Source organism: Schistocerca gregaria, chromosome 5 (assembly GCF_023897955.1).
Source record: "Schistocerca gregaria isolate iqSchGreg1 chromosome 5, iqSchGreg1.2, whole genome shotgun sequence".
NCBI lineage: Eukaryota > Metazoa > Arthropoda > Insecta > Orthoptera > Acrididae > Schistocerca > Schistocerca gregaria.
Window position 1 is genome coordinate 14,918,489 of NC_064924.1, and position 72,089 is coordinate 14,990,577.

The window sequence follows — 72,089 nt, forward strand, 5'->3', positions numbered from 1 at the left end:
GCGAATACTGCCCTGGGACACGTTGTACCACGTCTGCTCGCCCAGTTCACGTAGTTCTGTAAGGTGTGGTGGTCGACAGCGAATACTGTCCTGGGACACGATGTACCACACCTGCTCGCCCTGTTCACGTAGTTCTGTAAGGGGTGCTGGTCGACAGCGAATACTGTCCTGGGACACGTTGTACCACGCCTGCTCGCCCTGTTCACGTAGTTCTGTAAGGGTTGCTGGTCGACAGCGAATACTGTCCTGGGACAAGTAACACGCCTGCTCACCCTGTTCACGTAGGTTTGTAAGGGGTGCTGGTTGACAGCGAATACTGTCCTTTGACAAGTTGTACCACGCCTGCTCGCGCTCTTCACGTAGTTCTGTAAGGGTTGTTGGTCGACAGCGAATACTGTCCTGGGACACGTGTTACCACGCCTGCTCGCCCTGTTCACATAGTTATGTAAGGGTTGCTGGTCGACAGCGAATACTTTCCTGGGACACTTTGTACCACGCCCGCTCGCACTGTTCACGTAGTTCTATAAGGGTTGCTGGTCGACAGCGCATACTGTCCTGGGACAGACTGTACCACGCCTGCTCATCCTGTTCACTTAGTTCTATAAGGGGTGCTGGTCGACTGCGAATACTGTCCTGGGACACCTTGTACAGCGCCAACATGCCCTGTACACGTAGTTCTGTAAGGGTTGCTCTTCGACAGCGAATACTGCCCTGGGACACGTTGTACCACGCCTGCTCGCCCAGTTCACATAGTTCTGTAAGGGGTGCTGGTCGAAAGCGAATACTGTCCTAGGACACGTTGTACCACGTCTGCTCGCCTTGTTAACGTAGTTCTGTAAGGGGTGCTCTCCGACAGTGAAAACTGTCCTGGGACACGTTGTACCACGCCTGCTCGCCCTGTTCACGTAGTTCTGTAAGGGGTGCTGGTCGACAGCGAATACTGTCCTAGGACACGTTGTACCACGTCTGCTCGCCTTGTTAACGTAGTTCTGTAAGGGGTGCTCGCCGACAGTGAAAACTGTCCTGGGACACGTTGTACCACGCCTGCTCGCCCTGTTCACGTAGTCCTGTAGGGGCCGCTGTTCGACAGCGAATACTGTACTGGGACACGTTGTACCATGCCTGCTCGCACCGTTCACGTTGTACTGTATGGGTTGCAGGTGCACAGTGAATACTGTCCTGGGACACGTTGTACCACGCCTGCTCGCCCTGTTCATCTACTTGTGTAATGGTTGCTGGTCGACAGCGAATAGTGTCCTGGGACACGTTTTACTATGCCTGCTCGCCCTGTTCACGTAGTTCTATAAGAGATGCTGGTCGACAGGGAATACTGTCCCGATACACGTTGTACCGTGCATGCTCGCCCTGTTCACGTAGTTCTGTAAGGGGTGCTGGTCGACAGCGAATACTGTCCTGGGACACGTACCACGCCTGCTCGGCCTGTTGACGTAGTTCTGTAAGGGTTGCTGGTCGACAGCGAATACTGTCCTGGGACACGTAACACGCCTGCTCACATCGTTCATGTAGTTCTGTAAGGGTTGCTTGTCGACAGCGAATACTGCCCTGGGATACGTTGCACCACACCTGCACGACCTGTTCAAGTAGTTCAGTAAAGACTGCACGTCGACAGCAAATACTGTCCTGGGACACGTTGCACCACGCCTACTCGCCCTGTTCACGTAGTTCTGTAAGGGTTGCTGGTCCAACAGCGAACACTGTCCTGGGACACGTTGTACCACGCCTGCTCGCATGTTCATGTAGTTCTGTAAGGGTTACTGGACGACAGCGAATACTATCCTGGGACACGATGTACCACGCCTGCTCGCCCTGTTCATGTAGTTCTGTAAGGGTTGCTGGTCTACAGCAATACTGTCCTGGGACACGTTGTACGACGCCTGCTCGCCCTATTCACGTAGTTCTGTAAGGGTTGCTGGTCGACAGTGAATACTGTCCTGGGATACATTGTATCACTCCTGCTCGCCCTGTTCATGTAGATCTGTAAGGGCTGCTCCTCGACAGCGAATACTGTCCTGAAACACGTTGCACAATGCGTGCTCGCCCTGTTCACGTAGTTCTGTAAGGGGTGCTGGTCGACAGCGAATACTGTCCTGGGACACGTTTTACCACGCCTGCTCGCCCTGTTCACGTAGTTCAGTAAGGGTTGCTCATCGACAGCGAATACTGTCCTGGGACACGTTGTAAAATGCCTGCTCGCCCTGTTCATGTAGTACTGTAAGGGTTGCTGGTCGACTGCGAATACTGTCCTGTGACACGTTGTACCACGCCTGCTCGTCTTGTTCACGTAGTTCTGTAAGGGTTGCTGGTCGACAGCGAATTCTGTCCTTGGACACGTTGTACCACGCCTGCTCGCCCTGTTCACGTAGTTCTGTAAGGGTTGCTGGTCGACAGAGAACACTGCCCAGGGATACGTTGCACCACACTTGCTCGACCTGTTCAAGTAGTTCAGTAAGGGTTGCTCGTCGACAGAAAATACTGTCCTGGGACACGTTGTACCACGCTTGCTCCCCCTGTTCATGTAGTTCTGTAAGGAGTGCTGGTCGATAGCGAATACTGCCCTGGGACACGTTGTAGCACGCCTACACGCCCTGTTCACGTAGTTCTGTAAGGGTTGCTGGTCGATAGCGAATACTGCCCTGGGAAACGTTGTACCACGTCTGCTCGCCCAGTTCACGTAGTTCTGTAAGGTGTGGTGGTCGACAGCGAATACTGTCCTGGGACACGATGTACCACACCTGCTCGCCCTGTTCACGTAGTTCTGTAAGGGGTGCTGGTCGACAGCGAATACTGTCCTTTGACAAGTTGTACCACGCCTGCTCGCGCTCTTCACGTAGTTCTGTAAGGGTTGTTGGTCGACAGCGAATACTGTCCTGGGACACGTGTTACCACGCCTGCTAGCCCTGTTCACATAGTTATGTAAGGGTTGCTGGTCGACAGCGAATGCTTTCCTGGGACACTTTGTACCACGCCCGCTCGCACTGTTCACGTAGTTCTATAAGGGTTGCTGGTCGACAGCGCATACTGTCCTGCGACAGACTGTACCACGCCTGCTCATCCTGTTCACTTAGTTCTATAAGGGGTGCTGGTCGACTGCGAATACTGTCCTGGGACACCTTGTACAGCGCCAACACGCCCTGTTCACGTAGTTCTGTAAGGGTTGCTCTTCGACAGCGAATACTGCCCTGGGACACGTTGTACCACGCCTGCTCGCCCAATTCACATAGTTCTGTAAGGGGTGCTGGTCGAAAGCGAATACTGTCCTAGGACACGTTGTACCACGTCTGCTCGCCCTGTTAACGTAGTTCTGTAAGGGGTGCTCTCCGACAGTGAAAACTGTCCTGGGACACGTTGTACCACGCCTGCTCGCCCTGTTCACGTAGTTCTGTAAGGGGTGCTGGTCGACAGCGAATACTGTCCTAGGACACGTTGTACCACGTCTGCTCGCCTTGTTAACGTAGTTTTGTAAGGGGTGCTCGCCGACAGTGAAAACTGTCCTGGGACACGTTATACCACGCCTGCTCGCCCTGTTCACGTAGTCCTGTAAGGGCCGCTGTTCGACAGCGAATACTGTACTGGGACACGTTGTACCATGCCTGCTCGCACCGTTCACGTTGTACTGTATGGGTTGCAGGTGCACAGTGAATACTGTCCTGGGACACGTTGTACCACGCCTGGTCGCCCTGTTCATCTACTTGTGTAATGGTTGCTGGTCGACAGCGAATAGTGTCCTGGGACACGTTTTACTACGCCTGCTCGCCCTGTTCACGTAGTTCTATAAGAGATGCTGGTCGACAGCGAATACTGTCCTGATACACGTTGTACCATGCATGCTCGCCCTGTTCACGTAGTTCTGTAAGGGGTGCTGGTCGACAGCGAATACTGTCCTGGGACACGTACCACGCCTGCTCGCCCTGTTCACGTAGTTCTGTAAGGGTTGCTGGTCGACAGCGAATACTGTCCTGGGACACGTAACACGCCTGCTCACCCTGTTCACGTAGTTCTGTAAGGGTTGCTGGTCCAACAGCGAACACTGTCCTGGGACACGTTGTACCACGCCTGCTCGCATGTTCATGTAGCTCTGTAAGGGTTGCTGGACGACAGCGAATACTATCCTGGGACACGATGTACCACGCCTGCACGCCCTGTTCACGTAGTTCTGTAAGGGTTGCTGTTCTACAGCAATACTGTCCTGGGACACGTTGTACCATGCCTGCTCGCCCTATTCACGTAGTTCTGTAAGGGTTGCTGGTCGACAGTGACTACTGTCCTGGGATACATTGTATCACTCCTGCTCGCCCTGTTCATGTAGATCTGTAAGGGCTGCTCCTCGACAGCGAATACTGTCCTGAAACACGTTGCACAATGCGTGCTCGCCCTGTTCACGTAGTTCTGTAAGGGGTGCTGGTCGACAGCGAATACTGTCCTGGGACACGTTTTACCACGCCTGGTCGCCCTGTTAACGTAGTTCAGTAAGGGGCGCTGGTCTACAGTGAAAACTGTCCTGGGACACGTTGTACCACGCCTGCTCTCCCTGTTCACGTAGTCCTGCAAGGGCCGCTGTTCGACAGCAAATACTGTCCTGGGACACGTTGTACCATGCCTGCTCGCACTGTTCACGTTGTACTGTAAGGGTTGCAGGTGCACAGTGAATACTTTCCTGGGACACGTTTTACCACGCCTGCTCGCCATGTTCACGTACTTCTGTAAGGGGTGCTGGTCGACAGCGAATACTGTTTTGGGACACCCTGTACCACGCTCGCTCGCCTTGTTCATGTAGTTCTGTAAGGCGTGCTGGTCCACTGCGATTACTGTCCTGGGACACTTTGTACCACGCCAGCTCGCCCTATTCACGTAGTTCAGTAAGGGTTACTCGTCGAGAGCGAATACTGTCCTGGGACACGTTGTACAACGCCTGCTCGCCCTGCTCACGTAGTGCTGTAAGGGGTGCTGGTCGACAGAGAATACTGTCCTGGGACACGTGTAACACGAATGCTCGCGCTCTTCACGTAGTTCTGTAAGGGTTGCTGGTCGACAGCGAATACTGTCCTGGGACACGCTGTACCACGACTGCTCGCCCTGTTCACGTAGTTCTATAAGGGGTGCTGGTCGACAGCGGACACTGTCCTGGGACACGTTGTACCACGCCTTCTCGCATGTTTACGTAGTTCTGTAAGGGTTGCTGGTCGACAGTGAATACTGTCCTGGGATATATTGTATCACTCCTGCTCGCCCTATTCACGTAGATCTGTAAGGGCTGCTCCTCGACAGCGAATACTGCCCTGGAACACGTTGCACAATGCCTGCTCGCCCTGTTCACATACTTCTGTAAGGGGTGCTGGTCGACAGCGAATACTGTCCTGGGACACGTTGTACCACGCCTGGTCGCCCTGTTAACGTAGTTCTGTAAGGGGCGCTGTCCGACAGTGAAAACTGTCCTGGGACACGTTGTACCACACCTGCTCTCCCTTTTCACGTAGTCCTGTAAGGGCCGCTGTTCGACAGCAAATACTGTCCTGGGACACGTTGTACCATGCCTGCTCGCTCTTTTCACATTGTACTGTAAGGGTTGCAGATGCACAGTGAATAATGTCCTGGGACACGTTGTACCACGCCTGCTAGCCCTGTTCACGTAGTTCTGTAAGGGTTGCTGGTCGTCAGCGAATACTGTCCTGGGACACGTTGTACCACGCCTGCTCGCCCTGTTCACGTAGTGCTGTAAGGGGTGCTGGTCGACAGCGAATACTGTTTTGGGACACGTTGTACCACGGATGCTCGCCCTGTTAACGTAGTTCTGTAAGAGTTGCTGGTCGTCAGCGAATACTGTCCTGGGACACGTTGTACCACGCCTGCTCGCCCTATTCACGTAGTTCTGTAAGGGTTGCTGGTCGACAGTGAATACTGTCCTGGGATACATTGTATCACTCCTGCTCGCCCTGTTCATGTAGATCTGTAAGGGCTGCTCCTCGACAGCGAGTACTGTCCTGAAACACATTGCACAATGCGTGCTCGTCCTGTTCACGTAGTTCTGTAAGGGGTGCTGGTCGACAGGGAATACTGTCCTGGGACACGTTGTACCACGCCCGCTCGCCCTGTTAACGTAGTTCTGTAAGGGGCGCTGGTCTACAGTGAAAACTGTCCTGGGACACGTTGTACCACGCCTGCTCTCCCTGTTCACGTAGTTCTGTAAGGGTTGCTGGTCGACAGCGAATACTGTTTTGGGACACGCTGTACCACGCCCGCTCGCCTTGTTCATGTAGTTCTGTAAGGCGTGCTGGTCCACTGCGATTACTGTCCTGGGACACTTTGTACCACGCCAGCTCGCCCTATGCACGTAGTTCAGTAAGGGTTACTCGTGGAGAGCGTATACTGTCCTGGGACACGTTGTACAACGCCTGCTCGCCCTGTTCACGTAGTACTGTAAGGGGTGCTGGTCGACAGCGAATACTGTCCTGGGACACGATGTACCACACCTGCTCGCCCTGTTCACGTAGTTCTGTAAGGGGTGCTGGTCGACAGCGAATACTGTCCTGGGACACGTTGTACCACGCCTGCTCGCCCTGTTCACGTAGTTCTGTAAGGGTTGCTGGTCGACAGCGAATACTGTCCTGGGACACGTAACACGCCTGCTCACCCTGTTCACGTAGTTCTGTAAGGGGTGCTGGTTGACAGCGAATACTGTCCTTTGCCAAGTTGTACCACACCTGCACGCGCTCTTCACGTAGTTCTGTAAGGGTTGTTGGTCGACAGCGAATACTGTCCTGGGACACGTGTTACCACGCCTGCTCGCCCTGTTCACATAGTTATGTAAGGGTTGCTGGTCGACAGCGAATACTTTCCTGGGACACTTTGTACCACGCCCGCTCGCACTGTTCACGTAGTTCTATAAGGGTTGCTGGTCGACAGCGCATACTGTCCTGGGACAGACTGTACCACGCCTGCTCATCCTGTTCACTTAGTTCTATAAGGGGTGCTGGTCGACTGCGATTACTGCCCTAAGACACCTTGTACAGCGCCATCACGCCCTGTTCACGTAGTTCTGTAAGGGTTGCTCTTCGACAGCGAATACTGCCCTGGGACACGTTGTACCACGCCTGCTCGCCCAGTTCACATAGTTCTGTAAGGGGTGCTGGTCGAAAGCGAATACTGTCCTAGGACACGTTGTACCACGTCTGCTCGCCCTGTTAACGTAGTTCTGTATGGGGTGCTCTCCGACAGTGAAAACTGTCCTGGGACACGTTGTACCACGCCTGCTCGCCCTGTTCACGTAGTTCTGTAAGGAGTGCTGGTCGACAACGAATACTGTCCTAGGACACGTTGTACCACGCCTGGTCGACTTGTTAACGTAGTTCTGTAAGGGGTGCTCGCCGACAGTGAAAACTGTCCTGGGACACGTTGTACCACGCCTGCTCGCCCTGTTCACGTAGTCCTCTAAGGGCCGCTGTTCGACAGCGAATACTGTACTGGGACACGTTGTACCATGCCTGCTCGCACCGTTCACGTTGTACTGTATGGGTTGCAGGTGCACAGTGAATACTGTCCTGAGACACGTTGTACTACGCCTGCTCGCCCTGTTCATCTACTTGTGTAATGGTTGCTGGTCGACAGCGAATAGTGTCCTGGGACACGTTTTACTACGCCTGCTCGCCCTGTTCACGTAGTTCTATAAGAGATGCTGGTCGACAGCGAATACTGTCCTGATACACGTTGTACCATGCATGCTCGCCCTGTTCACGTAGTTCTGTAAGGGGTGCTGGTCGACAGCGAATACTGTCCTGGGACACGTACCACGCCTGCTCGCCCTGTTCACGTAGTTCTGTAAGGGTTGCTGGTCGACAGCGAATACTGTCCTGGGACACGTAACACGCCTGCTCACCCTCTTCACGTAGTTCTGTAAGGGTTGCTGGTCGACAACGAATACTGCCCTGGGATACGTTGCACCACACCTGCACGACCTGTTCAAGTAGTTCAGTAAAGACTGCAAGTCGACAGCAAATACTGTCCTGGGACACGTTGCACGACGCCTACTCGCCCTGTTCACGTAGTTCTGTAAGGGTTGCTGGTCCAACAGCGAACACTGTCCTGGGACACGTTGTACCACGCCTGCTCGCATGTTCATGTAGTTCTGTAAGGGTTGCTGGACGACAGCGAATACTATCCTGGGACACGATGTACCACGCCTGCTCGCCCTGTTCACGTAGTTCTGTAAGGGTTGCTGGTCTACAGCAATACTGTCCTGGGACACGTTGTACCACGCCTGCTCGCCCTATCACGTAGTTCTGTAAGGGTTGCTGGTCGACAGTGAATACTGTCCTGGGATACATTGTATCACTCCTGCTCGCCCTGATCATGTAGATCTGTAAGGGCTGCTCCTCGACAGCGAATACTGTCCTGAAACACGTTGCACAATGCGTGCTCGCCCTGTTCACGTAGTTCTGTAAGGGGTGCTGGTCGACAGCGAATACTGTCCTGGGACACGTTGTACCACGCCTGCTCTCCCTGTTCACGTAGTCCTGCAAGGGCCGCTGTTCGACAGCAAATACTGTCCTGGGACACGTTGTACCATGCCTGCTCGCACTGTTCACATTGTACTGTAAGGGTTGCAGGTGCACAGTGAATACTTTCCTGGGACACGTTGTACCATGCCTGCTCGCCCTGTTCACCTACTTGTGTAAGGGTTGCTGGTCGACGGCGAATAGTTTCCTGGGACACGTTTTACCACGCCTGCTCGCCATGTTCACGTACTTCTGTAAGGGGTGCTGGTCGACAGCAAAAACTGTCCTGGGACACGTTGTACCACGCCTGCTCGCCCTGTTCACGTAATTCTGTAAGGGTTGCTAGTCGACAGCGAATACTGTCCTGGGACACGTTGCACCACACCAACTCGCCCTCTTCATGCATTTCTGTAAGGGTTGCTGGTCGACAGTGAATACTGTCCTGGGACACGTTGTGCCACGCCTCCCCGCCCTGTTCACGTAGTTCTGTAAGGGTTGCTGGTCGACAGCGAATACTGTTTTGGGACACGCTGTACCACGCCCGCTCGCCTTGTTCATGTAGTTCTGTAAGGAGTGCTGGTCCACTGCGATTACTGTCCTGGGACACTTTGTACCACGCCAGCTCGCCCTATTCACGTAGTTCAGTAAGGGTTACTCGTCGAGAGCGAATACTGTCCTGGGACACGTTGTACAACGCCTGCTCGCCCTGCTCACGTAGTGCTGTAAGGCGTGTTGGTCGACAGCGAATACTGTCCTGGGACACGTGTAACACGAATGCTCGCACTCTTCACGTAGTTCTGTAAGGTTTGCTGGTCGACAGCGAATACTGTCCTGGGACACGCTGTACCACGACTGCTCGCCCTGTTCACGTACTTCTATAAGGGGTGCTGGTCGACAGCGGACACTGTCCTGGGACACGTTGTACCACGCCTTCTCGCATGTTCACGTAGTTCTGTAAGGGTTGCTGGTCGACAGTGAATACTGTCCTGGGATATATTGTATCACTCCTGCTCGCCCTATTCACGTAGATCTGTAAGGGCTGCTCCTCGACAGCGAATACTGCCCTGGAACACGTTGCACAATGCCTGCTCGCCCTGTTCACATACTTCTGTAAGGGGTGCTGGTCGACAGCGAATACTGTCCTGGGACACGTTGTACCACGCCTGGTCGCCCTGTTAACGTAGTTCTGTAAGGGGCGCTGTCCGACAGTGAAAACTGTCCTGGGACACGTTGAACCACGCCTGCTCGCCCTGTTCACGTAGTTCTGTAAGGGGTTCTGGTCGACTGCGAATACTGTCCTAGGACACGTTGTACCACGTCTGCTCGCCTTGTTAACGTAGTTCTGTAAGGGGTGCTCGCCGACAGTGAAAACTGTCCTGGGACACGTTGTACCACGCCTGCTCGCCCTGTTCACGTAGTCCTGTAAGGGCCGCTGTTCGACAGCGAATACTGTACTAGGACACGTTGTACCATGCCTGCTCGCACCGTTCACGTTGTACTGTATGGGTTGCAGGTGCACAGTGAATACTGTCCTGGGACACGTTGTACCACGCCTGGTCGCCCTGTTAACGTAGTTCTGTAAGGGGCGCTGGTCTACAGTGAAAACTGTCCTGGAACACGTTGTACCACGCCTGCTCTCCCTGTTCACGTAGTTCTGTAAGGGTTGCTGGTCGACAGCGAAAACTGTCCTGGGATACGTTCTACCTCGCCCGACGCACTGTACAAGTAGTTCTGTAAGGGTTGCTGGTCGACAGCGAATACTGTTTTGGGACACGCTGTACCACGCCCGCTCGCCTTGTTCATGTAGTTCTGTAAGGCGTGCTGGTCCACTGCGATTACTGTCCTGGGACACTTTGTACCACGCCAGCTCGCCCTATGCACGTAGTTCAGTAAGGGTTACTCGTCGAGAGCGAATACTGTCCTGGGACACGTTGTACAACGCCTGCTCGCCCTGTTCACGTAGTACTGTAAGGGGTACTGGTCGACAGCGAATACTGTCCTGGGACACGTTGTACCACGCCTGCTCGCCCTGTTCACGTAGTGCTGTAAGGGGTGCTGGTCGACAGCGAATACTGTCCTGGGACACGTGTAACACGAATGCTCGCGCTCTTCACGTAGTTCTGTGAGGGTTGCTGGTCGACAGCGAATACTGTCCTGGGACACGTAACACGCCTGCTCGCCCTGTTCACGTAGTTCTGTAAGGGGTGCTGGTAGAGAGCGTATACTGTCTCGGGACACGTTGTACCACGCCTGCTCGCCCTGTTCACATAGTTCTGTAAGGGTTGCTGGTCGACAGCGAATACTGTCCTGGGACACGTTGTACCACGCCTGGTCGCCCTGATAACGTAGTTCTGTAAGGGGCGCTGTCCGACAGTGAAAACTGTCCTGGGACACGTTGAACCACGCCTGCTCGCCCTGTTCACGTAGTTCTGTAAGGGGTTCTGGTCGACTGCGAATACTGTCCTAGGACACGTTGTACCACGTCTGCTCGCCTTGTTAACGTAGTTCTGTAAGGGGTGCTCGCCGACAGTGAAAACTGTCCTGGGACACGTTGTACCACGCCTGCTCGCCCTGTTCACGTAGTCCTGTAAGGGCCGCTGTTCGACAGCGAATACTGTACTGGGACACGTTGTACCATGCCTGCTCGCACCGTTCACGTTGTACTGTATGGGTTGCAGGTGCACAGTGAATACTGTCCTGGGACACGTTGTACCACGCCTGCCCGCCCTGTTCATCTACTTGTGTAAGGGTTGCTGGTCGACAGCGAATAGTGTCGTGGGACACGTTTTACTACGCCTGCTCGCCCTGTTCACGTAGTTCTATAAGAGATGCTGGTCGACAGCGAATACTGTCCTGATACACGTTGTACCATGCATGCTCGCCCTGTTCACGTAGTTCTGTAAGGGGTGCTGGTCGACAGCGAATACTGTCCTGGGACACGTACCACGCCTGCTCGCCCTGTTCACGTAGTTCTGTAAGGGTTGCTGGTCGACAGCGAATACTGTCCTGGGACACGTAAGACGCCTGCTCACCCTGTTCACGTAGTTCTGTAAGGGTTGCTGGTCGACAGCGAATACTGCCCTGGGATACGTTGCACCACACCTGCTCGACCTGTTCAAGTAGTTCAGTAAAGACTGCACGTCGACAGAAAATACTGTCCTGGGACACGTTGCACCACGCCTACTCGCCCTGTTCACGTAGTTCTGTAAGGGTTGCTCGTCCGACAGCGAACACTGTCCTGGGACACGTTGTACCACGCCTGCTCGCATGTTCATGTAGTTCTGTAAGGGTTGCTGGACGACAGCGAATACTATCCTGGGACACGATGTACCACGCCTGCTCGCCCTGTTCACGTAGTTCTGTAAGGGTTGCTGGTCTACAGCAATACTGTCCTGGGACACGTTGTACCACGCCTGCTCGCCCTATTCACGTAGTTCTGTAAGGGTTGCTGGTCGACAGTGAATACTGTCCTGGCATACATTGTATCACTCCTGCTCGCCCTGTTCATGTAGATCTGTAAGGGCTGCTCCTCGACAGAGAGTACTGTCCTGAAACACATTGCACAATGCGTGCTCGCCCTGTTCACGTACTGCTGTAAGGGGTGCTGGTCGACAGCGAATACTGTATTGGGACACGTTGTACCACGCCTGGTCGCCCTGTTAACGTAGTTCTGTAAGGGGCGCTGGTCTACAGTGAAAACTGTCCTGGGACACGTTGTACCACGCCTGCTCTCCCTGTTCACGTAATTCTGTAAGGGTTGCTGGTCGACAGCGAAAACTGTCCTGGGATACGTTCTACCTCGCCCGACGCACTGTACAAGTAGTTCTGTAAGGGTTGCTGGTCGACAGCGAATACTGTTTTGGGACACGCTGTACCACGCCCGCTCGCCTTGTTCATGTAGTTCTGTAAGGCGTGCTGGTCCACTGCGATTACTGTCCTGGGACACTTTGTACCACGCCAGCTCGCCCTATGCACGTAGTTCAGTAAGGGTTACTCGTCGAGAGCGAATACTGTCCTGGGACACGTTGTACAACGCCTGCTCGCCCTGTTCACGTAGTACTGTAAGGGGTACTGGTCGACAGCGAATACTGTCCTGGGACACGTTGTACCACGCCTGCTCGCCCTGTTCACGTAGTGCTGTAAGGGGTGCTGGTCGACAGCGAATACTGTCCTGGGACACGTGTAACACGAATGCTCGCGCTCTTCACGTAGTTCTGTGAGGGTTGCTGGTCGACAGCGAATACTGTCCTGGGACACGTAACACGCCTGCTCGCCCTGTTCACGTAGTTCTGTAAGGAGTGCTGGTAGAGAGCGTATACTGTCTCGGGACACGTTGTACCACGCCTGCTCGCCCTGTTCACATAGTTCTGTAAGGGTTGCTGGTCGACAGCGAATACTGTCCTGGGACACGTTGTACCACGCCTGGTCGCCCTGATAACGTAGTTCTGTAAGGGGCGCTGTCCGACAGTGAAAACTGTCCTGGGACACGTTGAACCACGCCTGCTCGCCCTGTTCACGTAGTTCTGTAAGGGGTTCTGGTCGACAGCGAATACTGTCCTAGGACACGTTGTACCACGTCTGCTCGCCTTGTTAACGTAGTTCTGTAAGGGGCGCTGTCCGACAGTGAAAGCTGTCCTGGGACACGTTGTACCACGCCTGCTCTCCCTATTCACGTAGTCCTGTAAGGGCCGCTGTTCGACAGCAAACACTGTCCTGGGACACGTTGTACCATGCCTGCTCGCTCTTTTCACATTGTACTGTAAGGGTTGCAGATGCACAGTGAATAATGTCCTGGGACACGTTGTACCACGCCTGCTCGCCCTGTTCACCTACTTGTGTAAGGGTTGCTGGTCGACAGCAAATAGTGTCCTGGGACACGTTTTACCACGCCTGCTAGCTCTGTTCACGTAGTTCTGTGAGGGGTGCTGGTCGACAGCAAATACTGTCCTGGGACGCGTTGTACCACGTCTGCTCGCCCTGTTCACGTTGTTCTGTAAGGGTTGCTAGTCGACAGCGAATACTGTCCTGGGACACGTTGCACCACACCAGCTCGCCCTGTTCAGGTAATTCTGTAAGGGTTGCTGGTCGACAGTGAATACTGTCCTGGGACACGTTGTACCACGCCTCCTCGCCCTGTTCACGTAGTTCTGTAAGGGTTGCTGGTCGACAGCGAATTCTGTCCTGGGACAGGTTGCTCCACACATGCTCGCATTGTTCACGTAGTTCTGTAAGGGTTGCTGGTCGACAGCGAATACTGTCCTGGGACACGTTGTACCACGCCGGCTCGCATTGTTCACGTAGTTTTGTAAGGGTTGCTGGTCGACAGCGAATACTGTCCTGGGACACGTTGCACCACACCAGCTCGCCCTGTTCACGTAATTCTGTAAGGGTTGCTGGTCGTCAGCGAATACTGTCCTGGGACACGTTGTACTACGCCTGATCGCCCTGTTCACGTAGTGCTGTAAGGGGTGCTGGTCGACAGCGAATACTGTTTTGGGACACGTTGTACCACGGATACTCGCCCTGTTAACGTAGTTCTGTAAGAGTTGCTGGTCGTCAGCGAATACTGTCCTGGGACACGTTGTACCACGCCTGCTCGCCCTGTTCACGTAGTTCTGTAAGGGTTGCTGGTCGACAGCGAATACTGTCCTGGGACACGTTGTACCACGCCGGCTCGCATTGTTCACGTAGTTTTGTAAGGGTTGCTGGTCGACAGCGAATACTGTCCTGGGACACGTTGTACCACGCCTGCTCGTCCTGTTCACGTAGTTCTGTAAGGGTTGCTGGTCGACAGCGAATTCTGTCCTGGGACACGTTGTACCACGCCTGCTCGCCCTGTTCACGTAGTTCAGTAAGGGTTGCTCGTCGACAGCGAATACTGTCCTGGGACACGTTGTACAAAGCCTGCTCGCCCTGTTCACGTAGTACTGTAAGGGTTGCTGGTCGACAGCGAATACTGTCCTGTGACACGTGGTACCACGTCTGCTCGTCCTGTTCACGTAGATCTGTAAGGGTTGCTGGTCGACAGCGAATACTGCCCAGGGATACGTTGCACCACACTTGCTCGACCTGTTCAAGTAGTTCAGTAAGGGTTGCTCGTCGACAGAAAATACTGCCCTGGGACACGTTGTACCACGCTTGCTCCCCCTGTTCATGTAGTTCTGTAAGGAGTGCTGGTCGATAGCGAATACTGCCCTGGGACACGTTGTACCACGCCTACACGCCCTGTTCACGTAGTTCTGTAAGGGTTGCTGGTCGACAGCGAATACTGCCCTGGGACACGTCGTACCACGTCTGCTCGCCCAGTTCACGTAGTTCTGTAAGGTGTGCTGGTCGACAGTGAATACTGTCCTGGGACACGATGTACCACACCTGCTCGCCCAGTTCACGTACTTCTGTAAGGGGTGCTGGTCGACAGCGAATACTGTCCTGGGACACTTTTTACCACGCCTGCTCGCCCTGTTGACGTAGTTCTGTAAGGGTTGCTGGTCGACAGCGAATACTGTCCTGGGACACGTAACACGCCTGCTCACCCTGTTCACGTAGTTCTGTAAGGGGTGCTGGTTGACAGCGAATACTGTCCTTTGACAAGTTGTACCACGCCTGCAAGCGCTCATCACGTAGTACTGTACGGGTTGTTGGTCGACAGCGAATTCTGTCCTGGGACACGTGGTACCACGCCTGCTCGCCCTGTTCACATAGTTCTGTAAGGGTTGCTGGTCGACAGCAAATACTTTCCTGGGACACTTTGTACCACGATCGCTCGCACTGTTCACGTAGTTCTATAAGGGTTACTGGTCGACAGCGCATACTGTCCTGGGACAGACTGTACCACGCTTGCTCGCCCTGTTCACGTAGTTCTATAAGGGGTGCTGTTCGACTGCGAATACTGTCCTGGGACACGTTGTACAGCGCCTACACGCCCTGTTCACGTAGTTCTGTAAGGGTTGCTCTTCGACAGCGAATACTGCCCTGAGACACGTTGTACCACGCCTGCTCGCCCAGTTCACATAGTTCTGTAAGGGGTGCTATTCGACAGCGTATACTGTCCGGGGACACGTTGTATCACGCCTGCTTGCATGTTCATGTAGTTCTGTAAGGGGTGCTGGACGACAGCGAACACTATCCTGGGACACGTTGTACCACGCCTGCTCGACCTGTTCACGTAGTTCTGTAAGGGTTGCTGGTCTACAGCAATATTGTCCTGGGACACGTTGTACCACACCTGCTCGCCCTGTTCACGTAGTTCTGTAAGGGGTGCTGGTCGACAGCGAATACTCTCCTAGGACACGTTGTACCACGTCTGCTCGCCCTGTTAACGTAGTTCTGTAAGGGGTGCTCGCCGACAGTGAAAACTGTCCTGGGACACGTTGTACCACGTATGCTCGCCCTGTTCACGTAGTTCTGTAAGGGCTCTGTTCGACAGCGAATACTGTCCTGGAAAACGTTGTACCATGCCTGCTCGCACCGTTCACGTTGTACTGTAAGGGTTGCAGGTGCACAGTGAATACTGTCCTGGGACACGTTGTACCACGCCTGCTCGCCCTGTTCACCTACTTGTGTAAGGGTTGCTGGTCGTCAGCGAATACTGTCCTGGGACACGTTGTACCACGCCTGCTCGCCCTGTTCACGTAGTGCTGTAAGGGGTGCTGGTCGACAGCGAATACTGTCCTGGGACACGTTGTACCACGCCTGCTCGCCCTGTTCACGTAGTTCTGTAAGGGTTGCTGGTCGACAGCGAATTCTGTCCTGGGACACGTTGTTCCATGCCTGCTCGCCCTGTTCACGTAGTTCTGTAAGGGTTGCTGGTCGACTGCGAATACTGCCCTTGGATAGGTTGCACCACACCTGCTCGACCTGTTCAAGTAGTTCAGTAAAGAATGCTCGTCGACAGCAAATACTGCCTGGGACACGTTGCACCACGCCTGCTCGCCCTGTTCACGTATTTCTGTAAGGGTTGCTGGTCGACAGCGAATACTGTCCAGGGATACGTTGTACCACGCCTACTCGCCCTGTTCACGTAGTTCTGTAAGAGTTGCTGGTCGACGGCGAGTACTGTCCTGGGACAGGTTGCTCCACGCATGCTCGCATTGTTCACGTAGTTCTGTAAGGGTTGCTGGTCGACAGCGAATACTGTCCTGGGACACGTTGTACCACGCCGGCTCGCATTGTTCACGTAGTTCAGTAAGGGTTGCTGGTCGACAGCGAATACTGTCCTGGGACACGTTGTACCACGCCTGCTCGCCCTGTTCACGTAGCTCTGTAAGGGTTGGTGGTCGACAGCGAATTCTGTCCTGGGTCACGTTGTACCACGCCTGCTCGCCCTGTTCACGTAGTTCAGTAAGGGTTGCTCGTCGACAGCGAATACTGTCCTGGGACACGTTGTACAATGCCTGCTCGCCCTGTTCACGTAGTACTGTAAGGGTTGCTGGTCGACAGCGAATCCTGTCCTGTGACACGTGGTACCACGCCTGCTCGTCCTGTTCACGTAGTTCTGTAAGGGTTGCTGGTCGACAGCGAATACTGTCCTGATACACGTTGTACCATGCATGCTCGCCCTGTTCACGTAGTTCTGTAAGAGATGCTGGTCGACAGCGAATACTGCCCAGGGATACGTTGCACCACACTTGCTCGACCTCTTCAAGTAGTTCAGTAAGGGTTGCTCGTCGACAGTAAATACTGTCCTGGGACACGTTGTACCACGTTTGCTCCCCCTGTTCATGTAGTTCTGTAAGGAGTGCTGGTCGATAGCGAATTCTGCCCTGGGACACGTTGTACCACGCCTACACGCCCTGTTCACGTAGTTCTGTAAGGGTTGCTGGTCTACAGCAATATTGTCCTGGGACACGTTGTACCACGCCAGCTCGCCCTGTTCACGTAGCCCTGTAAGGGCTCTGTTCGACAGCGAATACTGTCCTGGAAAACGTAGTACCATGCCTGCTCGCACCGTTCACGTTGTACTGTAAGGGTTGCAGGTGCACAGTGAATACTGTCCTGGGACACGTTGCACCACGCCTGCTCGCCCTGTTCACCTACTTGTGTAAGGGTTGCTGGTCGACAGCGAATAGTGTCCTGGGACACGTTTTACTACGCCTGCTCGCCCTATTCACGTAGTTCTGTAAGGGTTGCTGGTCGACAGTGAATACTGTCCTGGGATACATTGTATCACTCCTGCTCGCCCTGTTCATGTAGATCTGTAAGGGCTGCTCCTCGACAGCGAGTACTGTCCTGAAACAGATTGCACAATGCGTGCTCGCCCTGTTCATGTACTGCTGTAAGGGGTGCTGGTCGACAGCGAATACTGTCCTGGGACACGTTGTACCACGCCTGGTCGCCCTGTTAACGTAGTTCTGTAGGGGGCGCTGGTCTACAGTGAAAACTGTCCTGGGACACGTTGTACCACGCCTGCTCTCCCTGTTCACGTAGTTCTGTAAGGGTTGCTGGTCGACAGCGAAAACTGTCCTGGGATACGTTCTACCTCGCCCGACGCACCGTACTTGTAGTTCTGTAAGGGTTGCTGGTCGACAGCGAATACTGTTTTGGGACACGCTGTACCACGCCCGCTCGCCTTGTTCATGTAGTTCTGTAAGGCGTGCTGGTCCACTGCGATTACTGTCCTGGGACACTTTGTACCACGCCAGCTCGCCCTATGCACGTAGTTCAGTAAGGGTTACTCGTCGAGAGCGAATACTGTCCTGGGACACGTTGTACAACGCCTGCTCGCCCTGTTCACGTAGTACTGTAAGGGGTGCTGGTCGAGAGCGAATACTGTCCTGGGACACGTTGTACCACGCCTGCTCGCCAAGTTCACGTAGTGCTGTAAGGGGTGCTGGTCGACAGCGAATACTGTCCTGGGACACGTGTAACTCGAATGCTCGCGCTCTTCACGTAGTTCTGTGAGGGTTGCTGGTCGACATCGAATACTGTCCTCTAACACGTAACACGCCTGCTCGCCCTGTTCACGTAGTTCTGTAAGGGGTGCTGGTAGAGAGCGTATACTGTCTCGGGACACGTTGTACCACGCCTGCTCGCCCTGTTCACATAGTTCTGTAAGGGTTGCTGGTCGACAGCGAATACTGTCCTGGGACACTCTGTACCACGACTGCTCGCCCTGTTCACGTAGTTCTGTAAGGGGTGCTGGTCGACAGCGGACACTGTCCTGGGACACGTTGTACCACGCCTGCTCGCATGTTCACGTAGTTCTGTAAGGGTTGCTGGTCGACAGTGAATACTTTCCTGGGATATATTGTATCACTCCTGATCGCCCTATTCACGTAGATCTGTAAGGGCTGCTCCTCGACAGCGAATACTGCCCTGGAACACGTTGCACAATGCCTGCTCGCCCTGTTCACATAGTTCTGTAAGGGGTGCTGGTCGACAGCGAATACTGTCCTGGGACACGTTGTACCACGCCTGGTCGCCCTGTTAACGTAGTTCTGTAAGGGGCGCTGTCCGACAGTGAAAGCTGTCCTGGGACACGTTGTACCACGCCTGCTCTCCCTATTCACGTAGTCCTGTAAGGGCCGCTGTTCGACAGCAAACACTGTCCTGGGACACGTTGTACCATGCCTGCTCGCTCTTTTCACATTGTACTGTAAGGGTTGCAGATGCACAGTGAATAATGTCCTGGGACACGTTGTACCACGCCTGCTCGCCCTGTTCACCTACTTGTGTAAGGGTTGCTGGTCGACAGCAAATAGTGTCCTGGGACACGTTTTACCACGCCTGCTAGCTCTGTTCACGTAGTTCTGTGAGGGGTGCTGGTCGACAGCAAATACTGTCCTGGGACGCGTTGTACCACGTCTGCTCGCCCTGTTCACGTTGTTCTGTAAGGGTTGCTAGTCGACAGCGAATACTGTCCTGGGACACGTTGCACCACACCAGCTCGCCCTGTTCAGGTAATTCTGTAAGGGTTGCTGGTCGACAGTGAATACTGTCCTGGGACACGTTGTACCACGCCTCCTCGCCCTGTTCACGTAGTTCTGTAAGGGTTGCTGGTCGACAGCGAATTCTGTCCTGGGACAGGTTGCTCCACACATGCTCGCATTGTTCACGTAGTTCTGTAAGGGTTGCTGGTCGACAGCGAATACTGTCCTGGGACACGTTGTACCACGCCGGCTCGCATTGTTCACGTAGTTTTGTAAGGGTTGCTGGTCGACAGCGAATACTGTCCTGGGACACGTTGCACCACACCAGCTCGCCCTGTTCACGTAATTCTGTAAGGGTTGCTGGTCGTCAGCGAATACTGTCCTGGGACACGTTGTACCACGCCTGATCGCCCTGTTCACGTAGTGCTGTAAGGGGTGCTGGTCGACAGCGAATACTGTTTTGGGACACGTTGTACCACGGATACTCGCCCTGTTAACGTAGTTCTGTAAGAGTTGCTGGTCGTCAGCGAATACTGTCCTGGGACACGTTGTACCACGCCTGCTCGCCCTGTTCACGTAGTTCTGTAAGGGTTGCTGGTCGACAGCGAATACTGTCCTGGGACACGTTGTACCACGCCGGCTCGCATTGTTCACGTAGTTTTGTAAGGGTTGCTGGTCGACAGCGAATACTGTCCTGGGACACGTTGTACCACGCCTGCTCGTCCTGTTCACGTAGTTCTGTAAGGGTTGCTGGTCGACAGCGAATTCTGTCCTGGGACACGTTGTACCACGCCTGCTCGCCCTGTTCACGTAGTTCAGTAAGGGTTGCTCGTCGACAGCGAATACTGTCCTGGGACACGTTGTACAAAGCCTGCTCGCCCTGTTCACGTAGTACTGTAAGGGTTGCTGGTCGACAGCGAATACTGTCCTGTGACACGTGGTACCACGTCTGCTCGTCCTGTTCACGTAGATCTGTAAGGGTTGCTGGTCGACAGCGAATACTGCCCAGGGATACGTTGCACCACACTTGCTCGACCTGTTCAAGTAGTTCAGTAAGGGTTGCCCGTCGACAGAAAATACTGTCCTGGGACACGTTGTACCACGCTTGCTCCCCCTGTTCATGTAGTTCTGTAAGGAGTGCTGGTCGATAGCGAATACTGCCCTGGGACACGTTGTACCACGCCTACACGCCCTGTTCACGTAGTTCTGTAAGGGTTGCTGGTCGACAGCGAATACTGCCCTGGGACACATCGTACCACGTCTGCTCGCCCAGTTCACGTAGTTCTGTAAGGTGTGCTGGTCGACAGTGAATACTGTCCTGGGACACGATGTACCACACCTGCTCGCCCAGTTCACGTACTTCTGTAAGGGGTGCTGGTCGACAGCGAATACTGTCCTGGGACACTTTTTACCACGCCTGCTCGCCCTGTTGACGTAGTTCTGTAAGGGTTGCTGGTCGACAGCGAATACTGTCCTGGGACACGTAACACGCCTGCTCACCCTGTTCACGTAGTTCTGTAAGGGGTGCTGGTTGACAGCGAATACTGTCCTTTGACAAGTTGTACCACGCCTGCAAGCGCTCATCACGTAGTACTGTAAGGGTTGTTGGTCGACAGCGAATACTGTCCTGGGACACGTGGTACCACGCCTGCTCGCCCTGTTCACATAGTTCTGTAAGGGTTGCTGGTCGACAGCAAATACTTTCCTGGGACACTTTGTACCACGATCGCTCGCACTGTTCACGTAGTTCTATAAGGGTTACTGGTCGACAGCGCATACTGTCCTGGGACAGACTGTACCACGCTTGCTCGCCCTGTTCACGTAGTTCTATAAGGGGTGCTGTTCGACTGCGAATACTGTCCTGGGACACGTTGTACAGCGCCTACACGCCCTGTTCACGTAGTTCTGTAAGGGTTGCTCTTCGACAGCGAATACTGCCCTGAGACACGTTGTACCACGCCTGCTCGCCCAGTTCACATAGTTCTGTAAGGGGTGCTATTCGACAGCGTATACTGTCCGGGGACACGTTGTATCACGCCTGCTTGCATGTTCATGTAGTTCTGTAAGGGGTGCTGGACGACAGCGAACACTATCCTGGGACACGTTGTACCACGCCTGCTCGACCTGTTCACGTAGTTCTGTAAGGGTTGCTGGTCTACAGCAATATTGTCCTGGGACACGTTGTACCACACCTGCTCGCCCTGTTCACGTAGTTCTGTAAGGGGTGCTGGTCGACAGCGAATACTCTCCTAGGACACGTTGTACCACGTCTGCTCGCCCTGTTAACGTAGTTCTGTAAGGGGTGCTCGCCGACAGTGAAAACTGTCCTGGGACACGTTGTACCACGTATGCTCGCCCTGTTCACGTAGTTCTGTAAGGGCTCTGTTCGACAGCGAATACTGTCCTGGAAAACGTTGTACCATGCCTGCTCGCACCGTTCACGTTGTACTGTAAGGGTTGCAGGTGCACAGTGAATACTGTCCTGGGACACGTTGTACCACGCCTGCTCGCCCTGTTCACCTACTTGTGTAAGGGTTGCTGGTCGTCAGCGAATACTGTCCTGGGACACGTTGTACCACGCCTGCTCGCCCTAATCACGTAGTGCTGTAAGGGGTGCTGGTCGACAGCGAATACTGTCCTGGGACACGTTGTACCACGCCTGCTCGCCCTGTTCACGTAGTTCTGTAAGGGTTGCTGGTCGACAGCGAATTCTGTCCTGGGACACGTTGTTCCATGCCTGCTCGCCCTGTTCACGTAGTTCTGTAAGGGTTGCTGGTCGACTGCGAATACTGCCCTTGGATAGGTTGCACCACACCTGCTCGACCTGTTCAAGTAGTTCAGTAAAGAATGCTCGTCGACAGCAAATACTGCCTGGGACACGTTGCACCACGCCTGCTCGCCCTGTTCACGTATTTCTGTAAGGGTTGCTGGTCGACAGCGAATACTGTCCAGGGATACGTTGTACCACGCCTACTCGCCCTGTTCACGTAGTTCTGTAAGAGTTGCTGGTCGACGGCGAATACTGTCCTGGGACAGGTTGCTCCACGCATGCTCGCATTGTTCACGTAGTTCTGTAAGGGTTGCTGGTCGACAGCGAATACTGTCCTGGGACACGTTGTACCACGCCGGCTCGCATTGTTCACGTAGTTCAGTAAGGGTTGCTGGTCGACAGCGAATACTGTCCTGGGACACGTTGTACCACGCCTGCTCGCCCTGTTCACGTAGCTCTGTAAGGGTTGGTGGTCGACAGCGAATTCTGTCCTGGGTCACGTTGTACCACGCCTGCTCGCCCTGTTCACGTAGTTCAGTAAGGGTTGCTCGTCGACAGCGAATACTGTCCTGGGACACGTTGTACAATGCCTGCTCGCCCTGTTCACGTAGTACTGTAAGGGTTGCTGGTCGACAGCGAATCCTGTCCTGTGACACGTGGTACCACGCCTGCTCGTCCTGTTCACGTAGTTCTGTAAGGGTTGCTGGTCGACAGCGAATTCTGTCCTTGATAACGTTGTACCACGCCTGCTAGCCCTGTTCACGTAGTTCTATAAGAGATGCTGGTCGACAGCGAATACTGTCCTGATACACGTTGTACCATGCATGCTCGCCCTGTTCACGTAGTTCTGTAAGAGATGCTGGTCGACAGCGAATACTGCCCAGGGATACGTTGCACCACACTTGCTCGACCTCTTCAAGTAGTTCAGTAAGGGTTGCTCGTCGACAGTAAATACTGTCCTGGGACACGTTGTACCACGTTTGCTCCCCCTGTTCATGTAGTTCTGTAAGGAGTGCTGGTCGATAGCGAATTCTGCCCTGGGACACGTTGTACCACGCCTACACGCCCTGTTCACGTAGTTCTGTAAGGGTTGCTGGTCTACAGCAATATTGTCCTGGGACACGTTGTACCACGCCAGCTCGCCCTGTTCACGTAGCCCTGTAAGGGCTCTGTTCGACAGCGAATACTGTCCTGGAAAACGTAGTACCATGCCTGCTCGCACCGTTCACGTTGTACTGTAAGGGTTGCAGGTGCACAGTGAATACTGTCCTGGGACACGTTGCACCACGCCTGCTCGCCCTGTTCACCTACTTGTGTAAGGGTTGCTGGTCGACAGCGAATAGTGTCCTGGGACACGTTTTACTACGCCTGCTCGCCATGTTCACGTAGTTCTGTAAGGGGTGCTGGTCGACACCGAATACTGTCCTGGGACACGATGTACCACGCCTGCTCGCCCTGTTCACGTAGTTCTATAAGAGATGCTGGTCGACAGCGAATACTGTCCTGATACACGTTGTACCATGCATGCTCGCCCTGTTCACGTAGTTCTGTAAGGGGTGCTGGTCGACAGCGAACACTGTCCTGGGACACGTAACACGCCTGCTCGCCCTGTTCACGTAGTTTTGTGAGGGGAGCTGGTTGACAAAGAATACTGTCCTGGGACACGTTGTACCACGCCTGCTCGCGCTCTTCACGTAGTTCTGTAAGGGTTACTGGTCGACAGCGAATACTATCCTGGGACACGTGGTACCACGCCTGCTCGCCCTGTTCACATAGTTCTGTAAGGGTTGCTGGTCGACAGCGAATACTGTCCTGGGACACATTGTACCACGCCCGCTCGCACTGTTCACGTAGTTCTGTAAGGGTTGCTGGTCTACAGCGTATACTGTCCTGGGACACGCTGCACCACGCCTGCTGGCCCTGTTCACGTAGTTCTATAAGGGGTGCTGGTCGACAGCGAATACTGTCCTGGGACACGTAGTGCCACGCCTGCTCTCATGTTCATGTAGTTCTGAAAGGGTTGCTGGTCGACAGCGAATACTGTCCTGGGACACGTGGTACCACGCCTGCTCGCCCTGTTCACATAGATCTGTAAGGGTTGCTGGTACACAGCGAATACTGTCCTGGGACACATTGTACCACGCCCGCTCGCACTGTTCACGTAGTTCTGTAAGGGTTGCTGGTCTACAGCAATACTGTCCTGGGACACGTTGTAGCACGCCTGCTCGCCCTGCTCACGTAGTTCTGTAAGGGTTGCTGGTCGACAGCGAATAGTGTCCTGGGACACGTTTTACTACGCCTGCTCGCCCTGTTCCCGTAGTTCTGTAAGGGCTCCTGGTCGACAACGAATAATGTCCTGGGACACGTTCTACCACGCCTGCTCGCCCTGTTCACGTTGTTCTGTAAGGGTTGCTAGTCGACAGCGAATAATGTCCTGGGACACGTAGCACCACAGCTGCTCGCCCTGTTCACGTAGTTCTGTAACGGTTATTGGTCGACAGTGAATACTGTCCTGGGACACGTTGTACGAGGCCTGCTCGCCCTGTTCACGTAGTTCTGTAAGGGTTGCTGGTCGACAGCGAATACTGTCCTGGGACAAGTTGTACCACGCCTGACGCACTGTTTAAGTAGTTCTGTAAGGGTTGCTAGTCGACAGCGAATTCTGTCCTGGGACACGCTGTACCACGCTCGCTCGCCCTGTTCACGTAGTTCTGTGAGGGGTGCTGGTCGACTGCGAATACTGTCCTGGGACACTTTGTACCACGCCTGCTCGCCCTGTTCACGTAGTACTGTAAGGGGTGCTGGTCGAGAGCGAATACTATCCTGGGACACGTTGTACCACGCCTGCTCGCCCTGTCACGTAGTTCTGTAAGGGTTGCTGGTCGACGGCGAATACTGTCCTGGGACACGCTGTACCACGCCCGCTCGCCCTGTTCACGTAGTTCTGTAAGGGTGCTGGTCGACATCAAATACTGTCCTGGGACACGATGTACCACACCTGCTGGCCCTGTTCACGTAGTTCTGTAAGGGGTGCTAGTCGACAGCGAATACTGTCCTGGGACACGTTGTACCACGCCTGCTCGCATTGTTCACGTAGTTCTGTAAGGGTTGCCGGTCGACAGCGAATACTGTCCTGGGACACGTAACACGCCTGCTCACCCTGTTCACGTAGTTCTGTAAGGGTTGCTGGTCGACAGCGAATACTGTCCTGTGATACATTGTATCACGCCTGCTCGCCCTGTTCACGTAGTTCAGTAAGGGGTGCTGGTCGACAGCGAATACTGTCCTGGGACAGGTTGTACCACGCCTGCTCGCCCTCTTCACGTTGTTCTGTAAGGGTTGCTAGTCGACAGCGAATACTGTCCTGGGACACTTTGCACCACACCTGCTCGCCCTGTTCACGTAGTTCTGTAAGGGTTGCTGGTCGACAGCGAATACTGTCCTGGGTCACGTTGTACCACGCCTGCTCGCCCTGTTCACGTAGTTCTGTAAGGGGTGCTCGTCGACAGCGAATACTGTCCTGGGACACGTTATACCACGCCTGCTCGCCCTGTTCACGTTGTTCTGTAAGGGTTGCTAGTCGACAGCGAATACTGTCCTGGAACACGTTGCACCACACCTGCTCGCCCTGTTCACGTAGTCCTGTAAGGGTTGCTGGTCGACAGCGAATACTGTCCTGGGTCACGTTGTACTACGCCTGCTCGCCCTGTTCTCGTAGTTCTGTAAGGGGTGCTGGTCGACAGCGAATACTGTCCTGGGACACGTGGTACTACGCCTGCTCGCCCTGTTCACATAGTTCTGTAAGGGTTGCTGGTCGACAGCGAATACTGTCCTGGGACATGTTGTACCACGCCCAATCGCACTGTTTACGTAGTTCTGTAATGGTTGCTGGTCGACAGCATATACTGTCCTGGGACACGTTGCACCACGCCTGCTCGCCCTGTTTCTTGTAGTTCTGTAAGGGGTGCTGGTCGACAGCGAATACTGTCCTGGGACACTTTGTACCACGCCTTCTCGCACTGTTCACGTAGTTTGGTAATGGCTGCAGGTCGACAGCGAATACTGTCCTGGGAAACGTTTTACCATGCCTGCTCGCCCTGTTCACGTAGTTCTGTAAGGGGGTGGTGGTCGACAGCGAATACTGTCCGGGGACACGTTGTACCACGGCTGCTCGCCCTGTTCACCATGTTCTGTAAGGGTTGCTCGTCGACAGCGAATACTGTCCTGGGACACGTTGCACCACACCTGCTCGCCCTGTTCATGTAGTTCTGTAATTGTTGCTGGTCGACAGCGAATACTGTCCTGGGTCACGTTGTATCACGCCTGCTCGCCCTGTTCACGTAGTTCTGTAAGGGGTGCTGGTCGACAGCGAATACTGTCCTGGGACACGTTGCACCACGCCTGCTCGCCCTGTTCACGTAGTTCTGTAAGGGGTGCTGGTCGACAGCGAATACTGTCCTGGGACACGTTGTACCACGCCTGCTCGCCCTGTTCACGTTGTTCTGTAAGGGTTGCTAGTCGACAGCGAATACTGTCCTGGGACACTTTGCACCACACCTGCTCGCCTTGTTCACGTAGTTCTGTAAGGGTTGCTGGTCGACAGCGAATACTGTCCTGGGTCACGTTGTACCACGCCTGCTCGCCCTGTTCACGTAGTTCTGTAAGGGGTGCTGGTCGACAGCGAATACTGTCCTGGGACACGTTATATCACGCCTGCTCTCCCTGTTCACGTTGTTCTGTAAGGGTTGCTAGTCGACAGCGAATACTGTCCTGGGACACGTTGCACCACACCTGCTCGCCCTGTTCACGTAGTCCTGTAAGGGTTGCTGGTCGACAGCGAATTCTGTCCTGGGTCACGTTGTACTACGCCTGCTCGACCTGTTCACGTAGTTCTGTAAGGGGTGCTGGTCGACAGCGGATACTGTCCTGGGACACGTGGTACTACGCCTGCTCGCCCTGTTCACATAGTTCTGTAAGGGTTGCTGGTCGACAGCGAATACTGTCCTGGGACACGTTGTACCACGCCCACTCGCACTGTTTACGTAGTTCTATAAGGGGTGCTGGTCGACAGCGAATACTGTCCTGGGACACCTTGTACCACGCCTGCTCGCATGTTCACGTAGTTGTGTAAGGGTTGCTAGTCGACAGCAAATACTGTCCTCCGAACGTTGTAACATGCCTGCTCGCACTGTTCACGTTGTACTGTAAGGGTTGCAGGTGCACAGTGAACACTGTCCTGGGACACGTTGCACCACGCCTGCTTGCCCTGTTCAACTACTTGTGTAAGGTTTGCTGGTCGTCAGCGAATAGAGTCCTGAGACACGTTTTACCACGCCTGCTCGCATTGTTCACGCAGTACTGTAAGGGGTGTTGGTCGTCAGCGAATATTGTCCTGTTACACGTTGTACCACGCCTGCTCGCACTGTTCACGTTGTTCTGTGAGGGTTGCTAGTCGACAGCGAATACTGTCCTGGGACACGTTGCACCACACCTGCTCGCCCTGTTCACGTAGTTCAGTAAGGGTTGCTGGTCGACAGTGAATACTTTCCTGGGACACGTTGGACCACGCCTGCTCACCCTGTTTACGTAGTTCTGTAAGGGGTGCTGGTCGACAGCGAATACTGTCCTGGGACACTTTGTACCACGCCTTCTCGCACTGTTCACGTAGTTTGGTAAGGGCTGCTGGTCAACAGCGAATACTGTCCTGGGACACGTTTTACCATGCCTGCTCGCCCTGTTCACGTAGTTCTGTAAGGGGTGCTGGTCGACAGCGAATACTGTCCGGGGACACGTTGTACCATGGCTGCTCGCCCTTTTCACGTAGTTCTATAAGGGTTGCTGGACGACAGCGAATATTGTCCTGGGTCACGTTGTACCACGCCTGCTCGCCCTGTTTACGTAGTTCTGTAAGGGGTGCTGGTTGACAGCGAATACTGACCTGGGACACGTTGTACCATGCCTGCTCGCCCTGTTCACGTAGTTCTGTAAGGGGTGCTGGTCGAAAGCGAACACTGTCCTGGGGCACGTTGTACCATGCCTGCTCGCCCTGTTCACGTAGATCTGTAAGGGTTGCTGGTCGACAACGAATACAGTCCTGGGACACGTTGTACCACGTCTGCTCGTCCTGTTCACGTAGTTAAGTAAATGTTGCTGGTCGACAGCGAATACTGTCCTGGGACACGTTCTACCATGCCTGCTCGCCCTGTTCACGTAGTTCTGTAAGGGGTGCTGGTCGACAGCGAATACTGTCCTGGGACACGTTGTACCACACCTGCTCGCCCTGTTCACGTAGTCCTGTAAGGGTTGCTGGTCGACAGCGAATACTGTCCTAGGACACGTTGTACCAAGCCTGCTCGGCCTGTTCATGTAGTTCTGTAAGGGTTGATAGTCGACAGCGAATGCTGTCCTGGGACACGTTGTACCACGCCTCCTCGCCCTGTTCACGAGAGTTCTGTAAGGGGTGCTGGTCGACAGCGAATACAGTCCTGGGACACGTTGTACAACATATCCTCGCCCTGTTACGTAGTTCTGTAAGGGTTGCTGGTCGACTGTGAATACTGTCCTGCGACACGTTGTACCACACCTGCTCGACCTGTTCACGTAGTTCTGTAAGGGGTGCTGGTCGACAGCGAATACAGTCCTGGGACGCGTTGTACCACGCCTGCTCGCCCTGATCACGTAGTTCCGTAAGGGGTGCTGGTCGACAGCGAATACTGTCCTGTGACACGTACCACGCCTGCTCGCCCTGTTCACGTACTTGTGTAAGGGTTGCTGGTGGACAGCGAATACTGTCCTGGGACACGTTTTACCATGCCTGCTCGCCCTGTTCACGTAGTTCTGTAAGGGGTGGTGGTCGACAACGAATACTGTCCTGGGATACGTTATACCACGCCTGCTCGCCCTGTTGACGTAGTTCTGTAAGGGTTGCCTGTCGACAGCGAATACAGTCCGGGGACACGTTGTAACACGCCTGCTTGCCCTTTTCACGTAGTTCTGTCAGGGTTGCTGGACGACAGAGGATACTGTCGTGGGATACGTTGTACCACGCCCGCTCGCCGTGTTGACGTAGTTCTGTAAGGCGTGCTGGTAGACAGCGAATACTGCCCAGGGACACATTGTACCACGCCTGCTCGCCCTGTTCACGTAGTTCCGTAAGGAGTGCTGGGCGACAGTGAATACTCTCCTGGGACACGTTGTACCACGCCTGCTCGCCCTGTTTACGTAGTTCTGTAAAGGGTGCTGGTCGACAGGGAATACTGTCCTGGGACACGTTGTACCACACCTGCTCGCCCTGTTAACGTCGTTCTATAAGAGTTGCTGGTCGACAGCGAATACTGTCCTGATACACGTTGTAACATGCCTGCTCGCCCTTTTCACATAGTTCTGTAAGGGGTGCTGGTCGACAGCGAATACTGTCCTGGGACACGTTGTACCATGCCTGCTCGCCCTGTTCACGTAGATATGTAGGGGTTGCTCGTCGACAACGAATACAGTCCTGGGACAAATTGTACCACGCCTGCTCGCCCTGTTCACGTAGTTCTGTAAGGGTTGCTGGTCGATAGCAAATACTGTCCTGGGACACGTTGTAGCACTCCAGTTCACCTTGTTCACCTATTTCTGTATGGGTTGCTGGTCCACAGAGATACTGTCCTGGGACAAGTTGTACCACGCCTGTTCGCCCTGTTCACGTAGTTCTGTAAGGGGTGCTGGTCGACAGCGAATACAGTCCTGGGACACATTGTGCCACGCCTGCTCGTCCTGTGTACGTAGTTCTGTAAGAGGCGCTGGTCGACTGAGATTACTGTCCTGGGACACGTTGTACCATGCCTGCTCGCCCCCTTCACGTAGTCCAGTAAGGGCTGCTGCTCGACAGCGAATACTGTCCTGGGACTCGTTTTACCATGCCTGCTCGCACTGTTCACGTAGTTCTGTAAGGGGTGGTGGTCGACAGCGAATACTGTCCTGGGACACATTATACCACGCGTGCTCGCCCTGTTGACGTTGTTCTGTAAGGGTTGCCTGTCGACAGCGAATACTGTCCGGGGACACGTTGTACCACGCCTGCTCGCCCTGTTCACGTTGTTTTGTGAGAGCTGCTAGTCGACAGCGAATACTGTCCTGGGACACGTTGCACCACACCTGCTCGCCCTGTTCACGTAGTTCTGTAAGGGTTGCTGGTCGACAGTAAATACTGTCCTGGGACACTTTGGACCACGCCTGCTCGCCCTGTTTACGTAGTTCTGTAAGGGGTGCTGGTCGACAGCGAATACTGTCCTGGGACACATTGTACCACGCCTTCTCGCCCTGTTCACGTAGTTCTATAAGAGTTGCTGGTCGACAGAGAATACTGTCCTGATTAACGTTGTACCATGCCTGCTCGCCCTGTTCACGTAGTTCTGTAAGGGGTGCTGGTCGACAGCAAATACTGTCCTGGGACACGTTGTACCATGACTGCTCTCAATGTTCACGTAGATCTGTAAGGGTTGCTGGTCGACAACGAATACAGTCCTGGGACACGTTGTACCACGCCTGTTCGTCGTGTTCACGTAGTTCTGTAAGGGCTGCTGGTCGCCAGCGAATACTGTCCTGGGACACGTTTTACCATGCCTGCTCGCCCTGTTCACGTAGTTCTGTAAGGGTTGGTGGTCGACAGCGAATACTGTCCTGGGACACGTTATACCACGCCTGCTCGCCCCCGTTGACGTAGTTCTGTAAGGGTTGCCTGTCGACAGCGAATACTGTCCGGGGACACGTTGTACCACGGCTGCTCGCCGTTTTCACGTAGTTCTGTAAGGGTTGCTGGACGACAGCGAATACTGTCCTGGGTCACGTTGTACCACGCCTGCTCGCCCTGTTTACGTAGTTCTGAAAGGGGTGCTGGTCGACAGCGAATACTGTCCTGGGACACGTTGTACCATAACTGCTCGCCCCGTTCACGTAGTTCTGTAAGGGGTGCTGGTCGAATGCGAATACTGTCCTGGGGCACGTTGTACCATGCCTGCTCGCCCTGTTCACGTAGATCTGTTAGGGTTGGTGGTCGACAACGAATAGAGTCCTGGGACACGTTGTACCACGTCTGCTCGTCCTGTTCACGTAGTTCCGTAAATGTTGCTGGTCGACAGCGATTACTGTCCTGGGTCACGTTCTACCATGCCTGCTCGCCCTGTTGACGTAGTTCTGTAAGGGTTGCCTGTCGACAGCGAATACTGTCCGGGGACACGTTGTACCACGCCTGCTCGCCCCTTTCACGTACTTCTGTAAGGGTTGCTGGACGACAGCGAATACTGTCGTGGGATACGTTGTACCACGCCCGCTCGCCGTGTTCACGTAGTTCTGTAAGCCGTGCTGGTAGAGAGCGAATACTGTCCAGGGACACATTGTACCACGCCTGCTCGCCCTGTTCACGTAGTTTCGTAAGGAGTGCTGGGCGACAGTGAATACTGTCCTGGGACACGTTGTACCACGCCTGCTCGCAAAGTTTACGTACTTCTGTAAAGGGTGCTGGTCGACAGCGAATACTGTCCTGGGACACGTTGTACCACGCCTGCTCGCCCTGTTCACGTAGTTCTATAGGAGTTGCTGGTCGACAGAGAATACTGTCCTGATACACGTCGTAACATGCCTGCTCGCCCTGTTCACGTAGTTCTGTAAGGGGTGCTGGTCGACAGCGAATACTGTCCTGGGACGCGTTGTACCATGCCTGCTCGACCTGTTCACGTAGATCCGTAGGGGTTGCTGGTCGACAACGAATACAGTCCTGGGACACTTTGTACCACGCCTGCTCGCCCTGTTCACGTAGTTCTGTAAGGGTTGCTGGTAGATAGCAAATACTGTCCTGGGACACGTTGTAGCACGCCTGTTCGCCTTGTTCACCTATTTCTGTAAGGGTTGCTGGTCGACAGCTAATACTGTACTGGGATACGTTGTACCACGCCTGCTCGCCCTGTTCACGTAGTTCTGTAAGGGGTGCTGGTCGACAGCAAATACTGTCCTGGAACACGTTGTACCACGCCTGCTCGCTCTGTTCACGGAGTTCTCTATGGGTTGCTGGTCCACAGCAGATACTGTCCTGGGACAAGTTGTAACACGCCTGTTCGCCCTGTTCACGTAGTTCTGTAAGGGGTGCTGGTCGACTGCGATTACTGTAATGGGACACGTTGTACCATGCCTGCTCGCCCCCTTCACGTAGTCCTGTAAGGGCTGCTGGTCGACAGCGAATACTGTCCTGGGACACGCTGTACCACGCCTGCTCGAGCTGTTCAAGTAGTTCTGTAAGGGTTGCTAGTCAACAGCGAATACAGTCCTGGGACACATTGTACCACGCCTGCTCGTCCTGTTCATGTAGTTCTGTAAATGTTGCTGGTCGACAGTGAATACTGTCCTGGGACACGTTGTACAACGCCTGCTCGCCCTGTTCACGTAGTTCTGTAAGGGTTCCTGGTCGACAGCGAATACTGTCCTGGGACACGTTGTACCACGCCCGACGCACTGTTCACGTAGTTCTGTAAGGGTTGCCTGTCGACAGCGAATACTGTCCGGGGACACGTTGTACCACGGCTGCTCGCCGTTTTCACGTAGTTCTGTAAGGGTTGCTGGACGACAGCGAATACTGTCCTGGGTCACGTTGTACCACGCCTGCTCGCCCTGTTTACGTAGTTCAGAAAGGGGTGCTGGTCGACAGCGAATACTGTCCTGGGACACGTTGTACCATGCCTGCTCGCCCCGTTCACGTAGTTCTGTAAGGGGCGCTGGTCGAATGCGAATACTGTCCTGGGGCACGTTGTACCATGCCTGCTCGCCCTGTTCACGTAGATCTGTTAGGGTTGGTGGTCGACAACGAATAGAGTCCTGGGACACGTTGTACCACGTCTGCTCGTCCTGTTCACGTAGTTCCGTAAATGTTGCTGGTCGACAGCGATTACTGTCCTGGGACACGTTCTACCATGCCTGCTCGCCCTGTTCACGTAGTTCTGTAAGGGGAGCTGGTCGACAGCGAATACTGTCCTGGGACACGTTGTACCACACCGGCTCGCCCTGTTCACGTAGTCCTGTAAGGGTTGCTGGTCGCCTGCGAATACTGTCCTGGGACACGTTGTACCAAGCCTGCTCGCCCTGTTCATGTAGTTCTGTAAGGGATTGCTAGTCGACAGCGAATGCTGTCCTGGGACACGTTGTACCACGCCTCCTCGCCCTGTTCACGAGAGTTCTGTAAGGGGTTCTGGTCGACAGCGAATACAGTCCTGGGAAACGTTGTACAACATATCCTCGCCCTGTTTACGTTGTTCTGTAAGGGTTGCTTGTCGACTGCAAATACTGTCCTGGGACACGTTGTACAACACCTGCTCGACCTGTTCACGTAGTTCTGTAAGGAGTGCTGGTCGACAGCGAATACTGTCCTGGGACACGTTGTACCACACCTGCTCGCCGTGTTCACGTAGTTCTGTAAGGGGTGCTGGTCGACAGCGAATAGTGTAATGGGACGCGTTGTAACACGCCTGCTCGCCCTGATCACGTAGTTCCGTAAGGGGTGCTGGTCGACAGCGAATACTGTCCTGTGACACGTACCACGCCTGCTCGCCCTGTTGACGTACTTGTGTAAGGGTTGCTGGTGGACAGCGAATACTGTCCTGGGACACGTTTTACCATGCCTGCTCACCCTGTTCACATAGTTCTGTAAGGGGTGGTGGTCGACAGCGAATACTGTCCTGGGATACGTTATACCACGCCTGCTCGCCCTGTTGACGTAGTTCTGTAAGGGTTGCCTGTCGACAGCGAATACTGTTCGGGGACACGTTGTACCACGCCTGCTCGCCCTTTTCACGTACTACTGTAAGGGTTGCTGGACGACAGCGAATACTGTCGTGGGATACGTTGTACCACACCCGCTCGCCGTGTTCACGTAGTTCTGTAAGGCGTGCTGGTAAACAGCGAATACTGTCCAGGGACACATTGTACCACGCCTGCTCGCCCTGTTCACGTAGTTCCGTAAGGAGTGCTGGGCGACAGTGAATACTGTCCTGGGATACGTTGTACCACGCCTGCTCGCCAAGTTTACGTAGTTCTGTAAAGGGTGCTGGTCGACAGCGAATACTATCCTGGGACACTTTGTACCACGCCTGCTCGCCCTGTTCACATAGTTCTATAAGAGTTGCTGGTTGACAGCGAATACTGTCCTGATACACGTTGTAACATGCCTGCTCGCCCTGTTCACGTAGTTCTGTAAGGGGTGCTGGTCCACAGCGAATACTGTCCTGGGACGCGTTGTACCACGCCTGCTCGCCCTGATCACGTAGTTCCGTAAGGGGTGCTGGTCGACAGCGAATACTGTCCTGTGACACGTACCACGCCTGCTCGCCCTGTTCACGTACTTGTGTAAGGGTTGCTGGTGGACAGCGAATACCGTCCTGGGACCCGTTTTACCATGCCTGCTCGCCCTGTTCACATAGTTCTGTAAGGGGTGGTGGTCGACAGCGAATACTGTCCTGGGATACGTTATACCACGCCTGCTCGCCCTGTTGACGTAGTTCTGTAAGGGTTGCCTGTCGACAGCGAATACTGTCCGGGGACACGTTGTACCACACCTGCTCGCCCTTTTCACGTACTTCTGTAAGGGTTGCTGGACGACAGCGAACACTGTCGTGGGATACGTTGTACCACGCCCGCTCGCCGTGTTCACATAGTTCTGTAAGGCGTGCTGGTAGACAGCGAATTCTGTCCAGGGACACATTGTACCACGCCTGCTCGCCCTGTTCACGTAGTTCCGTAAGGAGTGCTGGGCGACAGTGAATACTGTCCTGGGACACGTTGTACCACGCCTGCTCGCCAAGTTTACGTAGTTCTGTAAAGGGTGCTGGTCGACAGCGAATACTGTCCTGGGACACGTTGTACCACGCCTGCTCGCCCTGTTCACGTAGTTCTATAAGAGTTGCTGGTCGACAGCGAATACTGTCCTGATACACGTCGTAACATGCCTGCTCGCCCTGTTCTCGTAGTTCTGTAAGGGGTGCTGGTCGACAGCGAATACTGTCCTGGGACACATTGTACCATGCCTGCTCGACCTGTTCACGTAGATCCGTAGGGGTTGCTGGTCGACAACGAATACAGTCCTAGGACACTTTGTACCACGCCTGCTCGCCCTGTTCACGTAGTTCTGTAAGGGTTGCTGTTCGATAGCAAATACTGTCCTGGGACACGTTGTAGCACGCCTGTTCGCCTTGTTCACCTATTTCTGTAAGGGTTGCTGGTCGACAACGAATACAGTCCTAGGACACTTTGTACCACGCCTGTTCGCCCTGTTCACGTAGTTCTGTAAGGGGTGCTGGTCGACTGCGATTACTGTAATGGGACACGTTGTACCATGCCTGCTCGCCCCCTAGACGTAGTCCTGTAAGGGCTGCTGGACGACAGCGAATACTGTCCTGGGACACGCTGTACCACGCCTGCTCGAGCTGTTCAAGTAGTTCTGTAAGGGTTGCTAGTCAACAGCGAATACAGTCCTGGGACACATTGTACCACGCCTGCTAGTCCTGTTCATGTAGTTCTGTAAATGTTGCTGGTCGACAGTGAATACTGTCCTGGGACACGTTGTACAACGCCTGCTCGCCCTGTTCACGTAGTTCTGTAAGGGTTCCTGGTCGACAGCGAATACTGTCCTGGGACACGTTGTACCACGCCCGACGCACTGTTCACGTAGTTCTGTAAGGGTTGCTGTTCGACAGCGAATACTTTCCTGGGACATGCTGTACCACACCTGCTCGCCCTGTTCACGTAGTTCCGTAAATGTTGCTGGTCGACAGCGATTACTGTCCTGGGACACGTTCTACCGTGCCTGCTCGGCCTGTTCACGTAGTTCTGTAAGGGGAGCTGGTCGACAGCGAATACTGTCCTGGGACACATTGTACCACACCGGCTCGCCCTGTTCACGTAGTCCTGTAAGGGTTGCTGGTCGCCAGCGAATACTGTCCTGGGACACGTTGTACCAAGCCTGCTCGCCCTGTTCATGTAGGTCTGTAAGAGTTGCTAGTCGACAGCGAATGCTGTCCTGGGACACGTTGTACCACGCCTCCTCGCCCTGTTCACGAGAGTTCTGTAAGGGGTTCTGGTCGACAGCGAATACAGTCCTGGGACACGTTGTACAACATATCCTCGCCCTGTTTACGTTGTTCTGTAAGGGTTGCTGGTCGACTGCGAATACTGTCCTGTGACACGTTGTACAACACCTGCTCGACCTGTTCACGTAGTTCTGTAAGGGGTGCTGGTCGATAGCAAATACTGTCCTGGGACACGTTGTAGCACGCCTGTTCGCCTTGTTCACCTATTTCTGTAAGGGTTGCTGGTCGACAGCTAATACTGTCCTGGGATACGTTGTACCACACCTGCTCGCCCTGTTCACGTAGTTCTGTAAGGGGTGCTGGTCGACAGCTAATACTGTCCTGGAACACGTTGTACCACGCCTGCTCGCTCTGTTCACGGAGTTCTGTATGGGTTGCTGGTCCACAGCAGATACTGTCCTGGGACAAGTTGTACCACGCCTGTTCGCCCTGTTCACGTAGTTCTGTAAGGGGTGCTGGTCGACAGCGAATACAGTCCTGGGACACATTGTACTATGCCTGCTCGTCCTGTGTACGTAGTTCTGTAAGGGGCGCTGGTCGACTGCGATTACTGTCCTGGGACACGTTCTACCATGCCTGCTCGCCCCCTTCACGTAGTCCTGTAAGGGCTGCTGGTCGACAGCGAATACTGTCCTGGGACACGCTGTACCACGCCTGCTCGAGCTGTTCACGTAGTTCTGTAAGGGTTGCTAGTCAACAGCGTATACAGTCCTGGGACACATTGTACCAAGCCTGCTCGCCCTGTTCACGTAGTTCTGTAAGGGTTGGTAGTCGACAGAGAATGCGTTCCTGGGACACGTTGTACCACGCCTGCTCGCCCTGTTCACGTAGTTCTGTAAGGGGTGCTGGTCGACAGAGAATACTGTCCTGGGACACGTTGTACCACGGCTGCTCGCCCTGTTCACGTAGTTCTATAAGAGTTGCTGGTCGACAGCGAATACTGTCCTGATAAACGTTGTACCACGCCTGTTCGCCCAGTTCACGTAGTTCTGTAAGGGGTGCTGGTCGACAGCGAATACTGTCCTGGGACACGTTGTACCATGCCTGCTCGCCCTGTTCACGTAGATCTGTAAGGGTTGCTGGTCGACAACGAATACAGTCCTGGGGCACGTTGTACCACGCCTGTTCGTCCTGTTCACGTAGATCTGTAAGGGCTGCTGGTCGACAGCGAATACTGCCTGGGACACGTTTTACCATGCCTGCTCGCCCTGTTCACGTAGTTCTGTAAGGGGTGGTGGTCGACAGCGAATACTTTCCTGGGACACGTTATACCACGCCTGCTCGCCCTGTTGACGTAGTTCTATAAGGGTTGCCTGTCGACAGCGAATACTGTCCGGGGACACGTTGTACCACGGCTGATCGCCCTTTTCACGTAGTTCTGTAAGGGTTGCTGGACGACAGCAAATACTGTCGTGGGATACGTTGTACCACGCCCGCTCGCCATGTTCACGTAGTTCTGTAAGGCGTGCTGGCCGACTGCGAATACTGTCCTGGGACACGTTGTACTACGCCTGCTCGCCCTGTTCACGTAGTCCTGTAAGGGCCGCTGTTCGACAGCTACTACTGTCCTGGGACACGTTGTACCATGCCTGCTCGCACTGTACACGTTGTACTGTAAGGGTTGCTGGTGCACAGTGAATACTGTCCTGGTACACGTTGTACCACGCCTGATCGCCCTGTTCACCTACTTGTGTAAGGGTTGCTGGTCGACGGCGAATACTGTCCTGGGACAGGTTGTACCATGCCTGCTCGTATGTTCACGTAGTTCTGTAAGGGTTGCTGGACGACAGCGAATACTGTCCTGGGACATGTTGTACCAAGCCAGCTCGCCCTGTTCACGAGAGTTCTGTAAGGGGTGCTGGTCGACAGCGAATACAGTCCTGGGACACGTTGTACCACGTCTGCTCGTCCTGTTCACGTAGTTCTGTAAATGTTGCTGGTCGACAGCGAATACTGTCCTGGGACACGTTCTAAAATGCCTGCTCGCCCCGTTCACGTAGTTCTGTAAGGGGAGCTGGTCGACTGCCAATACTTTCCTGGGACACGTTGTACAACATATCCTCGCCCTGTTTATGTAGTTCTGTTAGGGTTGCTGGTCGACTGTGAATATTGTCCTGGGCCACGTTGTACCATGCCTGCTCGTATGTTCACGTAGTTCTGTAAGGCGTGCTGGCCGACAGCTACTACTGTCCTGGGACACGTTGTACCATGCCTGCTCGTATGTTCACGTAGTTCTGTAAGGGTTGCTGGACGACAGCGAATACTGTCCTGGGACATGTTGTACCAAGCCTGCTCGCCCTGTTCACGAGAGTTCTGTAAGGGGTGCTGGTCGACAGCGAATACAGTCCTGGGACACGTTGTACCACGTCTGCTCGTCCTGCTCACGTAGTTCTGTAAATGTTGCTGGTCGACAGCGAATACTGTCCTGGGACACGTTCTAAAATGCCTGCTCGCCCCGTTCACGTAGTTCTGTAAGGGGAGATGGTCGACTGCCAATACTGTCCTGGGACACGTTGTACCACACCTGCTCGCCCTGTTCACATAGTCCAGTAAGGGTTGCTGGTCGACAGCGAATAATGTCCTGGGACACGTTGTACCATGCCTGCTCGTATGTTCACGTAGTTCTGTGAGGGTTGCTTGTCGACAGCGAATATTGTCCTGGGACACGTTGTACCAAGCCTGCTCGCCCTGTTCACGAGAGTTCTGTAAGGGGTGCTGGTCGACAGCGAATACAGTCCTGATACACGTTGTACAACATATCCTCGCCCTGTTTATGTAGTTCTGTTAGGGTTGCTGGTCGACTGTGAATATTGTCCTGGGACACGTTGTACCACACCTGCTCGACCTGTTCACTTAGTTCTGTAAGGGGTGCTGGTCGACAGCGAATACTGTCCTGGGACACGTTGTACCACGCCTGCTCGCCGTGTTCACATAGTTCTGTAAGGGGTGCTGGTCGACAGCGAATACTGTCTTGGGACGCGTTGTGCCACGCCTGCTCGCCCTGATCACGTAGTTCCGTAAGGGGTGCTGGTCGACAGCGAATACTGTCCTGTGACACGTACCACGCCTGCTCGCGTCACGTTTTACCATGCCTGCTCAACCTGTTCACGTAGTTCTGTAAGGGGTGGTGGTCGACAGCGAATAGTGTCCTGGGATATGTTATACCACGCCTGCTCGCCCTGATCACGTAGTTCCGTAAGGGTTGCCTGTCGACAGCGATTACTGTCGTGGGATACGTTGTACCACGCCCACTCGCCGTGTTCACGTAGTTCTGTAAGGCGTGCTGGTCGACAGCGAATACTGTCCAGGGACACATTGTACCACGCCTGCTCGCCCTGTTCTCGTAGTTCTGTAAGGAGTGCTGGGCGATAGTGAATACTGTCCTGGGACACGTTGTACCACGCCTGCTCGCCCTGTTTACGTAGTTCTGTAATGGGCGCTGGTCGACAGCGAATACTGTCCTGGGACACGTTGTACCACGCCTGCTCGCCCTGTTTACGTAGTTCTGTATTGGGCGCTCGTCGACAGCGAATACTGTCCAGGGACACATTGTACCACGCCTGCTCGCCCTGTTCACGTAGTTCTGTAAGGAGTGCTGGGCGATAGTGAATACTGTCCTTGGACGCGTTGTACCATGCCTGCTCGCCCTGTTCACGTAGATCTGTAGGGGTTGCTGGTCGACAACGAATACAGTCCTGGGACACTTTGTACCACGCCTGCTCGCCCTGTTCAAGTAGTTCTGTAAGGGTTGCTCGTCGATAGCAAATACTGTCCTGGGACAATTTGTAGCACGCCTGTTCGCCTTGTTCACCTATTTCTGTAAGGGTTGCTGGTCGACAGCTAATACTGTCCTGGGATACGTTGTACCACGCCTGCTCGCCCTGTTCACGTAGTTTTGTAAGCGTTGCTAGTCGACAGCGAATACAGTCCTGGGACACATTGTACCATGCCTGCTCGTCCTGTTCATGTAGTTGTGTAAAAGTTGCTGGTCGACAGCGAATACTGTCCTGGGACACGTTCTACCACGCCAGCTCGCTCTGTTCACGTAGTTCTGTAAGGGTTGCTGGTCGACAGCGAATACTGTCCTGGGACATGTTGTACCATGCCTGCTCGCTCTGTTCACGTAGTTCTGTAAGGGTTGCTGGTCGACAGTGAATACTGTCCTGGGACACGTTGTACCACGCCTGCTCGCCCTGTTCACGTAGATCTGTAAGGGGTGCTGGTCGACAGCGAATACTGTCCTGGGACATGTTGTACCATGCCTGCTCGCCCTGTTTTCGTAGTTCTGTAAGGGTTGCTGGTCGGCAGCAAATACTGTCCAGGGACACGTTTTGCCACGCCTGCTTGACCTGTTTACGTAGTACTGTAAGGGTTGCTGGTCGACAGCGTATACTGTCCTGGGACACGTAACACACCTGCTCGCCCTGTTCACGTAGTTCTGTAAGGAGTGCTGGTTGACAGCGAATACTATCCTGGGACACGTTGTACCACGCCTGCTCGCCCCGTTCACGTAGTTCTGGAAGGGTTGCTGGTCGACAGTGAATACTGTCCTGGGACCCGTTGTACCACGCCTGCTCGCCCTGTTCACGTAGTTCTGTAAGGGTTGCTGGTCGACAGCGAATACTGTCCTGGGACACGTTGTACCACACCTGCTCGCCCTGTTCACATAGTTCTGTAAGGGGTGCTGGTCGACAGCGAATACTGTCCTGGGACACGTTGTAGCACGCCTGCTCGCCCTTTTCACGTAGTTCTATAACGTTTGCTGGTCGACAGCGAATACTGTCCTGGGACACGTAACACGCCTGCTCACCCTGTTCACGTAGTTCTGTAAGGGGAGCTGGTTGAGAGCGAATACTGTCCTGGGACACGTTGTACCACGCCTGCTCGCGCTCTTCACGTAGTTCTGTAAGAATTGCTGGTCGACAGCGAATACTGTAGTGGGACACGTGGTACCACGCCTCCTCGCCCTGTTCACATAGTTCTGTAAATGTTGCTGTTGGACAGCGAATACTGTCCTGGGACACGTTGTACCAAGCCTGCCCGCGCTCTTCACGTAGTTCTGTAAGGGTTGCTGGACGACAGCGAATACTGTCCTGGGACACGTGGTACCACGCCTGATCGAGCAGTTCACGTAGTTCTGTAAGGGGTGCTGGTCGACAGCGAATACTGTCCTGGGACACGCTGTACCACGCCTGCTCGCCTTGTTCACGTAGTTCTGTAAGGGTTGCTAGTCAACAGCGAATACAGTCCTGGGACACATTGTACCACGCCTGCTCATCCTGTTCATGTAGTTCTGTAAATGTTGCTGGTCGACAGCGAACACTGTCCTGGGACACGTTGTTCCACGCCCGCTCGCACTGTTCACGTAGTTCTGCAAGGGTTGCTGGTCGACAGCGTATACTGTCCTGGGACATGCTGTACGACGCTTGCTCGCCCGGTTCACGTAGTTCTGTGAGGGGTGCTGGTCGACAGCGTATACTGCCCTGGGACACGTTGTACCACGCCTACTCGCAGTGTTCACGTAGTTCTGTAATGGTTGCTGGTCGACAGCGAATACTGAACTGGGACACGTTGTACCACGCCTGCTCGCCCAGTTCACGTAGTTCTGTATGTGGTGCTGGTCAACAGGGAATACTGTCCTGGGACACGTTGTACCACGCCTGCTCGCCCTGTTTTCGTAGTTCTGTAAGGGGTGCTGGTCAAGAGCGAATACTGTCCTGGGACACGTTGTACCACGACTGCTCGCCATTTTCACATAATTCTGCAAGGGTTGCTGGTCGACAGCGAATTCTGTCCTGGGACACGTAACACGCCTGCTCGCACTGTTCACGTGATTTGTAGTGGGTGCTGGTTGACAGCGAAAACTGTCCTGGGACACGTTGCACCACGCTTGCTCGCACTCCTCACGTAGTTCTGTAAGGTTGCTGGTCGACATCGAACACTGCCCTGGAACACGTTGAACCACGCCTACTCGCCCTGTTCACGTAGATCTGTAAGGGTTGCTGGTCGACAGCGATAACTGTCCATTGACACGCTTTACCACCTCTGCTCGCAATGTTCACGTAGTTAGGTAAGGGTTGCCGGTCGACTGCGAATACTGTCCTGGGACACGTTGTACCACGCTTGCTCGCCCTGTTGACGTAGTTCTGTAAGGGTTGCTGGTCGACAGCGAATACTGCCCTGGGACACGTTGTACCACACCTGATCGCCCAGTTCACGTAGTTCTGTAAGGGGTGCTGGTGGACAGCAAATACTGTCCTGGGACACGTTGTACCACGCCTGCTCGCCCTGTTCACGTAGTCCTGTAAGGGGTGCTGGTCGACAGCGAATACTGTCCTGGGACATGTTGTACCATGCCTGCTCGCCCTGTTTACGTAGTTCTGTAAGGGTTGCTGGTCGACAGAAAATACTGTCCAGGGACACGTTTTGCCACGCCTGCTCGACCTGTTCACGTAGTACTGTAAGGGTTGCTGGTCGACAGCGAATACTGTCCTGGGACACGTTGTACCACGCCTGCTCGTCCCGTTCACGTAGTTCTGTAAGGGTTGCTGGTCGACAGTGAATACTATCCTGGGACACGTTGTACCACGCCTGCTCGCCCTGTTCACGTAGTTCTGTAAGGGTTATTGTTCGAATGCGAATACTGTCCTGGGACACGTTGTACCCTGCCCGAAGCACTGTTCACGTAGTTCTGTAAGGGTTGCTGTTCCACAGCGAATACTTTAGTGGGACACGCTGTACCACACCCGCTCGACCTGTTCACGTAGTTCTGTAAGGGTTGCTGGTCGACAGGGAATGCTGCCCTGGGACACGTTGTACCACACCTGCTCGCCCTGTTCACGTAGTTCTGTAAGGGGAGCTGGTCAACAGCGAATACTGTCCTGGGACACGTTGTACCACACCTGCTCCCCCTGTTCACGTTTTCCTGTAAGGGTTGCTGGTCGACAGCGAATACTGTCCTGGGACACGTTGTACTACGCCTGCTCGCATGTACACGTAGTTCTGTAAGGGTTGCTGGTCGACAGCTAATACTGTCCTGGGACACGTTGTACCAAGCCTGCTCGCCCTGTTCACGTAGTTATGTAAGGGCTGGTAGTCGACAACGAATGCTGTCCTGGGACACGTTGTACCACGCCTCCTCGCCCTGTTCACGAGAGTTCTGTAAGGGGTGCTGTCGAGAGCGTTTACTGTCCTGGGATTCGTTGTACAACATCTCCTCGCCCTGTTTACGTAGTTCTGTAAGGGTTGCTGGTTGATAGCGAATACTGTCGTGGGACACGTTGAACCATGCCTGCTCGACCTGTTCACGTAGTTCTGCAAGGGGTGCTGGTCGACAGCGAATACTGTCCTGGGACTTGTTTTACCATGCCTGCTCGCACTGTTCACGTAGTTCTGTAAGGGGTGGTGGTCGACAGCGAATACTGTCCTGGGACACGTTATACAACGCGTGCTCGCCCTGTTGACGTAGTTCTGTAAGGGTTGCCTGTCGACAGCGAATACTGTCCGCTGACACGTTGTACCACGCCTGCTCGCATGTTCACCTAGTTCTGTAAGGGTTGCTAGTCGACAGCGAATACTGTCCTGGGACACGTTGTACCAAGCCTGCTCGCCCTGTTCACGTAGTTCTGTAAGGGTTGCTAGTCGACAGCAAATACTGTCCTCCGACACGTTGTACCATGCCTGCTCGCACTGTTCACGTTGTACTGTAAGGGTTGCAGGTGCACAGTGAATACTGTCCCGGGACACGTTGTACCACGCCTGCTTGCCCTGTTCAACCACTTGTGTAAGGGTTGCTGGTCGACAGCGAATACTGTCCTGACACACGTTTTACCACGCGTGCTCGCATTGTTCACGTAGTTCTGTAAGGGGTGCTGGTCGATAGCGAATATTGTCCTGGGACACGTTGTACCACGCCTGCTCGCCTTGTTCACGTTGTTCTGTAAGGGTTGCTAGTCGACAGCGAATACTGTCCTGGGACACGCTGCACCACACCTGCTCGCCCTGTTCACGTAGTTCTGTAAGGGTTGCTGGTCGACAGTGAATACTGTCCTGGGACACGTTGGACCACACCAGCTCGCCCTGTTTACATAGTTCTGTAAGGGGTGCTCTCGACAACGAATACTGTTCTGGGACACGTTGTACCACGCCTGCTCGCCCTGTTCACGTAGTTCTGTAAGGGTTGCTGGTCGACAGTGAATACTGTCCTGGGACACGTTGGACCACGCCAGCTCGCCCTGTTTACGTAGTTCTGTAAGGGGTGCTGGTCGAGAGCGAATACTGTCCTGGGACACGTTGTACCATGCCTGCTCGCCGTGTTCACGTAGATCTGTAAGGGTTACTGGTCGACAACGAATACAGTCCTGGGACACGTTGTACCACGCCTTTTCGTCCTGTTCACGTAGTTCTGTAAGGGCTGCTGGTCGACAGCGAAAACTGTCCTGGGACACGTTTTACCATGTCTGCTCGCCCTGTTCACGTAGTTCTGTAAGGGGTGGTGGTCGACAGCGAATACTGTCCTGGGACACGTTGTACCATGCCTGCTCGCCATGTTCACGTAGATCTGTAAGGGTTGCTGGTCGACAACGAGTACAGTCCTGGGACACGTTGTACCACGCCTTTTCGTCCTGTTCACGTAGTTCTGTAAGGGGTGGTGGTCGACAGCGAATACTTTTCTGGGACACGTTATACCACGCCTGCTTGCCCTGTTGACGTAGTTCTGTAAGGGTTGCCTGTCGACAGCGAATACTGTCCGGGGACAAGTTGTACCACGGCTGCTCGCCCTTTTCACGTAGTTCTGTAAGGGTTGCTGGACGACAGCGAATACTGTCGTGGGATACGTTGTACCACACCCGCTCGCCATGTTCACGTAGTTCTGTAAGGCGTGCTGACCGACAGCGAATACTCTCCTGAGACACGTTGTACTACGCCTGCTCGCCTTGTTCACGTAGTCCGCTAAGGGCCGCTGTTCGACAGCGAATACTGTCCTGGGACACGTTGTACCATGCCTGCCCGCACTGTACACGTTGTACTGTAAGGGTTGCAGGTGCACAGTGAATACTGTCCTGGTACACGTTGTACCACGCCTGATTGCCCTGTCACCTACTTGTGTAAGGGTTGCTAATCGACGGCGAATACTGTCCTGGGACACGTTGTACCATGCCTGCTCGTATGTTCACGTAGTTCTGTAAGGGTTGCTGGTCGACAGCGAATACTGTCCTGGGACACGTTGTACCACACCTGCTCACCCTGTTCACATAGTTCTGTAAGGGGTGCTGGTCGACAGCGAATACTGTCCTGGGACACGTTGTAGCACGCCTGCTCACCCTTTTCACGTAGTTCTATAACGTTTGCTGGTCGACAGCGAATACTGTCCTGGGACACGTAACACGCCTGCTCACCCTGTTCACGTAGTTCTGTAAGGGGAGCTGGTTGAGAGCGAATACTGTCCTGGGACACGTTGTACCACGCCTGCTCGCGCTCATCACGTAGTTCTATAAGGGTTGCTGGTCGACAGTGAATACTGTAGTGGGACACGTGGTACCACGCCTGCTCGCCTTGTTCACGTAGTTCTGTAAGGGTTGCTAGTCAACAGCGAATACAGTCCTGGGACACATTGTACCACGCCTGCTCATCCTGTTCATGTAGTTCTGTAAATGTTGCTGGTCGACAGCGAACACTGTCCTGGGACACGTTGTTCCACGCCCGCTCGCACTGTTCACGTAGTTCTGCAAGGGTTGCTAGTCGACAGCGTATACTGTCCTGGGACATGCTGTACGACGCTTGCTCGACCGGTTCACGTAGTTCTGTGAGGGGTGCTGGTCGACAGCGAATTCTGTCCTGGGACACGTAACACGGTTGCTCGCACTGTTCACGTGATTTGTAATGGGTGCTGGTTGACAGCGAAAACTGTTTTGGGACACGTTGTACCACGCTTGCGCGCACTCCTCACGTAGTTCTGTAAGGGTTGCTGGTCGACAGTGAATACTGTCCTGGGACACGTTGTACCACGCCTGATCGCCCAGTTCACGTAGTCCTGTAAGGGGTGCTGGTCGACAGCGAATACTGTCCTGGGACATGTTGTACCATGCCTGCTTGCCCTGTTTACGTAGTTCTGTAAGGGTTGCTGGTCGACAGCAAATACTGTCCAGGGACACGGTTTGCCACGCCTGCTCGACCTGTTCACGTAGTACTGTAAGGGTTGCTGGTCGACAGCAAATACTGTCCTGGCACAAGTAACACGCCTGCTTGCCCTGTTCACGTAGTTCTGTAAGGGGTGCTGGTTGACAGCGAATACTGTCCTGGGACACGTTGTACCACGCCTGCTCGCCCCGTTCACGTAGCTCTGTAAGGGTTGCTGGTCGACAGTGAATACTATCCTGGGACACGTTGTACCACGCCTGCTCGCCCTGTTCACGTAGTTCTGTAAGGGTTACTGGTCAAATGCGAATACTGTCCTGGGACACGTTGTACCACGCCCGAAGCACTGTTCACGTAGTTCTGTAAGGGTTGCTGTTCCACAACGAATACTTTCCTGGGACACGCTGTACCACGCCTGCTCGCCCTGTTCACGTAGTTCTGTAAGGGTAGCCTGTCGACAGCGAATACTGTCCGCTGACACGTTGTACAACGCCTGCTCGCATGTTCACCTAGTTCTGTAAGGGTTGCTGGTCGACAGCGAATACTGTCCTGGGACACGTTGTACCAAGCCTGCTCGCCCTGTTCACGTAGTTCTGTAAGGGTTGCTAGTCGACAGCAAAGACTATCCTCCGACACGTTGTACCATGCCTGCTCGCACTGTTCACGTTGTACTGTAACGGTTGCAGGTGCACAGTGAATACTGTCCCGGGACACGTTGTACCACACCTGCTTGCCCTGTTCAACCACTTGTGTAAGGGTTGATGGTCGACAGCGAATACTGTCCTGACACACGTTTTACCATGCCTGCTCGCATTGTTCACGTAGTTCTGTAAGGGGTGCTGGTCGATAGCGAATATTGTCCTGGGACACGTTGTACCACGCCTGCTCGCCCTGTTTACGTAGTTCTGTAAGGGGTAGTGGTCGACAGCGAATACTTTCCTGGGACACTTTATACCACGCCTGCTCGCCCTGTTGACGTAGTTCTGTAAGGGTTGCCTGTCGACAGCGAATACTGTCCGTGGACAAGTTGTACCACGGCTGCTCGCCCTTTTCACGTAGTTCTGTAAGGGTTGCTGGACGACAGCGAATACTGTCGTGGGATACGTTGTACCACGCCCTCTCGCCATGTTCACGTAGTTCTGTAAGGCGTGCTGACCGACAGCGAATACTGTCCTGGGACACGTTGTACTACGTCTGCTCGCCGTGTTCACGTAGTTCTGTAAGGGGTGCTGGTCGACAGCGAATACTGTCCTGGGACGCGTTGTACCACGCCTGCTCGCCCTGTTCACGTAGTTCCGTAAGGGGTGCTGGTCGACAGCGAATACTGTCCTGTGACCCGTACCACGTCTGCTCGCCCTGTTCACGTAGTTCTGTAAATGTTGCTGGACGACAGCGAATACTGTCCTTGGACACGTTCTACCATGCCTGCTCGCCCTGTTCACGTAGTTCTGTAAGGGGAGCTGGTCGACAGCGAATACTGTCCTGGGACACGTTGTACCACACCTGCTCGCCCTGTTCACGTAGACCCGTAAGGGATGCTGGTCGACAGCGAATACTGTCCTGGGACACGTTGTACCATGCCTGCTCGTATGTTCACGTAGTTCTGTAAGGGTTGCTGGTCGACAGCGAATACTGTCCTGGGACGCGTTGTACCACGCCTGCTCGCCCTGATCACGTAGTTCCGTAAGGGGTGCTGGTCGACAGCGAATACTGTCCTGTGACCCGTACCACGTCTGCTCGCCCTGTTCACGTACGTGTGTAAGGGTAGCTGGTCGACAGCGAATACTGTCCGGGGTCACGTTTTACCATGCCTGCTCGCCCTGTTCACGTAGTTCTGTAAGGGGTGGTGGTCGACAGCGAATACTGTCCTGGGATACGTTATACCATGCCTGCTCGCCCTGTTGACGTAGTTCTGTAAGGGTTGCCTGTCGACAGCGAATACTGTCCGTCCTGGGACACATTGTAGCACGCCTGTTCGCCTTGTTCACCTATTTCTGTAAGGGTTGTTGGTCGACAGCTAATACTGTCCTGGGATACGTTGTACCATGCCTGCTCGCCCTGTTCACGTAGTTCTGTAAGGGTTGCTAGTCGACAGCGAATACAGTCCACGGACACATTGTACAACGCCTGCTCGCCCTGTTCATGTAGTTCTGTAAGGAGTGCTGGGCGACAGTGAATACTGTCCTGGGACACGTTGTACCACGCCTGCTCGCCCTGTTTACGTACTTCTGTAATGGGTGCTGGTCAACAGCGAATACTGTCCTGGGACACGTTGTACCACGCCTGCTCGCCCTGTTCACGCAATTCTGTAAGGGTTGCTCGTCGATAGCAAATACTGTCCTGGGACACATTGTAGCACGCCTGTTCGCCTTGTTCACCTATTTCTGTAAGGGTTGCTGGTCGACAGCTAATACTGTCCTGGGATACGTTGTACCACGCCTGCTCGCCCTGTTCACGTAGTTCTGTAAGGGTTGCTAGTCGACAGTGAATACAGTCCTGGGACAGATTGTTACAAGCCTGCTCGTCCTGTTCATGTAGTTCTGTAAATATTGCTGGTCGACAGCGAATACTGTCCTGGGACACGTTCTACCACGCCAGTTCGCTGTGTTCACGTAGTTGTGTAAGGGTTGCTGGTCGACAGCGAATACTGTCCTGGGACATGTTGTACCATGCGTGCTCGCTCTGTTCACGTAGTTCTGTAAGGGTTGCTGGTCGACAGCGAATACTGTCCTGGGACATGTTGTACCATGCCTGCTCGCCCCCTTCACGTAGTCCTGTAAGGGCTGCTGGTCGACAGCGAATACTGTATTGGGACACGCTGTACCACGCCTGCTCGCCCTGTTCACGTAGTTCTGTAAGGGTTGCTAGTCGACAGCGAATACAGTCCTGGGACACATTGTACCAGGCCTGCTCGTCCTGTTCATGTAGTTCTGTAAATGTTGCTGGTCGACAGCGAATACTGTCCTGGGACACGTTCTAGCACGCCAGCTCGCTCTGTTCACGTAGTTCTGTAAGGGTTGCTGGTCGACAGTGAATACTGTCCTGGGACACGTTGTACCACGCTTGCTCGCCCTGTTCACGTAGTTCTTTATTTGGTGCTTGTCGACAGCGAATACTGTCCTGGGACATGTTGTACCATGCCTGCTCGCCCTGTTTACGTAGTTCTGTAAGGGTTGCTGGTCGACAGCAAATACTGTCCAGGGACACGTTTTGCCACGCCTGCTCGCCCTGTTCACGTAGTTCTGTAAGGGGTGCTGGTTGACAGCGAATACTGTCCTGGGACGGGTTGTACCACGCCTGCTCGCTCCGTTCACGTATTTCTGGAAGGGTTGCTGGTCGACAGTGAATACTGTCCTGGGACACGTTGTACCACGCCTGCTCACCCTGTTCACGTAGATCTGTAAGGGTTGCTGGTCGACAGCGAATACTGTCCTGGGACACGTTGTACCACACCTGCTCGCCCTGTTCACGTAGTTCTGTAAGGGGTGCTGGTCGACAGCGAATACTGTCCTGGGATACGTTGTAGCCCGCCTGCTCGCCCTGTTCACGTAGTTCTTTAATGGTTGCTGGTCGACAGCGAATACTGTCCTGGGAAACGTAACACGCCTGCTCACCCTGTTCACGTACTTCTGTAAGGGGAGCTGGTTGAGAGCGAATACTGTCCTGGGACACGTTGTATCACGCCTGCTCGCGCTCTTCACCTAGTTCTGTAAGGGTTGCTGGTCGACAGCGAATACTGTCGTGGGACACGTGGTACCATGCCTCCTCGCCCTGTTCACATAGTTCTGTAAATGTTGCTGGTCGACAGCGAATACTGTCCTGGGACACGTTGTACCACGCCTGCTCGCGCTCTTCACGTAGTTCTGTAAGGGTTGCTGGTCGACAGCGAATACTGTCCTGGGACACGTGGTACCACGCCAGCTCGCCCTGTTCACATAGTTCTGTAGGGGTGCTGGTCGACAGCGAATACTGTCCTGGGACACGTTGTTCTACGCCCGCTCGCACTGTTCACGTAGCTCTGCAAGGGTTGCTGGTCGACAGCGTATACTGTCCTGGGACATGCTGTACGACGCTTGCTCGCCCTGTTCACGTAGTTCTGTGAGGGGTGCTGGTCGACAGAGTATACTGCCGTGGGACACGTTGTACCACGCCTACTCGCAGTGTTCACGTAGTTCTGTAATGGTTGCTGGTCGACAGCGAATACTGCACTGGGACACGTTGTACCACGCCTGCTCGCCCAGTTCACGTAGTTCGGTAAGTGGTGCTGGACGACAGCGAATACTGTCCTGGGACACGTTGTACCACGCCTGCTCGCCCTGTTTACGTAGTTCTGTAAGGGGTGTTGGTCAAGAGCGAATTCTGTCCTGGGACACGTTGTACCACGCCTACTCGCAGTGTTCACGTAGTTCTGTAATGGTTGCTGGTCGACAGTGAATACAGTCCTGGGACACATTGTACCACGCCTGCTCGTCCTGTTCATGTAGTTCTGTAAATGTTGTTGGTCGACAGCGAATACTGTCCTGGGACACGTTCTACCACACCTGCTCGCTCTGTTCACGTAGTTCTGTAAGGGTTGCTGGTCGACAGTGAATACTGTCCTGGGACACGTTGTACCACGCCTGCTCGCCCTGTTCACATAGTTCTGTAAGGGGTGCTGGTCGACAGCGAATACTGTCCTGGGACATGTTGTGCCATGCCTGCTCGCCCTGTTCACGTAGTTCTGTAAGGGTTGCTGGTCGACAGCTAATACTGTCGTAGGACACGTAACACACCTGCTCGCCCTGTTCATGTAGATCTGTAAGGGGTGCTGGTTGACAGCGAATGCTGTCCTGGGACACGTTGTACCACGCCTGCTCGCCCTGTTCACGAGAGTTCTGTAAGGGGTGCTGGTCGACAGCGTTTACTGTCCTGGGATTCGTTGTACAACATCTCCTCGCCCTGTTTACGTAGTTCTGTAAGGGTTGCTGGTTGAAAGCGAATACTGTCGTGGGACACGTTGAACCACGCCTGCTCGACCTGTTCACGTAGTTCTGCAAGGGGTGCTGGTCGACAGCGAATACTGTCCTGGGACTTGTTTTACTATGCCTGCTCGCACTGTTCACGTAGTTCTGTAAGGGGTGGTGGTCGACAGCGAATACTGTCCTGGGACACGTTATACAACGCGTGCTCGCCCTGTTGACGTAGTTCTGTAAGGGTTGCCTGTCGACAGCGAATACTGTCCGCTGACACGTTGTACCACGCCTGCTCGCATGTTCACCTAGTTCTGTAAGGGTTGCTGGTCGACAGCGAATACTGTCCTGGGACACGTTGTACCAAGCCTGCTCGCCCTCTTCACGTAGTTCTGTAAGGGTTGCTAGTCGACAGCAAATACTATCCTCCGACACGTTGTACCATGCCTGCTCGCACTGTTCACGTTGTACTGTAAGGGTTGCAGGTGCACAGTGAATACTGTCCCGGGACACGTTGTACCACGCCTGCTTGCCCTGTTCAACCACTTGTGTAAGGGTTGATGGTCGACAGCGAATACTGTCCTGACACACGTTTTACCACGCCTGCTCGCATTGTTCACGTAGTTCTGTAAGGGGTGCTGGTCGATAGCGAATATTGTCCTGGGACACGTTGTACCACGCCTGCTCGCCCTGTTTACGTAGTTCTGTAAGGGGTGCTGGTCGACAGCGAATACTGTCCTGGGACACATTGTACCATACCTGCTCGCCCTGTTCACGTAGATCTGTAAGGGTTGCTGGTCGACAACGAATACAGTCCTGGGACACGTTGTACCACGCCTTTTCGTCCTGTTCACGTAGTTCTGTAAGGGCTGCTGGTCGACAGCGAAAACTGTCCTGGGACACGTTTTACCATGCCTGCTCGCCCTGTTCACGTAGTTCTGTAAGGGGTGGTGGTCGACAGCGAACCCTGTCCTGGGACACGTTGTACCATGCCTGCTCGCCATGTTCACGTAGATCTGTAAGGGTTGCTGGTCGACAACGAATACAGTCCTGGAACACGTTGTACCACGCCTTTTCGTCCTGTTCACGTAGTTCTGTAAGGGCTGCTGGTCGACAGCGAAAACTGTCCTGGGACACGTTTTACCATGCCTGCTCGCCCTGTTCACGTAGTTCTGTAAGGGGTGGTGGTCGACAGCGAATACTTTCCTGGGACACTTTATACCACGCCTGCTCGCCCTGTTGACGTAGTTCTGTAAGGGTTGCCTGTCGACAGCGAATACTGTCCGTGGACAAGTTGTACCACGGCTGCTCGCCCTTTTCACGTAGTTCTGTAAGGGTTGCTGGACGACAGCGAATACTGTCGTGGGATACGTTGTACCACGCCCGCTCGCCATGTTCACGTAGTTCTGTAAGGCGTGCTGACCGACAGCGAATACTGTCCTGGGACACGTTGTACTACGCCTGCTCGCCGTGTTCACGTAGTTCTGTAAGGGGTGCTGGTCGACAGCGAATACTGTCCTGGGACGCGTTGTACCACGCCTGCTCGCCCTGATCACGTAGTTCCGTAAGGGGTGCTGGTCGACAGCGAATACTGTCCTGTGACCCGTACCACGTCTGCTCGCCCTGTTCACGTAGTTCTGTAAATGTTGCTGGACGACAGCGAATACTGTCCTGGGACACGTTCTACCATGCCTGCTCGCCCTGTTCACGTAGTTCTGTAAGGGGAGCTGGTCGACAGCGAATACTGTCCTGGGACACGTTGTACCACACCTGCTCGCCCTGTTCACGTAGACCCGTAAGGGATGCTGGTCGACTGCGAATACTGTCCTGGGACACGTTGTACCATGCCTACTCGTATGTTCACGTTGTTCTGTAAGGGTTGCTGGTCGACAGCGAATACTGTCCTGGGACACGTTGTACCAAGCCTGCTCGCCCTGTTCACGAGAGTTCTGTAAGGGGAGGTGGTCGACAGCGAATACAGTCCTGGGACACGTTGTACAACATATCCTCGCCCTGTTTACGTAGTTCTGTAAGGGTTGCTGGTCGACTGTGAATACTGTCCTGGGACACGTTGTACCACACCTGCTCGACCTGTTCACGTAGTTCTGTAAGGGGTGCTGGTCGACAGCAAATACTGTCCTGGGACGCGTTGTACCACGCCTGCTCGCCCTGATCACGTAGTTCCGTAAGGGGTGCTGGTCGACAGCGAATACTGTCCTGTGACCCGTACCACGTCTGCTCGCCCTGTTCACGTACTTGTGTAAGGGTTGCTGGTCGACAGCGAATACTGTCCGGGGTCACGTTTTACCATGCCTGCTCGCCCTGTTCACGTAGTTCTGTAAGGGGTGGTGGTCGACAGCGAATACTGTCCTGGGATACGTTATACCATGGCTGCTCGCCCTGTTGACGTAGTTCTGTAAGGGTTGCCTGTCGACAGCGAATACTGTCCGGGGACACGTTGTACCACGCCTGCTCGCCCTTTTCACGTAGTTCTGTATGGGTTGCTCGACGACAGCCAATACTGTCGTGGGATACGTTGTACCACGCCCGCTCGCCCTGTTTACGTAGTTCTGTAATGGGTGCTGGTCAACAGCGAATACGGTCCTGGGACACGTTGTACCACGCCTGCTCGCCCTGTTCACGCAATTCTGTAAGGGTTTCTCGTCGATAGCAAATACTGTCCTGGGACACATTGTAGCACGCCTGTTCGCCTTGTTCACCTATTTCTGTAAGGGTTGCTGGTCGACAGGTAATACTGTCCTGGGATACGTTGTACCATGCCTGCTCGCCCTGTTCACGTAGTTCTGTAAGGGTTGCTAGTCGACAGCGAATACAGTCCACGGACACATTGTACATCGCCTGCTCGCCCTGTTCATGTAGTTCTGTAAGGAGTGCTGGGCGACAGTGAATACTGTCCTGGGACACGTTGTACCACGCCTGCTCGCCCTGTTTACGTACTTCTGTAATGGGTGCTGGTCAACAGCGAATACTGTCCTGGGACACGTTGTACCACGCCTGCTCGCCCTGTTCACGCAATTCTGTAAGGGTTGCTCGTCGATAGCAAATACTGTCCTGGGACACATTGTAGCACGCCTGTTCGCCTTGTTCACCTATTTCTGTAAGGGTTGCTGGTCGACAGCTAATACTGTCCTGGGATACGTTGTACCACGCCTGCTCGCCCTGTTCACGTAGTTCTGTAAGGGTTGCTAGTCGACAGCGAATACAGTCCTGGGACAGATTGTTACAAGCCTGCTCGTCCTGTTCATGTAGTTCTGTAAATGTTGCTGGTCGACAGCGAATACTTTCCTGGGACACGTTCTACCACGCCAGTTCGCTCTGTTCACGTAGTTGTGTAAGGGTTGCTGGTCGACAGCGAATACTGTACTGGGACATGTTGTACCATGCCTGCTCGCTCTGTTCACGTAGTTCTGTAAGGGTTGCTGGTCGACAGGGAATACTGTCCTGGGACATGTTGTACCATGCCTGCTCGCCCCCTTCACGTAGTCCTGTAACGGCTGCTGGTCAACAGCGAATACTGTATTGGGACACGCTGTACCACGCCTGCTCGCCCTGTTCACGTAGTTCTGTAAGGGTTGCTAGTCGACAGCGAATACAGTCCTGGGACACATTGTACCAGGCCTGCTCGTCCTGTTCATGTAGTTCTGTAAATGTTGCTGGTCGACAGCGAATACTGTCCTGGGACACGTTCTACCACGCCAGCTCGCTCTGTTCACGTAGTTCTGTAAGGGTTGCTGGTCGACAGTGAATACTGTCCTGGGACACGTTGTACCACGCTTGCTCGCAATGTTCACGTAGTTCTTTATTTGCAGCTTGTCGACAGCGAATACTGTCCTGGGACATGTTGTACCATGCCTGCTCGCCCTGTTTACGTAGTTCTGTAAGGGTTGCTGGTCGACAGCAAATACTGTCCAGGGACACGTTTTGCCACGACTGCTCGCCCTGTTCACGTAGTTCTGTATGGGGTGCTGGTTGACAGCGAATACTGTCCTGGGACGGGTTGTACCACGCCTGCTCGCCCCGTTCACATAGTTCTGGAAGGGTTGCTGGTCGACAGTGAATACTGTCCTGGGACACGTTGTACCACGCCTGCTCACCCTGTTCACGTAGATCTGTAAGGGTTGCTGTTCGACAGCGAATACTGTCCTGGGACACGTTGTACCACACCCGCTCGCCCTTTTCACGTAGTTCTGTAAGGGGTGCTGGTCGATTGCGAATACTATCCTGGGACACGTTGTACCACGCCTGCTCGCCCTGTTCACGTAGTTCTGTAAGGGGTGCTGGTCGACAGCGAATACTGTCCTGGGACACGTTGTACCACACCTGCTCGCCCTGTTCACGTAGTTCTGTAAGGGGTGCTGGTCGACAGCGAATACTGTCCTGGGATACGTTGTAGCCCGCCTTCTCGCCCTGTTCATGTAGTTCTATAACGGTTGCTGGTCGACAGCGAATACTGTCCTGGGACACGTAACACGCCTGCTCACCCTGTTCACGTAGTTCTGTAAGGGGAGCTGGTTGAGAGCGAATACTGTCCTGGGACACGTTGTATCACGCCTGCTCGCGCTCTTCACGTAGTTCTGTAAGGGTTGCTGGTCGACAGCGAATACTGTCGTGGGACACGTGGTACCACGCCTACTCGCCCTGTTCACATAGCTCTGTAAATGTTGCTGGTCGACAGCGAATACTGTCCTGCGACACGTTGTACCACGCCTGTCCGCGCTCTTCACGTAGTTCTGTAAGGGTGGCTGGTCGACAGCGAATACTGTCCTGGGACACGTGGTACCACGCCAGCTCGACCTGTTCACATAGTTCTGTGGAGGTGCTGGTCGACAGCGAATACTGTCCTGGGACACGTTGTTCTACGCCCGCTCGCACTGTTCACGTAGCTCTGCAAGGGTTGCTGGTTGACAGCGTATACTGTCCTGGGACATGCTGTACGACGCTTGCTCGCCCTGTTCACGTAGTTCTGTGAGGGGTGCTGGTCGACAGAGTATACTGCCGTGGGACACGTTGTACCACGCCTACTCGCAGTGTTCACGTAGTTCTGTAATGGTTGCTGGTCGACAGCGAATACTGCACTGGGACACGTTGTACCACGCCTGCTCGCCCAGTTCACGTAGTTCGGTAAGTGGTGCTGGACGACAGCGAATACTGTCCTGGGACACGTTGTACCACGCCTGCTCGCCCTGTTTACGTAGTTCTGTAAGGGGTGTTGGTCAAGAGCGAATACGGTCCTGGGACACGTTGTACCACGCCTACTCGCAGTGTTCACGTAGTTCTGTAATGGTTGCTGGTCGACAGTGAATACAGTCCTGGGACACATTGTACCACGCCTGCTCGTCCTGTTCATGTAGTTCTGTAAATGTTGTTGGTCGACAGCGAATACTGTCCTGGGACACATTCTACCACACCTGCTCGCTCTGTTCACGTAGTTCTGTAAGGGTTGCTGGTCGACAGTGAATACTGTCCTGGGACACGTTGTACCACGCCTGCTCGCCCTGTTCACATGGTTCTGTAAGGGGTGCTGGTCGACAGCGAATACAGTCCTGGGACATGTTGTGCCATGCCTGCTCGCCCTGTTCACGTACTTCTGTAAGGGTTGCTGGTCGACAGCGAATACTGTCGTGGGACACGTAACACACCTGCTCGCCCTGTTCATGTAGATCTGTAAGGAGTGCTGGTTGACAGCGAATACTGTCCGGGGACACGTTGTACCACGCCTGCTCGCCCTGTTCACGTAGTTCTAAAAGGATTGCCGGTCGACAGTGAATACTGTCCTGGGACACGTTGTACCACGCCTGCTCTACCTGTTCACATAATTCTGTAAGGGTTGCTGGTCGACAGCGAAATCTGTCCTGGGACACGTAACACGCCTGCTCGCCCTGTTCACGTAGATTTGTAAGGGGTGCTGGTTGACAGCGAATACTGTCCTGGGACACGTTGTACCACGCTTGCTCGCGCTCTTCACGTAGTTCTGTAAGGTTGCCGGTCGACAGTGAATACTGTCCTGGGATACGTTGTACGACGCCTGCTCGCCCAGTTCACGTAGTTCTGTAAGTGGTGCTGGTCGACAGCAAATACTGTCCTGGGACACGTTGTACCACGCTTGCTCGCGCTCTTCACGTAGTTCTGTAAGGGTTGCTGGTCGACAGCGAATACTGCCCTGGGACACGTTGTACCACGCCTACTCGCAGTGTTCACGTAGTTCTGTAATGGTTGCTGGTCGACAGCGAATACAGTCCTGGGACACATTGTACCACGCCTGCTCGTCCTGTTCATGTAGTTCTGTAAATATTGTTGGTCGATAGCGAATACTGTCCTGGGACACGTTCTACCACACCTGCTCGCTCTGTTCACGTAGTTCTGTAAGGGTTGCTGGTCGACAGTGAATACTGTCCTGGGACACGTTGGACCACGCCTGCTCGCCCTGTTCACATAGTTCTGTAAGGGGTGCTGGTCGACAGCGAATACAGTCCTGGGACATGTTGTACCATGCCTGCTCGCCCTGTTCACGTAGTTCTGTAGGGGTTGCTGGTCGACAGCGAATACTGTCCTGGGACACGTAACACGCCTGCTCGCCCTGTTCATGTAGATCTGTAAGGGGTGCTGGTTGACACCGAATACTGTCCTGGGACACGTTGTACCACGCCTGCTCGCGCTTTTCACGTAGTTCTGTAAGGGATGCTGGTCGACAGCGAATACTGTCCGGGGACACGTTGTACCACGCCTGCTCGCCCTGTTCACGTAGTTCTAAAAGGGTTGCCGGTCGACAGTGAATACTGTGATGGGACACGTTGTACCACGCCTGCTCGCCCAGTTCACGTAGTTCTGTAAGTGGTGCTGGTCGACAGCTAATACTGTCCTGGGACACGTTGTACCACGCCTGCTCGCCCTGTTTACGTAGTTCTGTAAGGGGTGCTGGTCAAGAGCGAATACTGTCCTGGGACACGTTGTACCACGCCTGCTCGCCCTGTTCACATAATTCTGTAAGGGTTGCTGGTCGACAGCGAATTCTGTCCTGGGACACGTAAAACGCCTGCTCGCCCTGTTCACGTAGATTTGTAAGGGGTGCTGGTTGACAACAAATACTGTCCTGGGACACGTTGTACCACGCTTGCTCGCGCTCTTCACGTAGTTCTGTAAGGGTTGCTGGTCGACAGCGAATACTGCCCTGGGACACGTTGAACCACGCCTACTCGCCCTGTTCACGTAGTTCTGTAATGGTTGCTGGTCGACAGCGAATACTGCCCTGGGACACGTTGTACCACACCTGCTCGCGCTCTTCACTTAGTCTGTAAGTGGCGCTGGTCGACAGCGAATACTGTCGTGGGACACGTGGTACCACGCCTGCTCGCCCTGTTCACATAGTTCTGTAATTGTTGCTGGTCGACAGCGAATACTATCCTGGGACACGTTGTACCACGCCTGCTCGCCCTGTTCACGTAGTTCTGTAAGGGGTGCTGGTCGACAGCGAATACTGTCCTGGGACACATTGTACCATGCCTGCTCGTCCTGTTCATGTAGTTCTGTAAATGTTGCTGGTCGACAGCGAATACTGTCCTGGGACACGTTCTACCACGCCAGCTCGCTCTGTTCACGTAGTTCTGTAAGGGTTGCTGGTCGACAGTGAATACTGTCCTGGGACACGTTCTACCACACCTGATCTCTCTGTTCACGTAGTTCTGTAAGTGTTGCTGGTCGATAGTGAATACTGTCCTGGGACACGTTGTACCTCGCCTGCTCGCCCTGTACACGTAGTTCTGTAAGGGGTGCTGGTCAACAGCGAATACAGTCCTGGGACATGTTGTACCATGCCTGCTCGCCCTGTTCATGTAGTTCTTTAAATGTTGCTGGTCGACATCGTATACTGTCCTGGGACACGTTCTACCACACCTGCTCGCTCTGTTCACGTAGTTCTGTAAGTGTTGCTGGTCGACAGCGAATACTGTCCTGGGACACGTGGTACCACGCCTGCCCGCCCTGTTCACATAGTTCTGTAAGCATTGCTGGTCGACAGCGAGTACTATCCTGAGACACGTTGTTCCACGCCCGCTAGCACTGTTCACGTAGTTCTGTAATGGTTGCTGGTCGACAGTTAATACTGTCCTGGGACACGTTTTGCCACGCCTGCTCGACCTGTTCACGTAGTTCTGCAAGGGTTGCTGGTCGACAGCGTATACTATCCTGGGACATGCTGTACGACGCCTGCTCGCCCTGTTCACATAGTTCTGTAAGGGGTGCTGGTCGACAGCGATTACTGCCCTGGGACACGTTGAACCACACCTACTCGCCCTGTTCACGTAGTTCTGTAATGGTTGCTGGTCGACAGCGAATACTGTCCTGGGACACGTTGTACCACGCCTGCTCGACCTGTTTACGTAGATCTGTAAGGGGTGCTGGTCAAGAGCGAATACTGTCCTGGGACACGTTGTACCACGCCTGCCCGCCCTGTTTACATAGTTCTGTAAGCATTGCTGGTCGACAGCGAATACTGTCCTGAGACACGTTGTTCCACGCCCGCTCGCACTGTTCACGTAGTTCTGTAATGGTTGCTGGTCGACAGTTAATACTGTCCTGGGACACGTTTTGCCACGCCTGCTCGACCTGTTCACGTAGTACTGTAAGGGTTGCTGGTCGACAGCGAATACTGTCCTGGGACGGGTTGTACTACGCCTGCTCGCCCCGTTCACGTAGTTCTGGAAGGGTTGCTGGTCGACAGTGAATAATTTCCTGGGACACGCTGTACCACACCCGCTCGCCCTGTTCACGTAGTTCTGTAAGGGGTGCTGGTCGACTGCGAATACTGTCCTGGGACACATTGTACCACGCCTGCTCGCCCTGTTCACGAAGTTCTGTAAGGGGTGCTGGTCGACAGCGAATACTATCCTGGGACACGTTGTACCACGCCTGCTCGCCCTGTTCACGTTGTTCTGTAAGGGGTGCTGGTCGACGGCGAATACTGTCCTGGGACACGTGGTACCACACCTTCTCGCCCTGTTCACGTAGTTCTGAAAGGGGTGCTGGTCGACAGCGAATACTGTCCTGGGACACGTTGTAGCACGCCTGCTCGCCCTGTTCACGTAGTTCTTTAACGGTTGCTGGTCGACAGCGAATACTGTCCTGGGACACGTAACACGCCTGCTCACCCTGTTCACGTAGTTCTGTAAGGGGATCTGGTTGAGAGCGAATAGTGTCCTGGGACACGTTGTACCACGCCTGCTCGCGCTCTTCACGTAGTTCTGTAAGGGTTGCTGGTCGACAGCGGATACTGTCCTGGGACACGTGGTACCACGCCTGCTCGCCCTGTTCTCGAAGTTCTGTAAAAGGTGCTGGTCGACAGCGAATACTCTCCTGGGACACGTTGTAAAACGCCTGCTCGCCCTGTTCACGCAGTTCTGTAAGGGGTGCTGGTCGACAGCGAATACTGTCCTGGGACACGTCGTACCACGCCTGCTCGCCCTGTTCACATAGTTAGGTGAGGGTTGCTGGTCGACTGCGAATTCTGTCCTGGGACACGTTGTACCACGCCTGCTCGCCCTGTTGACGTAGTTCTGTAAGGGTTGCTGGTCGACAGCGAATACTGCCCTGGGACACGTTGTACCACGCCTGCTCGCCTAGTTGACGTAGTTCTGTAAGGGGTGCTGGTCGACAGCGAATACTGTAATGGGACACGTTGTACCACGCCTGCTCACCCTGTTCACGTAGTTCTGTAAGAGTTGCTGGTCGACAGCGAATACTGTCCTGGGACGCGTTGTACCAAACCTGCTCGCCCTGTTCACGTAGATCTGTAAGGGTTGCTGGTCGACAGCGAATACTGTCCTGGGAGACGTTGTACCACGCCTGCTCGCCCTGTTCACGTAGTTCTGTAAGGGGCGCTGGTCCACAGCGAATACTGCCCTGGGACATGTTGTAACATGCCTGCTCGCCCCCTTCACGTAGTCCTGTAAGGGCTGCTGGTCGACAGCGTATACTGTCCTGGGACACGCTGTACCACGCCTGGTCGCCCTGTTCACGTAGTTCTGTAAGGGTTGCTAGTCGACATCGAATACAGTCCTGGGACACATTGTACCACGCCTGCTCGTCCATTTCATGTAGTTCTGTAAATGTTGCTGGTCGACAGCGAATACTGTCCTGGGACACGTTCTACCACACCTGCTCTCTCTGTTCACGTAGTTCTGTAAGTTTTGCTGGTCGATAGTGAATACTGTCCTGGGACACGTTGTACCACGCCTGCTCGTCCTGTTCACGTAGTTCTGTAAGGGGTGCTGGTCAACAGCGAATACAGTCCTGGGACATGTTGTACCACGCCTGCTCGCCCTGTTTACGTAGATCTGTAAGGGGTGCTGGTCAAGAGCGAATACTGTCCTGGGACACGTTGTACCACGCCTGCTCGCCCTGTTCACATAATTCTGTAAGGGTTGCTGGTCGACAGCGAATTCTGTCCTGGGACACGTAACACGCCTGCTCGCCCTGTTCACGTAGATTTGTAAGGGGTACTGGTTGACAGCGAATACTGTCCTGGTACACGTTGTTTCACGCTTGCTCGCGCTCTTCATGTAGTTTTGTAAGGGTTGCTAGTCGACAGCGAATACTGTACTGGGACACGTTGTACCACACCTGCTCGCCCTGTTCACGTAGTTCTGTAAGGGTTGCTGGTCGACAGCGAATACTGTCCTTTGACACGCTTTACCACCTCTGCTCGCAATGTTCACGTAGTTCTGTAAGGTGTACTGGTCGACAGCAAGTACTGTCCTTTGACACGCTTTACCACCTCTGCTCGCTTTGTTCACGTAGTTCTGTAAGGGGTGCTGGTCGACAGCGAATACTGTCCTTTGACACGCTTTACCACCTCTGCTCGCAATGTTCACGTAGTTTTATAAGGGGTGCTGGACGACTGCGAGTACTGTCCTGGGACACTTTGTACCACGCCTGCTCGCCCTGTTCTCGTAGCTCTGTAAGGGGTGCTGGTCGACAGCGAATACTCTCCTGGGACACGTTGTAAAACGCCTGCTCGCCCTGTTCATGTACTTCTGTAAGGGGTGCTGGTCGACAGCGAATACTGTCCTGGGACACGTCGTACCACGCCTGCTCGCCCTGTTCACATAGTTAGGTGAGGGTTGCTGGTCGACTGCGAATTCTGTCCTGGGACACGTTGTACCACGCCTGCTCGCCCTGTTGACGTAGTTCTGTAAGGGTTGCTGGTCGACAGCGAATACTGCCCTGGGACACGTTGTACCACGCCTGCTCGCCTAGTTGACGTAGTTCTGTAAGGGGTGCTGGTCGACAGCGAATACTGTAATGGGACACGTTGTACCACGCCTGCTCACCCTGTTCACGTAGTTCTGTAAGAGTTGCTGGTCGACAGCGAATACTGTCCTGGGACGCGTTGTACCAAACCTGCTCGCCCTGTTCACGTAGATCTGTAAGGGTTGCTGGTCGACAGCGAATACTGTCCTGGGAGACGTTGTACCACGCCTGCTCGCCCTGTTCACGTAGTTCTGTAAGGGGCGCTGGTCCACAGCGAATACTGCCCTGGGACATGTTGTAACATGCCTGCTCGCCCCCTTCACGTAGTCCTGTAAGGGCTGCTGGTCGACAGCGTATACTGTCCTGGGACACGCTGTACCACGCCTGGTCGCCCTGTTCACGTAGTTCTGTAAGGGTTGCTAGTCGACATCGAATACAGTCCTGGGACACATTGTACCACGCCTGCTCGTCCATTTCATGTAGTTCTGTAAATGTTGCTGGTCGACAGCGAATACTGTCCTGGGACACGTTCTACCACACCTGCTCTCTCTGTTCACGTAGTTCTGTAAGTTTTGCTGGTCGATAGTGAATACTGTCCTGGGACACGTTGTACCACGCCTGCTCGTCCTGTTCACGTAGTTCTGTAAGGGGTGCTGGTCAACAGCGAATACAGTCCTGGGACATGTTGTACCACGCCTGCTCGCCCTGTTTACGTAGATCTGTAAGGGGTGCTGGTCAAGAGCGAATACTGTCCTGGGACACGTTGTACCACGCCTGCTCGCCCTGTTCACATAATTCTGTAAGGGTTGCTGGTCGACAGCGAATTCTGTCCTGGGACACGTAACACGCCTGCTCGCCCTGTTCACGTAGATTTGTAAGGGGTACTGGTTGACAGCGAATACTGTCCTGGTACACGTTGTTTCACGCTTGCTCGCGCTCTTCATGTAGTTTTGTAAGGGTTGCTAGTCGACAGCGAATACTGTACTGGGACACGTTGTACCACACCTGCTCGCCCTGTTCACGTAGTTCTGTAAGGGTTGCTGGTCGACAGCGAATACTGTCCTTTGACACGCTTTACCACCTCTGCTCGCAATGTTCACGTAGTTCTGTAAGGTGTACTGGTCGACAGCAAGTACTGTCCTTTGACACGCTTTACCACCTCTGCTCGCTTTGTTCACGTAGTTCTGTAAGGGGTGCTGGTCGACAGCGAATACTGTCCTTTGACACGCTTTACCACCTCTGCTCGCAATGTTCACGTAGTTTTATAAGGGGTGCTGGACGACTGCGAGTACTGTCCTGGGACACTTTGTACCACGCCTGCTCGCCCTGTTCTCGTAGCTCTGTAAGGGGTGCTGGTCGACAGCGAATACTCTCCTGGGACACGTTGTAAAACGCCTGCTCGCCCTGTTCATGTACTTCTGTAAGGGGTGCTGGTCGACAGCGAATACTGTCCTGGGACACGTCGTACCACGCCTGCTCGCCCTGTTCACATAGTTAGGTAAGGATTGCTGGTCGACTGCGAATTCTGTCCTAGGACACGTTGTACCACGCCTGCTCGCCCTGTTGACGTAGTTCTGTAAGGGTTGCTGGTCGACAGCGAATACTGCCCTGGGACACGTTGTACCACGCCTGCTCGCCCAGTTCACGTAGTTCTGTAAGGGGTGCTGGTCGACAGCGAATACTGTCCTGGGACACGTTGTACCACGCCTGCTCGCTCTGTTCACGTAGTTCTGTAAGAGTTGCTGGTCGACAGCGAATACTGTCCTGGGACACGTTGTACCAAGCCTGCTCGCCCTGTTCACGTAGATCTGTAAGGGTTGCTGGTCGACAGAGAATACTGTCCTGGGAGATGTTGTACCATGCCTGCTCGCCCTGTTCACGTAGTTCTGTAAGGGGCGCTGGTCCACATCGAATACTGTCCTGGGACACGTTCTACCACACCTGCTCGCTCTGTTCACGTAGTTCTGTAAGGGTTGCTTGTCGACAGTGAATACTGTCCTGGGACACGTTGTACCACGCCTGCTCGCCCTGTTCACGTAGTTCTGTAAGGGGTGCTGGTCGACAGCGAATACAGTCCTGGGACATGTTGTACCATGCCTGCTCGCCCTGTTCACGTAGTTCTGCAAGGGTTGCTGGTCGACAGCGAATACTGTCCTGGGACACGTAACACGCCTGCTCGCCCTGTTCACGTAGTTCTGTAAGGGGTGCTGGTCGACAGCGATTACTGCCCTGGGACACGTTGTACCACACCTACTCGCCCTGTTCACGTAGTTCTGTAATGGTTGCTGGTTGACAGCGATTACTGCACTGGGACACGTTGTACCACGCCTGCTCGCCCTGTTTACGTAGTTCTGTAAGGGGTACTGGTCAAGAGCGAATACTGTCCTGGGACACGTTGTACCACGCCTGCTCGCCCTGTTCACATAATTGTGTGAGGGTTGCTGGTCGACAGCGAATTCTGTCCTGGGACACGTTGTTTCACGCTTGCTCGCGCTCTTCACGTAGTTCTGTAAGGTTTGCTGGTCGACAGCGAATACTGTACTGGGACACGGTTTACCACGCCTGCTCGCCCTGTTCACATAGTTCTGTAAGGGTTGCTGGTCGACAGCGAATACTGTCCTGGAACACGTTGTACAACGCCTGCTCGCCCTGTTCACGTAGTTCTTTAAGGGGTGCTGGTCGACAGCGAATACTGTCCTTTGACACGTTGTACCATGCCTGCTCGTCCTGTTCACGTAGTTCTGTAAGGGGTGCTGGTCGACAGCGAATATTGTCCTGGGACACGTTGTACCACGCCTGCTCGCCCTGTTGACGTAGTTCTGTAAGGGTTGCTGGTCGACAGCGAATACTGTCCTGGGACACGTTGTATCACGCCTGCTCGCCCTGTTCACGTAGTTCTGTAAGGGGTGCTGTCCTGGGCACGCTGTACCACGCCTGCTCGCCCTGTTCACGTAGTTCTGTAAGGGTTGCTAGTCGACAGCGAATACAGTCCTGGGACACATTGTACCACTCTTGCTCGTCCTGTTCATGTAGTTCTGTAAATGTTGCTGGACGACAGCGAATACTGCACTGGAACACGTTGTACCACGCCTGCTCGCCCTGTTCACATAGTTCTGTAAGGGGTGCTGGTCGACAGCGAATACAGTCCTGGGACATGTTGTACCATGCCTGCTCGCCCTGTTCACGTAGTACTGTAAGGGTTGCTGGTCGACAGCGAATACTGTCCTGGGACACGTAACACGCCTGCTCGCCCTGTTCACGTAGTTCTGTAAGGGGTGCTGGTTGACAGCGAATACTGTCCTGGGACACGTTGTACCACGCCTGCTCGAGCTTTTCATGTAGTTCTGTAAGGGATGCTGGTCGACAGCGAATACTGTCCGGGGACACGTTGTACGACGCCTGCTCGCCCTGTTCACGTTGTTCTGCAAGGGTTGCTGGTCGACAGCGTATACTGTCCTGGGACATGCTGTACGACGCTTGCTCGCCCTGTTCACGTAGTTCTGTAAGGTTGCTGGTCGACATCGAACACTGCCCTGGGACACGTTGTACCACGCCTACTCGCAGTGTTCACGTAGTTCTGTAAGTGGTGCTGGTCGACAGCGAATACTGTCCTGGGACACGTTGTACCACGCCTGCTCGCCCTGTTTAAGTAGTTCTGTAAGGGGTGCTGGTCAGGAGCGAATACTGTCCTGGGACACGTTGTACCACGACTGCTCGTCCTTTTCACATAATTCTGTAAGGGTTGCTGATCGACAGCGAATTCTGTCCTGGGACACGTAACACGCCTGCTCGCCCTGTTCACTTGATTTGTGAGGGGTGCTGGTTGACAGCGAATACTGTCCTGGGACACGTTGTGCCACGCTTGCTCGCGCTCCTCACGTAGTTCTGTAAGGTTGCTGGTCGACATCGAACACTGCCCTTTGACACGTTGAACAACGCCTACTCGCCCTGTTCACGTAGATCTGTAAGGGTTGCTGGTCGACAGCAAATACTGTCCTTTGACACGCTTTACCACCTCTGCTCGCAATGTTCACGTAGTTCTGTAAGGTGTGCTGGTCGACAGCGAATACTGTCCTTTGACACGCCTTACCACCGCTGCTCGCAATGTTCACGTAGTTCTGTAAGGGGTGCTGGTCGACAGCGAATACTCTCCTGGGACACGTTGTAAAACGCCTGCTCGCCCTGTTCATGTACTTCTGTAAGGGGTGCTGGTCGGCAGCGAATACTGTCCTGGGACACGTCGTACCACGCCTGGTCGCCCTGTTCACGTAGTTAGGTAAGGGATGCTGGTCGACTGCGAATACTGTCCTGGGACACGTTGTACCACGCCTGCTCGCCCCGTTGACGTAGTTCTGTAAGGGTTGCTGGTCGACAGCGAATACTGCCCAGGGGCACGTTGTACCACGCCTGCTCGCCCAGTTCACGTAATTTTGTAAGGGGTGCTGGTCGACAGCGAATACTGTCTTGGGACACGTTGTACCACGCCTGCTCGCCCTGTTCACATAGTTCTGTAAGGGTTGCTGGTCGACAGCGAATACTGTCCTGGAACACGTTGTACCACGACTGCTCGCTCTGTTCACGTAGTTCTGTAAGGGGTGCTGGTCGACAGCGAATACAGTCCTGGGACATGTTGTACCATGCCTGCTCGCCCTGTTCACGTAGTTCTGTAAGGGTTGCTGGTCGACAGCGAATACTGTCCTGGGACACGTAACAAGCCTTCTCGCCCTGTTCACGTAGTTCTGTAAGGGGTGCTGGTTGACAGCGAATACTGTCCTGGGACACGTTGTACGACGCCTGCTCACGCTTTTCATGTAGTTCTGTAAGGGATGCTGGTCGACAGCGAATACTGTCCGGGGACACGTTGTACGACGCCTGCTCGCCCTGTTCACGTTGTTCTGCAAGGGTTGCTGGTCGACAGCGTTTACTGTCCTGGGACATGCTGTACGACCTTTGCTCGCCCTGTTCACGTAGTTCTGTGAGGGGTGCTGGTCGACAGCGTATACTGCCCTGGGACACGTTTTACCACGCCTACTCGCAGTGTTCACTTAGTTCTGTAATGGTTGCTGGTCGACAGCGAATACTGCACTGGGACACGTTGTACCACGCCTGCTCGCCCAGTTCACGTAGTTCTGTAAGGGGTGCTGGTCGACAGCGAATACTGTCCTGGGACATGTTGTACCATGCCTGCTCGCCCTGTTCACGTAGTTCTGTAAGGGTTGCTGGTCGACAGCGAATACTGTCCTGGGACACGTAACAAGCCTGCTCGCCCTGTTCACGTAGTTCTGTAAGGGGTGCTGGTTGACAGCGAATACTGTCCTGGGACACGTTGTACCACGCCTGCTCACGCTTTTCATGTTGTTCTGTAAGGGATGCTGGTCGACAGCGAATACTGTCCGGGGACACGTTGTACGACGCCTGCTCGCCCTGTTCACGTTGTTCTGCAAGGGTTGCTGGTCGACAGCGTATAATGTCCTGGGACATGCTGTACGACGCTTGCTCGCCCTGTTCACGTAATTCTGTGAGGGGTGCTGGTCGACAGCGTATACTGCCCTGGGACACGTTGTACCACGCCTACTCGCAGTGTTCACTTAGTACTGTAAGGTGTGCTGGTCGACAGCATATACTGTCCTTTGACACGCTTTACCACCTCTGCTCGCCCTGTTCACGTAGTTCTGTAAGGGTTGCTAGTCGACAGCGAATACAGTCCTGGGACACATTGTACCACTCTTGCTCGTCCTGTTCATGTAGTTCTGTAAATGTTGCTGGACGACAGCGAATACTGCACTGGAACACGTTGTACCACGCCTGCTCGCCCTGTTCACATAGTTCTGTAAGGGGTGCTGGTCGACAGCGAATACAGTCCTGGGACATGTTGTACCATGCCTGCTCGCCCTGTTCACGTAGTACTGTAAGGGTTGCTGGTCGACAGCGAATACTGTCCTGGGACACGTAACACGCCTGCTCGCCCTGTTCACGTAGTTCTGTAAGGGGTGCTGGTTGACAGCGAATACTGTCCTGGGACACGTTGTACCACGCCTGCTCGAGCTTTTCATGTAGTTCTGTAAGGGATGCTGGTCGACAGCGAATACTGTCCGGGGACACGTTGTACGACGCCTGCTCGCCCTGTTCACGTTGTTCTGCAAGGGTTGCTGGTCGACAGCGTATACTGTCCTGGGACATGCTGTACGACGCTTGCTCGCCCTGTTCACGTAGTTCTGTGAGGGGTGCTGGTCGACAGCGTATACTGCCCTGGGACACGTTGTACCACGCCTACTCGCAGTGTTCACGTAGTTCTGTAAGTGGTGCTGGTCGACAGCGAATACTGTCCTGGGACACGTTGTACCACGCCTGCTCGCCCTGTTTAAGTAGTTCTGTAAGGGGTGCTGGTCAGGAGCGAATACTGTCCTGGGACACGTTGTACCACGACTGCTCGCCCTTTTCACATAATTCTGTAAGGGTTGCTGATCGACAGCGAATTCTGTCCTGGGACACGTAACACGCCTGCTCGCCCTGTTCACTTGATTTGTGAGGGGTGCTGGTTGACAGCGAATACTGTCCTGGGACACGTTGTGCCACGCTTGCTCGCGCTCCTCACGTAGTTCTGTAAGGTTGCTGGTCGACATCGAACACTGCCCTTTGACACGTTGAACAACGCCTACTCGCCCTGTTCACGTAGATCTGTAAGGGTTGCTGGTCGACAGCAAATACTGTCCTTTGACACGCTTTACCACCTCTGCTCGCAATGTTCACGTAGTTCTGTAAGGTGTGCTGGTCGACAGCGAATACTGTCCTTTGACACGCCTTACCACCGCTGCTCGCAATGTTCACGTAGTTCTGTAAGGGGTGCTGGTCGACAGCGAATACTCTCCTGGGACACGTTGTAAAACGCCTGCTCGCCCTGTTCATGTACTTCTGTAAGGGGTGCTGGTCGGCAGCGAATACTGTCCTGGGACACGTCGTACCACGCCTGGTCGCCCTGTTCACGTAGTTAGGTAAGGGATGCTGGTCGACTGCGAATACTGTCCTGGGACACGTTGTACCACGCCTGCTCGCCCCGTTGACGTAGTTCTGTAAGGGTTGCTGGTCGACAGCGAATACTGCCCAGGGACACGTTGTACCACGCCTGCTCGCCCAGTTCACGTAATTTTGTAAGGGGTGCTGGTCGACAGCGAATACTGTCTTGGGACACGTTGTACCACGCCTGCTCGCCCTGTTCACATAGTTCTGTAAGGGTTGCTGGTCGACAGCGAATACTGTCCTGGAACACGTTGTACCACGACTGCTCGCTCTGTTCACGTAGTTCTGTAAGGGGTGCTGGTCGACAGCGAATACAGTCCTGGGACATGTTGTACCATGCCTGCTCGCCGTGTTCACGTAGTTCTGTAAGGGTTGCTGGTCGACAGCGAATACTGTCCTGGGACACGTAACAAGCCTTCTCGCCCTGTTCACGTAGTTCTGTAAGGGGTGCTGGTTGACAGCGAATACTGTCCTGGGACACGTTGTACGACGCCTGCTCACGCTTTTCATGTAGTTCTGTAAGGGATGCTGGTCGACAGCGAATACTGTCCGGGGACACGTTGTACGACGCCTGCTCGACCTGTTCACGTTGTTCTGCAAGGGTTGCTGGTCGACAGCGTTTACTGTCCTGGGACATGCTGTACGACCTTTGCTCGCCCTGTTCACGTAGTTCTGTGAGGGGTGCTGGTCGACAGCGTATACTGCCCTGGGACACGTTTTACCACGCCTACTCGCAGTGTTCACTTAGTTCTGTAATGGTTGCTGGTCGACAGCGAATACTGCACTGGGACACGTTGTACCACGCCTGCTCGCCCAGTTCACGTAGTTCTGTAAGGGGTGCTGGTCGACAGCGAATACTGTCCTGGGACATGTTGTACCATGCCTGCTCGCCCTGTTCACGTAGTTCTGTAAGGGTTGCTGGTCGACAGCGAATACTGTCCTGGGACACGTAACAAGCCTGCTCGCCCTGTTCACGTAGTTCTGTAAGGGGTGCTGGTTGACAGCGAATACTGTCCTGGGACACGTTGTACCACGCCTGCTCACGCTTTTCATGTTGTTCTGTAAGGGATGCTGGTCGACAGCGAATACTGTCCGGGGACACGTTGTACGACGCCTGCTCGCCCTGTTCACGTTGTTCTGCAAGGGTTGCTGGTCGACAGCGTATAATGTCCTGGGACATGCTGTACGACGCTTGCTCGCCCTGTTCACGTAATTCTGTGAGGGGTGCTGGTCGACAGCGTATACTGCCCTGGGACACGTTGTACCACGCCTACTCGCAGTGTTCACTTAGTACTGTAAGGTGTGCTGGTCGACAGCATATACTGTCCTTTGACACGCTTTACCACCTCTGCTCGCAATGTTCACGTAGTTCTGTAAGGGGTGCTGGCCGACAGCGAATACTGTCCTTTGACACGCCTTACCACCGCTGCTCGCAATGTTCACTTAGTTCTGTAAGGTGTGCTGGTCGACAGCGAATACTGTCCTTTGACACGCTTTACCACCTCTGCTCGCAATGTTCACGTAGTTCTGTAAGGGGTGCTGGCCGGCTGCGAATACTGTCTTGGGACACTTTGTACCACGCCTGCTCGCCCTGAACTCGTAGTTCTTTAAGGGGTGCTGGTCGACAGCGAATACTCTCCTGGGACACGTTGTAAAACGCCTGCTCGCCCTGTTCATGTACTTCTGTAAGGGGTGCTGGTCGACAGCGAATACTGTCCTGGGACACGTCGTACCACGCCTGCTCGCCCTGTTCACGTAGTTAGGTAAGGGTTGCTGGTCGACTGCGAATACTGTCCTGGGACACGTTGTACCACGCCTGCTCGCCCTGTTGACGTAGTTCTGTAAGGGTTGCTGGTCGACAGCGTATACTGTCCTGGGACATGTTGTACCATGCCTGCTCGCCCTGTTCACGTAGTTCTGTAAGGGTTGCTGGTCGACAGCGAATACTGTCCTGGGACACGTTGTACCACGCCTGCTCGCCCTGTTCACATAGTTCTGTAAGGGTTGCTGGTCGACAGCGAATACTGTCCTGGAACACGTTGTACCACGCCTGCTCGCCCTGTTCACGTAGTTCTGTAAGGGGTGCTGGTCGACAGCGAATACAGTCCTGGGACATGTTGTACCATGCCTGCTCGCCCTGTTCAAGTAGTTCTGTAAGGGTTGCTGGTCGACAGCGAATACTGTCCTGGGACACGTAACAAGCCTGCTCACCCTGTTCACGTAGTTCTGTAAGGGGTGCTGGTTGACAGCGAATACTGTCCTGGGACACGTTGTACCACGCCTGCTCACGCTTTTCATGTAGTTCTGTAAGGGATGCTGGTCGACAGCGAATACTGTCCGGGGACACGTTGTACGACGCCTGCTCGCCCTGTTCATGTTGTTCTGCAAGGGTTGCTGGCCGACAGCGTATACTGTCCTGGGACATGCTGTACGACGCTTGCTCGCCCTGTTCACGTAGTTCT